Below are 71532 nucleotides of genomic sequence, written 5' to 3'. Positions count from 1 at the left end.
GGTGGAGGAGGTCATTGAGGTACTGAGGTGCCAGAGCATGGAGGGATTTGTACTGTAAGTGATGAGGAGGGTTTCGTAGGTGATGCTGTACAGTGTTGTTATATATACTAGCATTGAGTCACCAAACCCAGCAGTATTTTAAGAGTGATGCAGCACAGGGTGGAACAGCACAGCATAGGATTGAGAAGTGTTAGAATTGTATTTAATCAAGAATACTTTCATTTCAAAGATAGATAGATCACAAAGAAGTTTGTGTTTCAGGGCTTTGTTCCTCAACTACTCCTATACCAGGAACTGATGGCATAGTCAAAGTGACATTGAATTAGACATGAGGCTAATATTTTTAGACACTCCTTATTTGTCAGTGTAGACATCCTGGCAAGGAACCTGGGTGACATGGTTTGCGGATGGTTCCTCGGCGCCACACTCATACGCCGCACAGGATGCCAAGCCCCATCTGTGCAACGAGGAGCGGAAGCGTCCGACGCCGGTCTGGAGATGATTAAGCCTCACCCACGCTGGTCTGGGTGAGTCCATCCCAGTAGGGGAAGGACCAGCGCCTGAAGTCTGGAGGTGTTTGCCTCCCACTCGGCACACCAGGTGTAGTCTGCCCATCCTGCCTCACTGATGTTAAGATCTCTACATTGCTGCAGGAGATCTCGTGCGGCAGGCACAGAAGGGTGTCCCGACTTGAGACGCCGGGGAGGCTAGGCTGTTGCACCGAGCCTGTCATGGAGCAGGTGGTTAGGCTCCACGGCCCGGCAGGCGAGATGTGCTGTGGTTCATGCACGGTGGAGGCCTGCAGGCTGGATGCCTGCAAGGATGGGAAAGTTGTTCACAGGAGTGGGACACAGGCATCCTGTCACAATGTGCAAGGCTTCATTGCTAGGTGGATCAATGAGGCAGGTTAGGGTTAGGGTTAGTTGACAATACTAATAGTGCAGCTATATTAAATTATTGACTCCAGTAACTGAAGTAGATCACGAAGATGATCAGTGTCAAGTGACAAAGTGTATTTCTGCCAAATATAGAATAGAGTGACATCTTGTCTAGTCTCTGGTCACTTGTAAAGAAGCTAAACCACAACAGCTGTCCCACAATTAGCCATCCAGAACCAGTCTCTCATGTTTCAGAAAGAGAGAGAGTGAGAGAGAGAGGGCCCATCTCCAGGACGTCATATAGTAACACAGGTGATCACCAGGAAGGTGTTTAGGATTAGAGCACACCTGTCCTTATATGATTAATGGTGTGGTATTTACAGTGGTATTATTTGCTGGTAGTATTACTGCTAGTATTTACTGTAATAGAGAGCAAGGGGATTAGTAGTCATATCAGAGTACTCAATCACTGTTTGGACAAAGATGCAACACACTCTAATCCCTGGACAAACAATTTACCATTGTCGTTAAATTACCATGGTCCTTTTCCCCATTTCATTCAGTCTGTTGTTGTTATATATAGACAGTATGTTGTTATATATACACAGTATATATATATATATATATATATATATATATATATATATATATATACATATATATATATATACATATATACTGTAGAGAGAGACACAGAGAGATAGAGGGAGGGAGAGAGAGATAAACTGTATTAATCCCCGAAGAGAAATCTTTTTGTTGCAGCCAAAGACACACACACAACAATACAATACAAAACTCAACACAAAGGCACAGTGGGCACAGACATGTATAAAAGGGGACGGTACAATACTGCACAAAAGCAGCAAAGGCACAGTATACAGTCCAGAGTACAAAAAAGTACAAAAAAATACCAAAAATGATACAGAAATATACAAAATATTTAAAAAATATATATATATAAGCAATCTAAAAGTTGGTCAAAAGTAAATGGTGAAACCGCATGTCATTCAGGTACAATGTCCAGGACCGATCACAAGACTGGATTACAAAAAAGTAACACTGGGATTATAACTGTCAATGTGTTTGAGGAGGAGGACAGAAGAGAGGAGGGGAGAGGAGTGAGCCATCATGTTTTGTTGCCTCCTGTGTGTGTGTGTGTGTGTGTGTGTGTGTGTGTGTGTGTGTGTGTGTGTGTGTGTGTGTGTGTGTGTGTGTGTGTGCATGTCTGTCAGTCATGTCACATGCTCAGCTATGCTGAATAATGGTTGCCAGGTTGGCTGTGTGTGTGTGTGTGTGTGTGTGTGTGTGTGTGTGTGTGTGTGTGTGTGTGTGTGTGTGCGTGTGTGTGTGTAAATCTCTGTTGATCAGTCAGCAGAACGAAGCAGGTAGAGTGGGAGAGGGGAAAGGGGGAGGGAGGGTGAGGAGGGAGTCTGAATCTAGGTCGTCCATCAGTAATCCCATGCAATCGAGGCATGCTGGGGGCTCGGCGCTGACCACAGCAAACTCCTCTTCATCTTCCAGTCTCATGACTGGACACAGTCAGCCATTGATGGGACATCTTTGAAGGCCTGTGATACAAAATAAATTTTCTGAGGCGACGTAGATATAATAGAATCGAATAGAATAGAATCGAATAGAATAGAATCGAATGGAATCGAATAGAATAGAATGTTTATTCCCCATATGTAACAGGTACAGGTGCATTGGAATTCTTGTCATTGCTTGTCCTTACAGTGACTATTCCTCATTCCAGTCCTGGGAAGGCAGCTAGACGTTTAAAGGTCCCCAAACTGGCAACTGTGGTCTAGCAGAGTGGGAGTGGCAGTGCAATAACATTCAAGTATACAGTTGTGCAAGTATACAGTTGTGCAAGTATACAGTTGTGCAAGTATACAGTTGTGCAAGTATACAGTTGTGCAGAATCAATTGTTGTTGTTGTTGTTGTCTATTGTAGGATAGGTGGTGTTGCCTGCAAAAAATGATGGGAATAGGCAATTAGGGCAAAGTTAAAATGATGCACCAGCAAGAGATCTAATGTGGAAACATTAATGACGATACGCCTATAGACTAATAAGCATATATACGACATGTTTTGTTTTTTGGGGTGCAGTTGATCAGTAACAGATGTACAGACCATCCTAATAATATTTTGTGTGAATGATATACTGTATATAATTTGCAAGTACACAACATATTCAACGTAGTGCTATGCATTTAACCCTCTTTTAATGTAAAAGTGAGAAGATACTGAGATGAAAACACAGTTACACGATTTTAAATGGAATTGATATGGTTATATAGTTATAATTACATAACCTCAAGGGTCTTTTATTAGCCACATAGCAGTGATACACACAAATAAATAAGAATGAGCGTCGAAACACAACACACATACAGTACTGGATATTGGTCCTAAAATGATTTGAATTCCACCACAAACACCAAGTTTGTATTTACCCTTATTTAAAATGCATTACTGCATTAAATACCATTATCTTCACGTCTGGATAGAATTGACAGTGATATTCATGTTCTAGGGTCTTGCACAATGTTTGTGCTGTCTGTTGAGTCAGTCACATGTATAGAGCCACACCCGTAGACTACTGTAGCCTGCGAGGCCGACAGCAGATGTGTCAGTTTGCACGAACACTGCAAGAACACTTAAGATGGTGGCCAACACGTCTACACAAACCATAAAGATACAAGTCATAAAGATACTTGACATCCTAGTTTGGAACTTTACAACAGGACATCAAACTTTATGATTGGGCTCACTAATTACCCATGGTGAAGTGAAGTATGTGTTCAGTAAAGTGTACTGTATGTGTGTAGAAAGCTATCTGCGTGTGTTTATGTATGCATGAGTGTAATCGTGTGTCAGAGCCACTAGTTAAGTGCAAGTGCATGAGGTCACACCCTCTGGCTGAGACAAGTGTCTGTGTTTGTTTTGCCATAAACCCTGGCTCCTTAACTTTGCATCTTCTTATGGGGGCGGCTGTAGCTCAGTTGGTAGAGCGGGTCGTTCAGTGATCGAAGGGTCAGTGGTTCGAATCCCAGCTCCGACTGTCCACGTGTTGAAGTGTCCTTGAGCAAGACACCTAACCCCAAATTGCTCCCAATGAGCAGGTTAGCACCTTGCATGGCAGCTACCGCCATCGGCGTGTGTGAATGGGTGAATGAGAGACCATTGTAAAGCGCTTTGAGTGCCGCTAAGGTGGAAAAGCGCTATATAAGTGCAGTCCGTTTACCATTTACCATTTATCCATGATATGGTTAGCCGATGTATATGCCCATAGAAATCCACTGTCTACTTAGCTGTGACATGAGCAATAAGCACTAATATCTCAAGAGTGCTCAGTCTGTCACCATTTTTATATGGACTGTTGTACATGATCATAAATAACCTTACAATAACCTTATATTGCTAGATTCCAAACTAGTCATTGAAAGAGGAAATTGTTGAGACATTGGCGGACTCACACTCCAGCTGCATATTTAGAGTGTATAATGGGTTCAAAACTACAATTCTTCACAAGACTTAAGTTGTTTTCCCATAGATTTAGGCCATAAGGCACAGAGTGGATGTGGTTGTGAGCCATGTGAGTTCAGATGAGCAGACCTGTGGGGGGACAAATGTAAGTAAGAGAGCAAATAGATTTCACTTACTACATGTTTGCTCACCTTGAGCTTTGCATGGGGTTCAGTCAACTTGAAATGACATCATCGTTCAGGAGTCCGTATCTGGGCAAGAGAAGAACTTTGGTGGAAAATAGTGAATGTTCACCATCTAATATGATGCAAGAATATTCTGGAATTCTAAGGCCTAAATGACTAATGATCTGAAAATGAATATCTTAAATTCGAGATATAGGCCCTAATCTAAATGGCAAAAGTGCTGGACCAAGTCAAGAATTTGTTTTGTTCTATAATTTACGATAACCATGGAACTGGTGAGTATAGTTAAACTTGTCAATATACTTCAGAAAGTCTACCCAAGGCGGCAGCAGCAAAGCACATTAACTCAGGTGGAGGAAGAGTTGTACTGATAGCGCCATCTTGTGGTAAATCATAAATAACGTATGTATGTGTGTGTGTGTGTGTGTGTGTGTGTGTGTGTGTGTGTGTGTGTGTGTGTGTGTGTGTGTGTGTGTGTGTGTGTGTGTACAAGGTGGTTCCTTGTTCAGTTTCAGCAATTCAATGAGTATTTGAGTTAGGCTATTTGGTTTATTATAGTATAGACCCAATATGACGCGAGGGGGTCTTGAGTCTTGCCACCACGCCACTGTCCACGCCACGGACCCCACAAAGTTCAGTTCAGCAGGCCTAGCCTATTCAATTCTACTATGGAGGCCAGAACCGGCCTGCCTAGCAAGCAACAGAACATCCCATTGGCCCAAACAATAACATTATGAAGAATTGTCTTCTCGAGGCGTAGGCAGTAGTATGAGCACTTTTTACAGTTAAAATCCATATTGACATATAAGGGTGACTTAATTCATCTTAGTCCAAGGGCCCTCCCACATTCCAACGATTATCACCAAATGCAGGCTATCAGGGCTAATGATGTGTGCATGAAGAGGTCACCTGTTGTAGGCTATTTACATCTAGGCTATAAATATGCATTAGTGATTCACAGGACCTTTAACATTGGGGTGCTGTGATGTGCAGGCGTGTCCTGTGCGCCCAAACAAGAAGTGAGTAGACCATAGATCAAATGTTAGAAAATAAACCAAAACAATATAATTTGAAGTCACTTTCATATGAATAGCTTTGTGTATAACCTAAACGTGATAAGCTTGCCTACACCATTTAGAAAATATCAAACATAATGTGACATATTTGTTGAGAACCAGGCCTATATTACTACATTTGCAACAATCTGTGGAATTTGGGCGAAGAGTCGGGCAGGATATCCGACACTGTTTCTAACCATAAATACAGATAGCCTATTTTCATATTTGGCCTGTGCAGTGAACGCTACGTGAAGAAAGCGTTTCTATCCTAGAATCACAAATGGGCTATATAATAGCATAATATACGTAAATGCCACAGGTGATCTTCATCGAGTCTATTACCCGGGACAATAGAAATGATGGGCCTAAATGACTTGAAAATCGTTGGAATGTAGGGAGGGTCCGCCTATAGGTAGAGAGGGCCCTCTGGGGCGTTTTCTTGTTTACTGCACAGACTACATACAGTTGGTATGAAAATACTATTGTATCGATTTTGTATGACTAGAAACAGTCAATATCCTTGCCTGAATTAAAATCATTTTACTAAATTCGGTAGGCCTTGACCATATGATCCAGTTTTACCGTGTAGTCTGTAACGTTCTCAAACGATTAATCACAGGAACTGTGAAAGCTTTTTAACTTTATTTTCTATAGGCCTAGGCTAAATTGCAACCGCAGCCCCAGACAAATTTTATTTATTTTATCATCAGCCAACAATTTTGAGGTGCTCAAATATGCTCAGGCAGCCGGGTTTCCCGATAAATAATCTTCTTAAGGAACCCTTCTTATAAGGAACCCCTTGTATGGGAGTTAAGAAGTACTTTGGAGTTAAGTGCTTCTTAACTCGTTCGGGAAACCCGGCCTTAATATTGTCGGCAACTGAAGAGCAGGGAATATGACTTTTTATCTATTTAAAATGTATAGGCTCCCCAAGTGCAGATTTCAGAGATCAAATAGCTAGGCGATGTATAATATTTTAATTATTGCTGGAATACATTCGTAATTTGTAAAAGATAGGCCTACATTCGCAGCAATGTATTGCCTCACTCCAGGTCCGCAGCTGATGTAGTTTGACCTATTGGAGAACATTGAAAGACTTCCGTGCCCCAATTTCGTTTGTTTTGCTTTAACTCAGGCAAGGAATAAATAGAATAAATACAGCTGTAGCCTATTTTCATATTGTAAAAGATACAGATATAGGCTAGTTTTTGAACCAAAATGTAGGCTATAACTGCTAACTGCTCCAATAGAATGTTCCATCTCGCTGCCCCGCCCCGACGTTTAACACCGTCCAGGAATGAACAGGTCACAGTTAACCTGGAATTCACACCTTTCGTTGTCCCATTGTTCTAGCAGGACATAAATCCAGAGGTCTGGGTCTCCCATCATTCCAGATCCACTGCTAGTCTGTGTGACTTGTGACTCTACAACTACGAGATTCGACATGGCTGAGAACATGCAGGGAAGGTACCAGGTTTCTCCTAACGGTGCTGCTCGGCGAAGGACGTACAAGAAAGGAGGCACCTATCTGGCCCTGATCGTCCGCGTCCTCCAAGACTCACCAAGCAAAATGCTCACATTTAATCAGGTAAAGACCTAGGAAGACCTTGATCAATCTTGATCTGCTTGACCTGAAATACATTTTCGATTTCTAATATAATATTTATATTTTGCAGCTAATGTACGAGCTTGAAGCACTTGTATCAGGAGAAAGAAAAGGACTTGAGAACAACGTCCGAGTCTGCCTATCAAGCAACAGGTGTTTTGTCAAGGTATGAAAACCCAAAACCTATAAGAAATGTGCTGTTTCTTAGTGACTAACATATATAGCTATTTTACACTTGTCTACCCATGACGTCAACATTCATACTAATATTTGTTTTTATCTATTTATTTCAGGTTCCAGTGCGCACAGATAAGCCAACAAAAAACAACTACTGGAGAGTCGATGAGAGTCGAATTACAGAGAAGATGGTGCGACGCCACTTCAAGGGCCCTCGGCCTGCCGCACCTCTGACTCAGAACAGACCCAATGTGAAGTTCAGCAGTCCTTTCTCCATCGAATCACTATTGAAGAGAGAAAGTCCAACTCCGGCCCCGAAATTCTCTCCTCTGTCCGTCTCCAGTCCGCCAGTCAGAGTGGAGCAGCAGCCTTGGCGAGCAGAGAGAGCCGTTGGTACGAAGAGATGGTTGAGCTGGGATTGTCCACCGGTGGAGACGCACCTTGTTACCCGCGCTGCTGCCAGTTACTCCATGTACAACACGGCAGAGGGCGACACAGGCCATGGACTCATTGGTGAAAGCTCCATCAAGAGGGTGCGCGTAGTATGTGCTGAGCCGTCACTCCTGGTCTACAACAGACCAACTTTGCTTCTCATTTAATCAGCCCAGGCAACTGTTATGTGAAGTATCCTGTGCCCGTTCATTGTTTGAGTTTTTAAAAAGTCATATTCACCTCACAGTTGTGCACTTAAGCTATGTTCTTCTTTGTTTTCAATAAAGTTCGATTTTTTTGTAGGTTGGCCTAATCATTTCATTCTTCAAAGTGATGTAATGTTCAGTAAATATTACAAAATGGCAGACTTATCACTTTTCTCATTTAACATTGTCTCTAATTATTTGAACTTCCCCAAAAAAACTTTGGTCTTCTTGATTGGTCTTCATTTCAGTTTTAAAATTTAAACGCATACCGTCAGTAGGCTAGGCTATATTGAGATGCAGTCCACAGGGATCGGGATACTGCCACATGTAAATTGTCAAAAGGCTGTCAAAATACAATAAGTGCTTAGGCGGGAGGATTATTGTAGTAGCCTACTTCTTGAAGAGATGAGTTTTGAGCCTGCGACGAAAGATGGGCAGCGACTCTGCTGTCCTGACATCAGTGGGCAGTTCATTCCACCACTGTGGGGCCAGGACAGAGAAGAGCCGTGACCGTGTCGATCGACCGCAGGAGCCTCGGAGTGATGGGGCAACCAGTCGCCCTGAGATAGCAGAGCGTAGCGGTCGGGAGGGCGTGTAGGGTATGACCATGGCCTGGAGGTAGGAGGGGGCTGTTCCTTTCATTGCCCTGTAGGTTAGCGCCAGAGTTTTAAACTGGATGCGAGCCACTACAGGGAGCCAGTGTAGGGAACGGAGGAGGGAAGTTGTGTGGGAGAATTTAGGGTGGTTGAACACCAGGCGAGCAGCAGCTTTCTGGACAAGTTCCAGAGGTTTAATGGCTGACACAGGCGCCCCAGCGAGGAGGGAGTTGCAGTAGTCCAGGCGGGAGATGACGAAATGTGTCAGCAACCCATTTGTTTGTTTGCTCCAACATTTAATGCACCTTCTGAAGTCCACAACCCTCTGTATTGTCTTTAAGCGTTTTGGCCGCATTAGGACAATCACCCGCCGGGAAAGATGACTATCATCATCTATTTGTGAAGGGTAGAGGGGTGCAAGTCCGACTGCCCTGTATAACTGAAAACTGAGCTGAGTAGGTAATATGCAGGCAGATTCGAGTTCAGCGCTCATGACGCACAAGAAGCAAGTCAACGCTCCGTGCACGAAACTCACCCCCCCACCCTCTCTCCCCTCCCTGCTCCCCCCCTCCTCTCCACGCCCCACCTTATCCCACTTTTCTCCCCTCTCCCCCAACGAGGCCCTCAACCTTTTAACATCTAACCGCCCCACCACGTGCTCCCTAGACCCTGTTCCCTCGACTCTCCTTTGGTCTGTTGCACCCAAACTCCTTCCCTTCCTAACCCACCTCATCAACGCATCTCTTGTATCAGGATGCTTTCCCTCTGCTTTCAAGACTGCCAGAGTCACCCCCCTCCGAAAGAAACCATCTCTCGACCCCTCTGATGTCAAAAACTACAGACCGGTTTCCCTTCTATCCTTTCTATCCAAAACACTTGAACATGCTATCTTTAACCAACTGTCTTCGTACCTCCACCAGAACGACCTCCTAGATCCCCACCAGTCCGGGTTCAAGGCTGGCCACACGACAGAGACCACCCTCCTTGCAGTGATGGAGTCACTCCATGCCGCGAGAGCGAACTCTCTCCTCTGTCCTGATACTCCTAGACCTGTCCGCAGCATTTGATACGGTAGACCACCAGATCCTCCTCTCCACCCTCGAGGAGAAAGGCATCACTGGCTCTGCACACTCCCTGTTTGCATCCTACCTGACGGGCCGCTCCTACCAGGTGACATGGAGAGGATCGATATCGGAACCGCATAGTCTGACTACGGGGGTTCCACAAGGGTCTGTCCTGGGTCCTCTCCTGTTTTCCCTCTAAACTACATCTCTGGGCTCTGTCATTCGCTCGCATGGCTTCTCCTATCACTGCTATGCCGATGACACCCAACTGGTCCTATCATTTCCCCCTTCTGATACACAAGTGGAGACACGCATAGCTGGGTGCTTGGCTGACATCTCTGAGTGGATGACGACACATCACCTCAAGCTCAATCTGGACAAGACTGAGCTGATTTTCCTCCCAGGGAAGGGCTTCCCGCACCGGGACCTGGCCATCACCATTGAAAACACAGTGGTGACCCCGACTCGGACTGCGAGGAATCTGGGTGTGAACCTGGATGACCAACTGTCGTTTTCCGCACGTCACATCCGTCACACGTTCCTGCAGATTCATGCTCTACAACATCAGGAGGATTCGCCCTTTCCTCACTGATGAAACGGCGCAGGTGCTCATCCAGGCCCTGGTCATCTCCCGCCTGGACTACTGCAACTTCCTCCTTGCTGGGGCCCTGGCGTCAGCCATTAAACCTCTGGAACTTGTCCAGAAAGCTGCTGCTCGCCTGGTGTTCAACCACCCTAAATTCTCCCACACAACTTCCCTCCTCCGTTCCCTACACTGGCTCCCTGTAGCGGCTCGCATCCAGTTTAAAACTCTGGCGCTTACCTAAAGGGCAATGAAAGGAATAGCCCCCTCCTACCTTCAGGCCATGGTCAAACCCTACACCCCCTCCCGACCACTACCTCAGGGCGACTGGTTGCCCCATCACTCCGAGGCTCCTGCGGTCGATCGACACGGTCACAGCTCTTCTCTGTCCTGGCCCCACAGTGGTGGAATGAGCTGCCCACTGATGTCAGGACAGCAGAGTTGCTGCCCATCTTTCGTCGCAGGCTCAAAACTCATCTCTTCAAGAAGTAGGCTACTACAACAATCCTCCCGTCTAAGCACTTATTGTATTTTGACAGCCTTTTGACAATTTACATGTGGCAGTATCCCAATCCCTGTGGACTGCATCTCAATATAGCCTACTGACGGTATGCGTTTAAATTTTAAAACTGAAATGAAGACCAATCCCACAAAGTTTTTTTGGGGGAAGTTCAAATATTAGTGACAATGTTAAATGAGAAAAGTGATAGGTCTGCCATTTTGTAATATTTACTGAACATTACATCACTTTGAAGAATGAAATGACTAGGCCAACCTACAAATAAAATCGAACTTTATTGAAAACAAAGAAGAACATAGCTTAAGTGCACAACTGTGAGGTGAATATGACTTTTAAAAAAACTCAACAATGAACGGATACAGGATACTTCACATAACAGTTGCCTGGGCTGATTAAATGAGAAGCAAAGTTGGTCTGGTGTAGACGAGGAGTGACGGCTCAGCACGTACTACACGCACCCTCTTGATGGAGCTTTCACCAATGAGTCCATGGCCTGTGTCGCCCTCTGCCGTGTTGTACATGGAGTAACTGGCAGCAGCGCGGGTAACAAGGTGCGTCTCCACCGGTGGACAATCCCAGCTCAACCATCTCTTCGTACCAACGGCTCTCTCTGCTCGCCAAGGCTGCTGCTCCACTCTGACTGGCGGACTGGAGACCGACAGAGGAGAGAATTTCGGGCCCGGAGTTGGACTTTCTCTCTTCAACAGTGATTCGATGGAGAAAGGACTGCTGAACTTCACATTGGGTCTGTTCTGAGTCAGAGGTGCGGCAGGCCGAGGGCCCTTGAAGTGGCGTCGCACCATCTTCTCTGTAATTCGACTCTCATCGACACTCCAGTAGTTGTTTTTTGTTGGCTTATCTGTGCGCACTGGAACCTGAAATAAATAAATAAAAACAAGTATTAGTATGAATGTTGACGTCATGGGTAGACAAATGTAAAATGGCTATATATATATATGTTAGTCACTAAGAAACAGCACATTTCTTATAGGTTTTGGGTTGGGTTTTCATACCTTGACAAAACACCTGTTGCTTGATAGGCAGACTCGGATGTTGTTCTCAAGTCCTTTTCTTTCTCCTGATACAAGTGCTTCAAGCTCGTACATTAGCTGCAAAATATAAATATTATATTAGAATTCGAAAATGTATTTCAGGTCAAGCAGATCAAGACTGATCAAGGTCTTCCTAGGTCTTTACCTGATTAAATGTGAGCATTTTGCATGGTGAGTCTTGGAGGACGCGGACGATCAGGGCCAGATAGGTTCCTCCTTTCTTGTACGTCCTTCGCTGAGCAGCACCGTTAGGAGAAACCTGGTACCTTCCCTGCATGTTCTCAGCCATGTCGAATCTCGTAGTTGTAGAGTCACAAGTCACACAGACTAGCAGTGGATCTGGAATGATGGGAGACCCAGACCTCCGGATTTATGTCCTGCTAGAACAATGGGACAACGAAAGGTGTGAATTCCAGGTTAACTGTTACCTGTTCATTCCTGGACGGTGTTAAACGTCGGGGCGGGGCAGCGAGATGGAACATTCTATTGGAGCAGTTAGCAGTTATAGCCTACATTTTGGTTCAAAAACTATATCTGTATCTTTTACAATATGAAAATAGGCTACAGCTGCATTTATGCGTAGAGACAGTGTATCCTTGCCTGAGTTAAATCAAAACAAACAAATCGAAATTTGGGCACGGAATTCTTGCAATGTTCTCCAATAGGTCAAACTACATCAGCTGCGGACGTGGAGTGAGGCAATAAATTGCTGCAAATACCATGTATCTTTTACAAATTACGAATGTATTCCAGCAATAATTAAAATATTGTACATAGCTATTTGATCTCTGAAATCTGCACTTGGGGAGCCTATACAACTCCCATACAAGGGGTTCCTTAAGAAGGGTTCCTTAAGAAGGTTCTTTATCGGGAAACCCGGCTGCCTGAGCATATTTGAGCACCTCAAAATTGTTGGCTGATAAAATAAATCAAATTTGTCTGGGGCTGCGGTTGCAATTTAGCCTATAGAAAATAAAATTAAAAAGCTTTCACAGTTCCTGTGATTAATCGTTTGAGAACGTTACAGACTACACGGTAAAACTGGATCATATGGTCAAGGCCTACCGAATTTAGTAAAATGATTTTAATTCAGGCAAGGATATTGACTGTTTCTAGTCATACAAAATCGATACAAATGTATTTTCATAACCATTGTATGTAGTCTGTGCAGTAAACAAGAAAACGCCCCAGAGGGCCCTCTCTACCTAGGCGGACCCTCCCTACATTCCAACGATTTTCAAGTCATTTAGGCCCATCATTTCTATTGTCCCGGGTAATAGACTCGATGAAGATCACCTGTGGCATTTACGTATATTATGCTATTATATAGCCCATTTGTGATTCTAGGATAGAAACGCTTTCTTCACGTAGCGTTCACTGCACAGGCCAAATATGAAAATAGGCTATCTGTATTTATAGTTAGAAACAGTGTCGGATATCCTGCCCGACTCTTCGCCCAAATTCCACAGATTGTTGCAAAAGTAGTAATATAGGCCTGGTTCTCAACAAATATGTCACATTATGTTTGATATTTTCTAAATGATGTAGGCAAGCTTATCACGTTTAGGTTATACACAAAGCTATTCATATGAAAGTGACTGTTCGAAATATATTGTTTTGGTTTATTTTCTAACATTTGATCTATGGTCTACTCACTTCTTGTTTGGGCGCACAGGACACGCCTGCACATCACAGCACCCCAATGTTAAAGGTCCTGTGAATCACTAATGCATATTTATAGCTGTATATATAGATGTAAATAGCCTACAACAGGTGCCCTCTTCATGCACACATCATTAGCCCTGATAGCCTGCATTTGGTGATAATCGTTGGAATGTGGGAGGGCCTTTGGACTAAGATGAATTAAGTCACCCTAGCCTAATTGATACTTGTGAGCCGTGAACTGAACTTTCAGTCAAACAGTGTTTCTAAATATAAGCTTATAAGGCTACAGCGGCCGTTAATTGAAATTTCTCTGGTATACAACAGAGGGGCAGGTAGAGATGGTGTTTGTGAGAGACTGAGGCTGAAACATGAGGTCTCCTGCACGTTTGAACAGCACATTAGTGAGCTAATTCAGGAAAACGGGCTGACAGTAGGTCAGTGACAGAGGACCCAGGGCCGGTTCTAGGCAGGCATAGCCTATATGAGGGGGCAAGCAGAAATGTGAAGGGGGCAATCATGCGTACACATCATGCTCCAGCACATTTTTGGGCTGTAGGTCCGCTAGCCTTGTGTTATCTGGGTCTATCCCTTACCTTTGTCCAGAAACAGAAGTTGAACCAATTGCAGCAAAATGGCAAACGTTACAGGAATCATCAGTGTAACTGCTTTAGCCACTGACTGCTACCATTAATGTTATGGAAGCTGCTGCTAGTTGTTGTGAGCCCATGAGCCAACTGGCTATCCTGCTCTCATTGTGCTGCTGGATTAGCATTGGAACTGATGTGTCCAGGTGACAAGACCTATCTTAATTTATCAGACATTATTTCATGCCAATTCAATTCACAGCTATTTCAGTGGCATGACTAGCATGAGCAAGCTGGTTCTCTGGGAACCAACACATGGGCACCGATTAAGGGGACGTCCCACACCAACATACGTGGATGTAAGGAGGGACGCAGGACTGGAGAGTTCTGCGGAACCGGCTGGATGTACAGACGACTGAGAGGATTGGAGACTTTTCTGTCAAGCTCGTCTGAGGACGACCTAATGATGACTAGCTTCCGTCCTACCAGTGCTAAACAGAAACGAGCCAGCCACACACATAAGCCAGGCTGGACCTGTCCTCTGGTTTGGTTGTGTTTCTGTTTTGGGGGTTGTTTTTGGTTGTTGTCTGCTTGTTGTTTTATGTGGTGTTGTCCTGTTAGGCTTTGTCGCCCCCTGTAGGACTACCTTGCAAGCAGATTGTCATCCCAGAACGTGTGCACCTGGCCGGTTCTCAGGTAGCTGGGTTGATTGGGAGCTCCAGCTGATGGCCTACACCTGGCGGGGGTTACATGCATGGGATCCCCGTTGTTCTGGGAGATCTTTCTCCACGCTGACCTTTTCTGATTTGTTGTGGCATTTAGGTTTTGTGGCAGTTTTGTTTTACACCTTACAACACCTCTCATTCCTACTATCCATCACTTACACCACTGGCTACAATCTGTTCATGATTGAGCAACAGAGCAACAACATATTATAGCTATTTGCCCTATAGTCAAAATGTCCTCTAAAATCTATGTAATGTAAAAAATCTTTTTTTTAAATAATACAGAAAAACATGCCTTAGAAGTACAGTAGGTAATCTAAAATTCCTATAAGAATTTCTGTCACTCAATCAGAATTGTTTTGATATATTTTTGAAAAATGTTCCCCGACTAGAAATAGCCTATATGTGTACACTAGGAACGAGTAAATTCCATGCATGAACTAGATGGCCTATAATCTTTTACTGACAAGAAACGGCATGTTACTGACAAGAAACGGCATGTTTCAGACTTCATCTATTGTCTCCTTTAGTATCTTGAATGGTGTTTCAGATCACAATCCACCCCAACAGACAGGCAGTTGTCTTGGCAGCGGGGCCTTTCACCCAAAAGTGCTGAGCCTGCAGACAACATGTTATTCAATCAAATTATAATGATGTCTAGTGGATTGGCCTGTGATAGGCCAAACAATATCCATGTCAGACCTCCAGCTACCTTCCCTTTAACTAAATGACGACTAGGCCTAGTCAGTGCAGTGTAAGAATGTTGTAATTGCACCATCGTGTGGCAAAGAAGGTACAGTACATGTTTCCAAGTAGAGAAATTATACCCGAGAACATTATAAAACAATTTCTCCCTCAATTTCACAGTTGATTGAGAGTGACAATACTGAATATTATATATGTTAAATATATATTTTATTGAGCTTTGACAAAGGTGTTCAGCTTGTCATTAATTAAATGAAAATAGACAATGACATCATGGAAGCTTTGTTCAGGAGATACTGTAATGTTTACTGTAAGCCCCACATGTTTATTGCAAAATGAAAAGTCCAGCATTCAAATAATCTTACATTTTGGCCATTCGTTTGTAAAAAAATAAAAAAAATAAACAAAAAGTGCAATGCATCCCTTCACACACACACAGACACACACACACACACAGTAAGGCATGGGAATCAAAGTGAGAATGTGATTAAAGCCTGAGTGAGCTCATGGATCTGGCCACAGGGTCTGAGCTCCAGCGCTGGGGGTCCCAGCCCAGGAACCAGCCTGTGAAGGTGGGAGGCTCATGTCCCTGCTTCACCATCACAACGGGGGTCCGCTTGTCCCTGTCCCCCGGGTCTGTCTGGATGTACGTCTTGGCTGTAAAAGGACACAAACTCTCAGTGAGACAAACAAGTCTCAACAAGCCTGACCTCGCGAGCTCACATTAGATTTCACTCTGTAGATCAGTCTGGACATCCAACCGTTCGAACAGAATCCGCTCGAACAGAAATTAGTTTGTGCCAATCGGCTGTAGCTCAGTTGGTGGAGCGGGTCGTTCAATGATCGAAGGGTCAGTGGTTCGAATCCCAGCTCCGACTGTCCACATGTTGAAGTGTCCTTGAGCAAGACACCTAACCCCAAAATTGCTCCCAATGACCAGGTTAGCACCTCGCATGGCAGCTACCACCATTGGTGTGTGAGTGTGTGTGTGAATGGGTGAATGAGAGGCCATTGTAAAGCGCTTTGAGTGCCGTTAAGGTGGAAAAGCGCTATATAAGTGTAGTCCATTTACCATTTACCAATCACAACCGTTTATCTAATATGGGGCGGGTCTAATAAGATGACGGAACAGAGTAGTGCCATAGAGGCATTTTCGCTGATTGGTTGTAGGTCTATCCAATTGCGTACAGAGGCATTTTGATCTAAGCCCGTTGGTAACGCCCCTTGGGAATCGGAAAGCAACTGCGAGTTTTCAGACCCTTCGCATGTTTGCGAATTGGGTCCGGTGAACCCAGACTAACAAACAAGAACATCTAGAACAAAGAGCATCCTGGATGAGATTGGAGAGGACAACTGCAACTGAGAAGGTAGCTGTTAAAGTCGCACTGAAACGGACGTTTGAGATCATCTAACTTCCGTAGTTTGACGTATTTCCGACGCAAACAAGCTATGAGGGTGGGACATAGGTTTAGAGGAATTTGATTGGAACATTGACAAGTGGACGGGTTTTAAGAACTTTAGACAGATTCCATAGAAGGATAGCGTTGATTGACGGGTGGATGTCGTGAGATTATTGGCCTAAAATCTAAGGTATTGCACGTCATTGCACGTGACCTACCATTTTCCAGGAAGTAAGAAATTATATACTTTGATATAAGATTAAAACAAAAGTAGAATTTAGTAATTTTTTTGGCATACATCATTGAATAGGTGAACACTATGACCAATTATGTGAACCAAAATGGGACAGAATGCTTTTTTCATTTTGACTTTAAGGCCTAAAAGCAAACACCCAGAAAACCATTGTCAAAACATGTAGCCTAAGTCACGTGTTAAAAAGCTCACCCGATTTGACCGACTCTGTTCTCTCAACTTCATTGGCGTCCTTTCCAATCCAGACGAAGACCTATTACACAAACACATAGACAGTATTACTCTGGTTCAGTCTCCCCAGGGTTGGGTTCATGGTTCTTTAGGTGTGTGTTTGTGTGTGTGTGTGGGGGGGTGTCCTCCACCCCACCTCCCCCATCCATACCTGGTCCCAGACATCCAGCAGCATCACATCGTCCTCCGCCAAGTCCTCCTGGGTGAAATCTCCCGGAACCTCTTCAATCTGCACATCCAGACACACAGACCATTGGCCGTACATTCACAGCATCAGGGTCTAGAGGTTAGGTTACATTATCTGAGAATACAATAAACAATCTGTTGTCCTACAGAGTCAAGTGGAGGAGAAGGTACAGGGCTGAGTTTCCCAGAGGCATCGTAGCGCTACGTTCATCGTAAGCTATGGCGTTCATCATAGCGCTACGATGCCTCTGGGAAACTCAGCCCAGGTTCATTGAAGAGAAGTGGGCGGATACAGACGGGGGGTGCAGTGCCACTCACGATGAATCTGCCGGTCTTGTTGGAGCAGGCGAACAGGCGGGGAGGCTGTGAGTTGTCCCTGTCCTCCAGTCTGGGGGACGTCTGGTACTCTTTCTTCCCCCCCAACGCTGCCCAGAAGTCAGCTGTAACACAACACACATGCAGGCAAGTCCTCAAAGATCCAGTGGGGTTAGAAATGGCCTTCGTTGTTAACGGATCTCTTTTCTCAGAGTGTTAGTTATGCACGTAGGCTGCCTGACTGGTCATGCCAGCTTTGTAAAGCTTTGTTCTTCGTTGGCCTGGGTAAAGGATTGTGTGAAAGATTAATTAAAAACACAGTAAACGCGTAACATAAATCCTTTGTCTAGCCATGTTATGTCTGTCCTTTAGTCATGCTGTTTCTCCTGCTGCATCTCGCCTCAAATGCGAACAACCCCGAACAGGAAGAGTTCTAGACCGGTCAAATTATAAAGGAGGGTCGAATTTTAGCTCACAGCAGGTGTTACCCATTTCCAAAAAAGGGAGGATGAGAGGGACATAGAACAGACCTCAATGATGTTATATCATTGCTACTTAATGAAACGTTCAGATTATAGTTTTGGGGTCTATTTTAGCTTTTTATTTCGCACCATAATGGCTGTATATTGATTTTCTTATACTGTACCTAAAACATGGATTTTCATCGTAAAATGTTTGATTTTAAGTATGTTCACCTGGCTCTTTTCCTTCCACGATGCGCTTGGGCTTACACTGCAGTTGCTCGCCCATGTAATTTGCCCCCTGCTCCTCCTCTTTGCTGGCCCCCTTGCCCACCCACAGGTACCCCTGGCCCTGGGGCATCTTTAACAGGTAGGCATCATTTGAGTTCAGGCTGGAAGCCTCTGCCTCAACCTGGAGCACAACACACACACATAGAAGCTTTTTAACTGCCAATGGGTGAAATTATACAGTAAGTGTTTCAAATAATATCAGCAATGTGTGAATATGTGTGTGTGTGTAAGAGAGAGAGAGAGAAAGAGAGGGAGTATCCCCACCTCTGAGATGCGTGTGATGGTGCCCAGGTTCCTGCGCACCTGGAACAGGCGTGTCGGGGGAGAGGGGGCTTGGCCCCCCACGCGGGAGGTACCATTTTTGTATACGATGAGGGGCTTAGCTTTGAACAGGCTCAGTAGATGGACAGGCTCCTTACCCTGGGACACCCTGACCTGAGGCCAAGCCATAGTGACATCGACATGAGAGAGGCAGCACAGACATACTTCCATAGCCAGTGAGAGCGCACAGCTGCCAACTGCCACAAGGTGGTACTATTTCTCAATCTAGAAAATGAAGTATTAAAGGAGTAGTAAAGGGAAAATCATGTTTAGCCCTGTTTTAAGGTTACTTATGATCATATACAATGGTTCAGATCAAAAGGTTGACAAAACTAGCACTTTTGAGAAAGTCTGATAATTGCTCTACCACCGTTTTGGTCATACAATGGATATGGGTGGGCACTGTGAAAAATCATTCAAAAAAACATGTTAAACTCTCAATTTCAAAGACAAGAAACTCACCGAGGTGTTAGTTGGCGTTCTGATATATAATTCGCCATAAAGTAAGATTCTAGTTCATCTGGAAAGGCTTTTTTAAATATTTAGCATATAACTATTTAGTCGCAGCACATATGTGTGTAAACTTCCGCAAACTAGGTAGCCTAGCAACATAAACAATAACAATAGCTACCGTAAGTAGTTCTGCTTCCTGAATCCCCTCTGCGGATTGATCTACACATCTACAACGGTCGCGTCAATACAAGTCAATGGATTTCATAAAATGATCAATAAAACCCTACAGGATTCATACTTTGCGGCGAATTTGATGTCAGAACACCAACGGACACCAATTACCCCCTCGGTGAGCTTCTTGTCTTTAAAATCGAGAGTTTAACATGTTTTTGAATTATTTTTCACGGTGCCCATCCACATCCATTGTATGACCGGTCTGTAGAGCAATTATCAGACTTTCTCAAAGGTGCTAGTTTTGTCAACGTTTTGATCTGAACCATTGTATATGATCATAAGTAACCTTAAAACAGGGCTAAACATGCATTTTCCCCTTTACTACTCCTTTAAGTCTTTTTGAGGTAGGTAATTTACACTGAGAAAGCAACACTGCAACTGTATGTGTCAATGCTGTGTTGCCTGAGAGTTGACTGAATGGTAACTATCTGCTGACATAACAACACACTTCTTAAGAAAACCTTCCCTCGTGTCCTTCCTACGCAACCTTACTACGCAAATGTGCACTCATACGACTGCCAAAACAGAGAAGCACAGACGGTCAGAGGAAAGCCAATATAGGTACAGGTCTAGCCTGTCTAGACTTCTACACAAATAGGCTCTAGATATTTACAATGCAAACCTCTTTATCTTGGTTTTAGTCATGCAGAAGACTGTACTTCTAAGGCATGTTTTTCTGTTGTTGTTGTTTTTACATTACATTTACCTGAACGGCGTGCCCACCCAGAGAGTGATCCAGCTGCACCGTCAGGAAGGCCGATGCTGTGATCTCATCCAGAGTGCTGCTGGCCCCCTGCCTGCAAACAGGAAGAACAATCACACACACAATCAGTAGTTTCCCAGAAAACAGGAAGTTCAACCGTAGCTGAAATGAAGTACTGTACAAAGGCCACTCTCTTCTATCTATTCGATAGTATCAAAGCTGTTGAATTCAAAATGGAAGTTTGTTTGTATCACCAAGTGTAGATGATCTGGCCCCTCTTGTATGTGTACAGAATGATGTAACAGTCGCCGCCGTAGAACTGGCCGTATTTCTTTGGGTCAACAGGGACTCTGCCGCTGCTCTCCACTCTCCAGATCTGAAACGTGAAGAACGTCAGGCTGTCATTGATGACTTCTTCATACGATGACAGAGCAATGTTGTGAGACAGTTAAGTTTTATCCGCTGCATGTGTCCACTTCAGTGGCTGTCCATACTGTCGTGGTCAGATCACACTCCGTATTGACAGAGCGGAGCACCAGCGCGGTCTGACTGGAGCTGACTCGCTCACTCGGGTGAACAATGAACCACGAGCCTGACTGGTATACCCATTTCACAGTACCTGGCTGACCAGAACCATACTGGTCTATTCACATTTTCCTCACAAGCACAGTTTCAGCAACAACTCATACAGTAGCTATGGTGAAAAATCACTACTGAACATATTGTGGGGAGGCCACCTTTATAACTGACTCTTTCAGCGTAATGGTAAATGGTAAATGGACTGCACTTATATAGCGCTTTTCCACCTTAGCGGCACTCAAAGCGCTTTACAATGGCCTCTCATTCACCCATTCACACACCAATGGCGGTAGCTGCCATGCAAGGTGCTAACCTGCTCATTGGGAGCAATTTGGGGTTAGGCGTCTTGCTCAAGGACACTTCGACATGTGGACAATCGGAGCTGGGATTCGAACCACTGACCCTTCGATCACTGAACGACCCCCTCTACCAACTGAGCTACAGCCGCCCCAGCGTAGATCTGAAGTGCTGCATCACCTGTGTGTCTCCTGTCCCGTCATCCACCATGTTGTATTGGGCGGCCATCTGCTGGGACTCGTGGAGCTTGGAGGTGTCAAACTCCACCTGCTGGATCCGGGCGATCCTCTCTGTGACATAGACCTTCCCCAGGCCTTCGGTCTGGTCCCTGACCTTCCAGCCCTGGAAGAACTGCTTGAAGATGGGCGTCTCACCCCCGTCTGGAAGGACCTGGATCTGTGGAGGGTGGTCCGAGTGGGGTTAGTTGTAAAGTAAAGAGCGCGAGGGGGGCCGAGGCCTGTTCCAGTCCAACTGAAACGAAGGTCACGAGGTCACTGGTGGTCCGACACAAGCTTCGGATTACATTTGACTGATCATGTGACGTTTATCACGTTGCTAGGCATCGCTCCTTTACTTGGTAACAAGTTATGAGGATGTGGGATAGCTGACGATGAATGATATGGATGAATGATAATGGGTCAGGGAAGAATTTTTACAGCTCACTTATCTGGCCCCCGGGTGATTACTGTTTTTTTGCTTCCCTCTGGAATATGTAGAGAGTGGGTCGTATGCCCACCTCCCTTGTTCTCTGTAAAGCGCATTGTGTTGCCTCTGGGTATGAAATGCGCTATACAAATAAAGCTTTGATTGATTGATTGATTGATAATGGTTCTGTGAGATAGCTGATGAAGATTGACATTAAACCTGCGTGTTAGACGGGTATCCCATCTGCTTGATAAAACCCTCAGCGGTCTTCATGGCCTCCTTTCTCTCACTGGGGTTGGCATTGCGACCTTTATTGGTGACGAGGGTGGTGGACAGGACAGAGGGATGGGAGAAGAGGTGAATGACGAATGTAGATGCAAATTACAGTCACCGCCTGCCATTAAAGGACGGGAATATCACAACAATGCCAGTGACTTATGTAAACAAACTGTTGTTCTGTGAACAAGCAGCTTACAGATGTTAATTAGACATGATAAATGTTTGATAGGAATACACTGCATATTTTGTCACTGTGTACTGTAGTTAATTATTCGTTGGAAATGTACCTTTCCATACAAAGATCATTTTGCTCTTCCCGTGGTCCAGGATGAAGCACTCCTCTGACAGAAGAGAACTCTGGAGGAACGGGTTCTCCTCCGACACCAGGGACACTCTCATTGACCCAGAAGCGTCAGAAACCTAGGGTCAAACACGCAGAGGTGAGTAGAGCATTCACATCTAGTGTGTGGGGGGGGGGATGTGCCTCACTGTACCATGTAGAGTTTGGCCATTTTCCTGTTGGACACATCTGCCACCATGTCATCATTGTCATCGCCGTTGGGTATCTCTGGCTTGCTGCCAAGGACCTGTACAATCACACATTGAAAGTGTCAATAAAAGATTCAGACCCCCACTCCTATTTTGACGACTGCCTGACCTGACTAAATGGGACTCTCACATTGACACTGCACATAAGAAAATAGGACAGTGTATGGTTTGCAAATACAAAAAAAAAAGTTTTATTTAGGCCATGACACAGTTAATCCATACAGGCATGTGTGGTGTGTGTGTTACCTTGGTCAACTCCGAGGGCTCGCTCCCCTCCTCCACTACCACTAGCTTAGCTCGTCCGTTCCTCTCGTTGTCACGGATGCCGACGGCCATCTGTGCTGCCTTGAGCCGCTCAAACTTGTTACACAGAGATCCACACCACTGGTAGATCACCTGCTCACAGTCACAGTGTGCATATGGTTATTATGATTAACATATGGCCTTATCACTCCCAAATAATCTATAGACACCCTCTGTAAACATTTGAGATATTCGTTTGTACAGAGTCGCTAAGAGTCATGTTTGTTCTCCAATAACCCGGCAGGTTTGTGGGCAATAACCCGGCAGGTTTGTGGGCACAGGACAATATCAAAATGTTAACACATAACTTGCATCCTGGTATCGTGCCTGTGTACATTCTGTATGCTCATGCTTAGCTTGTAAGGTGGTTTAGTTAACTTCCATACGAGATGGAAGAAGTTAGAAGTTGTTTTTTCAATTGCCAATACATTTCGTTTTGAACACTGAAACTATGCTATAGGAACTATGTTTCAGCAAAAGTAAAGTGTATTCTATTCATGGACACTTCGACTTTTCAAATCCAGAGTTAAGACATGTAAAAGTCAAGACATAATCTTAAATCTCATAGGTTAGTGTATCATATTAATTCAAACAGAAAGTCGTCTCCACTCCATCATTGCCACAAAGGAACATGCATTATGAGTAGGAGTTAGTTAGTTTGAGAGTTATGAATGGAAGTGGGAGTGGTCCTTACAGCGCCAAGGTCAACGATGAAGCAGTCACCCTTGTTGAAGTTGGACCAATCGACGGGAACCTCTGTTGCCCTGACGACGCGTCTGCCCTTGATGTGAAAGAGTCGCTGAGCAGACATGTCATTGGTGACAACATGCTGGAACCCTGACGCCACTCCTCCGTTCTGGGGGGGGGGCAGAGCACACCACACACACACACATACACACACACACACACACACACACACACACACACACACACACACACACACACACACACACACACACACACACACACACACACACACACAGCTGTTTTTCCTGTCTTCTGCCTTTCTTTTTCCCTCCACACTCACCAGGATCCTTTTCCATCCCATGAGTCACCTCTCACCCCTGGCCAAGCAAACAACCTTCATGGAAACTGGTGTTCAGTAAATGGTTTGGATAGGATTACGTCAGACATAGAGCGAGAGACCAAATTGAATTTGTCAGTAGGATTACTGTACACCGTACTTTATAAGTGATGCCGCCCTTAAAGTAGCCGGTGAAGGCGGTGGACTCCACCCCCTGAAGCTCGCGGTATTGGACAGGCTTTCCCCCCAGGTAGTCATCCATCTGCACGGCAAAGATGGCCGCTGCCGTGCTCTCATCCTGGGTGCACTCCTTTCCTGGGCGTTCCAAGAGAAGAGAGGTGCTGATTAGGGGTGGCAGACAAAATACAGTACGTGTGCAAATTTGTGTTGCAGAAGTAGAAATTACTCTCTTTGGAATTTTACAAGGCAACCGTTTTTTGCTCACTTAACACCTCACCTCGCTTGTGGTTACAACTAGCACACATTTATCAGCTTCCGGCAGTTTCCGGCTGACAAGTCGGCACTCTCAAACAGCATGACATCTACATCTAGACTAGCATGTTGCCATTCTATGTCATTGGATGGAACATTTGGTGGTACCGAGCTAAAGTTGATTTAATGCTAAACAGAAAGACCGTGAGGGGAAGCAAAGATATTAGTCGTCCATTTGCACGAGTAATGATTCATAGTGGGGTTTCAAGGAAAAGGGAAGGACTAAAAGAACAGTTTAGCACTATTGACCTTTGTGCATACGTGGGGGGGAAGAGAAAGAGAGAGAGAGAGAGAGAGAGAGAGAGAGACCAACTGATGTCAAGGAAGGATGTGGCCACAGATTAGGTTGGCTGATTAGATTTGGAACGGATAGCACAGCATTTTCACAACCATTGCACAAGCGAGAAAAATAAACTTCTGAGGAAACTGTAAAAGAGAAGTGAAGACATGATTATGTCTAGTTCCCTAACAGAGTATTCACATATGATTTGGGATGGGTGTTGGTCAATTACTGTTAATGCACTTATCTCAGAATCACTGTAGAGGCAAGTCAGTCAGACAGACAGGTCCTCTTTCCTGAGTAATAGTCTCACTCTCCTGTGTAAGCCTGTAAGTGATGGTTTTAACAGCTACCTAGCTCTAATAGCAGCTTGACTGGCTTATCTATAACTGCCGTCAGACCACACAGACCAACTGAGAAATTCCACAGGCATCTAGAGGTGTCAGTAACACACAGAGTGTCAGCATCTTCAGCAACTGTACAACTTACACATACGAGGTAGATGTCTGAGGTGGGAAATTATGTGATATGTTTTCTATGAAGAAAGCTGCACTGTGCACACAAAAGAGCGTCAGTTCTCAACACCCCGGCACACTCTGCCCAGAATCCCAAATCCCTCATTTCACCATGAACTTTTCGTTTTCTCTTATTCCTCTGAATGTAACATATATTATATTCTGTCCTATACCTTATTCAAATATAAACAGAATGAGGGAAGCAAAATATGTACAGTATGTCCTACATCCCATCCCAGTAAACGTGTCAGTAGCAGCCTATAGCAGTACGACACTGGTTATGAAGTTGTACAGGAACAGCCTGGAGAGATGAGTCCCCTTCCAACAACTCACCTAGCCAGTAATGCAAGTCATAGAAGAAGTGTTCTCTCTGCTTGACCGTGCGAAGTATCACATAGGCGTCCCCGACGTAGAAGTTCCCGTGCAAGTTGTCAGGCACCGGGACGAGCTCCATGCTCTCGATCCTCCAGACCTGGAGGCCGGCAGACTTGCCTGCCTTGCTGAACTCTTTGTGGTGGAGCACCATGCTTGCTGGCGGGCAGAGGGAGAGGAGAGAATTGGGACGTGGATCTCAGGTGTGAGGAGAGGAACAGAGTGCTGCTCTGTTCCAGAGGAGGGCTGAGTGAAGACAGTAGCAGCAGTATGTAGGGCTGTATTACTGCGGCTGAGAGTGCGTGGGTGTGTCTAGATGTTTCCAAAGCACGCGCACACACTCACAGACACAGACAGACAGACAGACAGACAGACAGACAGACACACACACACACACACACACACACACACACAGACACAGACACAGACACAGACACAGACACAGACACACACACACACACACACACACACACACACACACTCACAGACAGACAGACAGACAGACACACACACACCCACACACAGACACACACATATACTGTATTATTGTCTCTACTCAATATTTTTCCAAGAATGTACTTTACATATACCCAATAATTTGAGGCTATAAATATACAATTCACGTACTTTAGGTATTTTAATGTTTATTTTCTAAATTTAACAAACTGTGGTCAGATCCAGGATGTTACTCAGACACAGTGTGTTATATTTCCCACCTATGATATAATATACAGCACACTGTATAGTGAAGTACAGTATATATGGAGAATAATTGAAAATGTCAATTGTTACATCAATTCATGAGCTGTTGATGTGAAACTAAAATGTGGAACATAAGATCCTCTGTGTAAACCATAAGCTCCAAACATGTTCTCTTTGTCAATTCTCATTTCCTCATTGTCGATTGAGATTAGATTAGTCTATTAGATTGGATTCAACTTTATTGCATTTGTGCAGACTATGGGTACAAAGTGAACACAATTGCAAAATATAGTATTATTTACAGATAAGTGCAGGAAAAGTAAGTTCTATAGCACTATTGCTATATGTTATTATGTGGAGAGACAGTGCAAATATTATATATGTAAATATTTGTGAATACATACAGTATATAGTGGTGAACAGAGATGGAGAATAGAGAGTGCAAATGTAAGGTTCTATGTTGAGTTTAAACAACAGTTGGTTATATGTACAGTAACTTTATTTGAACGGTGAACAGTAGACACGTTAAAAATGTGTTTATTTGAGTCATTAGGGGCCAGGCAGCCTCAGCTGACGCTCTCTCTTGTATTTCCCAATATTTTTAATCTTCTGCTTCTTAGGAAGTCTGGCTTCCCATGCATGAAAAATCACCAAACTTTACACAGGTCCAGTCCCATACCAGAAGTCCTCAACTGGCATTGTGGGCCAATAGTCCTGATGGTGGTGCTACAGCAACCGTCTAAAGTTTAAAACTTAAAAAAATAAAATCATAACAAATCAGCCATACGTGCTATCACTTTGCAAACACCACCAACATGTACCTGTAGGCCCAAGTGAGCAGACATTTTGAGCTGGCAGAAATTATGTCAAAGTCCACCACTCTGTTTTTCTCAAAAACTGTAAAACCTATCAAACCCTACTCCTCCCACATTTTTTGGTCAATTGACACCCCGGTTGGTACACTACATCTTCAGACTGTCCTCCACAAACAGTCTTCACAGATTTTTTAAATATCAAAGATTGAGCCCACAGTGCATCAAAATGTTTTACTGTAAACAGTACGGTATGCAGCTACTGCAAATACTCACTCAATAAATCTACAGTACAATGTTCATGAAAATGACTTGAAAAAATACTTGAAGTATGTCCTAATTTTGTCTCATCAAACTACTGACCCTAGGACAACAACTGGCTAAATTGACTGATTGAGAGGACACCAAGCCATTGATTGTTTGATTGGTTTCCACTTGTCTTGTTAGTCTGTGTGTATAGCCTACATGTAGCTCCCCCAGTTTGGTTCTTTATCTATTAATTATTTGCTGTAGCTGTGTGTTGTCCCTGGTGTTTCCTGTGTCATCTTGTAAGTTTGTAAGCTTTGTCATTCGTTCTCCACTTGTTGAGTGTGTACCTTGGTTTTATTGTTTAGTTTTTGGTTTAGTTTTTTAACCATTGTGGTGCCTTTGACATTTTGTGGAAACTTGTTACACTTACCATGGTGTAACTTTGAGTTCATTCCCAGGGTGATGGAGAATAAAATGTGAATGCATACTCATTGTGCTGTGACATTAAAGATATTCTAAAGTTTTAAATTATGGTCCAGGCAGTTCTGCTGACAACTCATGCATTTGTAATTTGTCTCCTCTTCCTTCTACCTCATGCACACTTCCCCATAGTTTCATTTAGCTTAGCTGTTGGCCTTTACGCACCATTTTGTCCTTAGAGGAGTATCCCAGTATAGTTTCTTTGTATTTTTAAAATGTTTGTCACCCCCCTATTTTAAGAAATGTTTGGTTAGTAAAGCTTCAAGCTAGATCAGGCCAGCCTGTTTCTAATTTGTAGCAGGTATTCATCTTTTTAGCATACAATACTGGTCAGATGAAGAGATGCAATACTGGTCAGATGAAGAGATGCAATACTGGTCAGATGAAGAGATGCAATACTGGTCAGATGAAGAGATGCAATACTGGTCAGATGAAGAGATGCAATCAGTCCCACCTGTGTTCATTCCAATCAATTCAGTCAATCTGTGAATCTATGCTCATTCCAGAGTCCCACAATTTATTTGCATCACTATGTAGGCCTACTAAAATGTTTATCCAGGATTCCTACGGTGTAAATAAGCTGACATTTATCCTGTTTATTTAAAAAAAAAAAAAAAAAAAAAAAGTTAAAAATGTTAAATGTTCCCCTCATTCACTGCAAAATCTCCAATGGTGGGTCTGGAATGCTTTGTTCTCCAGTGCATTTTACACTTCCTGTGGCAGGTCGCCCTGGTGAAACTCTGAGGAAGGCGACTTGCCACAGAAAGTGAAAAATGCACTGGAGAACTTGAAAACCCGAAAGGCATTCACATAAAAAGCATTCCAGACCTTAGGTGGTATCTGTTCTGCAAACACTTGGCAGAAAGCAGCAAGTTGCCTCCCACAGTTGGTGCCCTTGCAGAACACATTGAAATTGAGAAATTGAGAGTTTAACATGTTTTTTGGATGATTTTTCAAGGTGCCCACCCACATCCATTGTATGACCAAAATGGTGGTAGAGCAATTATCACTTTCTCAAAAGTGCTAGTTTTGTCAACGTTTTGATCTGAATCATTGTATATGATCATATGTAACCTTAAAACAGGGCTAAACATGCATTTTCCCTTTACTACTCCTTTAACTGGTCATTAGCTGGTCTTGCTGGATTTACCTAGTAGGCCAACTCTTATGGGGGCATATCTTTAGGACCCTGTCTCATTACCACGTCCGGTTATATTCATTTTTTATCTTTAATTTAAATAATTAATTGCCTTTTTATATTGTACAGTACTTGTCCAATGGGCTATTAACACTGATATATTTTGTATGCTGACAGTAAAAATAAGAAAAATAGAATGTTGAAATGTAATTTTGTGGTAATAAAGCTATAAATAGGCCTCACTACTGCCTGTGATTCTGGTTTGTGATGGATCCAAAAGTATAGTGACTCAAGAATGACATTTCAACACATTTCTGTTTTGCACCCACAGCCCCCCTTAAAGCAAACTTTTAATATTTAAATCATTTACCTTCTAAGGGCCTCATTACAAGAGCGGCTGGTCCTAAATTGGTCAAAATAATCACCTGCTTAGACGATTCAAGTCATGTCAGATCAGTGATTCAAGATAGAGGTGAAGGTAACATGGTTTAACCTGGGTCTTATGAACATTTCTTCTGTGTATCAGTGCATACATTGTGCTCAGTTGTTACTGACCCTAGCCATATTGTGGCAGTTGATTAAGCATTGCTGAAACACGTGAGGTAGCTGTACTGTATGTCAACGGAGTCAAGAGACACAATCGTCTCAATAAGAGACTGAGGCAGTGGGAAGTATCCCTGCCTCAATCCAGTCCTGGACGAGTTCAAGTTGACTAATGAGGAATCAAGATCAAAATGGGTTGTTCAAATTAAGGAATGGATGACACACGTCACCATGTATCAGAAATTGTAGCAATCACTTGTCAATTGACAAATGTATTGTACCACATCAACTTACTTTATTTCAATTTCCTAATTATTAGCACCTACGTCATGAATTTACAAAAATGTCAAATCTGTTTGTAGGCACATCAAACACAGAAAAGCACATACCTTAGCAACCACCCCAACATCAGTGTATTTCTCAACATACTCCTGTACAGTTTTCCAACTTAAATTATGGTCAGCAAAATGTACAATGATTCACAAACATAGAAATATACCCCAACCTTTTCAAGAACATGAGCTGACTTGACTTTCTTTAATGGTGTATGCACTGCACATATCACTGTCTGCCTTTAAATATGCAAATCAGACAATATGCTTTTACATCCACATTGACGCAACATTCTGGTCATAGACACTGCTTTGAGGAAAGACACCATTTAAGGGCCATGCACATACGTTATAGTATAAAATCAAATCACATTTTAGGAGCATCATACAATATCCCTTAACCTGACCACTTATCACGATGGCCAAAAATGTGAGTGTACTTGTGTTGTGTGTCTTTAATAACATACATCTGGAATTTAAGTGGTACATAACTTATCACTCAAAGGAGATGCCACTCATTGAAATCTACCTGAATACAGGATAGTTGTGTGTAAATATTGATGTCAACTGTTGTGATATCTGAATCTACTCTGGCCTGTACTGGTACCTCCTAAGGAGATCTACGGGGGTCCCTTTGGGGCTGTTGCCTAAAGTGCAGGACTAATCTGGAAACCTACTCATCATTGATAGGTAGTTGAATATTTTTAAGGGGTGGACAGTCCTCAGATCAACCGTGTGTGTGTGTGTGTGCGCGCATGCAACAAGCAAAGTAGGTATGTCACTCCTCTAGCCAGGCATCAGTTGGGCTTTCTTTCTGTTACGGGAGACAACACAAGGAGACCCATTACAAGATGTTAGTGAAAAATACAGTGACAGGCAATTCACAAAAGCTAAAACTGGCAACATGCTTTGAGCAACAACACTTCTGCCCACTTTTGTTGCATCACATTCACTTTAAAACCATCTAAGCCATCATCACCATTTTAATAAGATATCATCACCACTTTATGCATGTATACTGTAGTTTATCCACTTTGATAGTAAACCACAGATCTTTATTATTATTTTATTTTTTTTAGGTCTTTTCAGCTTTTTTTTTTTTTTAAATGATATAGGACAGTGTAGAGAGACAGGAAATGTGGGAGAGAGAGAGGGGAGGACATGCGGCACAGGACCCGAGCCGGGAATCGAACCCGGGTCCGCCGCGCAAAGGACTAGCCTTCATATGGTGCGCGCCTTACCCGGTGAGCTACCGGGGCGCCCCTAAACCACAAATCTTTGAATACACCCCTAGGCCCTGTGGAAACCATCCGTTGACGGACAACGTATATGAGACGAGAGCACAGATTCGATTTGCATCTGATTTGACGGAAAGCCGGTCAGTCGTTAAAAGCTGGTCAGTCGTGCACTCATTGAGAATGACTGGTCTCTCTCTGACAAGCATACATCTGTGTTGTGTTGTATTTTCTGTGCTCTCGTGTTTTTATTCTGTATCGCTTGTTGTGTTTTATGTCCTCTGACCTGCCAAGGGGACTGCAGATGCAAATTAAATTGAAGCTAGAATCTGGTACAGTGCATTATATGTTGTCATAGCAGCCTATGCGTAACCAATAGCCAATAGGAGCTAGCCCTGTGGGGCTCCGCTCCATTCATACAGTAGAACTAACGTTACCCCGCATAACCATCGTTCAGTTCATATAAACAGTTGAGTCCTAGAACTCATATAAGGGTGTGTGTGTGTGTGTGTGTGTGTGTGTGTGTGTGTGTGTATGCGCGTGTGCCCTACTAGAGTGCATCACACTTACCTCCCGGCAGTGGTGGCCTGCAGGGCATTCTGGGTAGCAGGAGCTCCAGGCGTGCAGGTGGTGCCAGCCTGACTGGACGCTCCGTTGACCGGACTGCCATCACCCCTGAGGATGCCGGTGCATGTCCAGGTGTCCATGTAGTTGGCTGGGGGAGGAGGACATACCGTTTCAATCAATCCAACTTTATTTATATCGCACACGTCATACACCAAAATGCATATTGTACACCAATTGCAACTCCAAGTGCTGAACATAAACGGTAGAAATAAAAGTACAAAAAGAACATACAAGCAGCAATAATGAGGCCAAGCACAACAAACACATCAAAGGCAACATGCGAAACATGCCATAGCCACTTTTAAGTTATGCGGCCATTGATGTCAATGAAAATACAATGAAAGACGCAATAAGGGGGTTGGGGTGCGGATGCGGAAGTGCCTGTTGACTTCAATGTTAACAGTTCGCTGTAAAAACACTACTTCAAGAACCAAAATAGTCAAAATAAAAGGCTGAATACACTATCGGGGTTACAAACTCATCATTACCAGACTCTGTTTTTCACTGCCGTTGTTTTCGCGTTTGGAAATACATCGGAGACTATGTGGAAGCCATGCCAAACATGTAAAAATATTACTTTTGTGGATATTTTAGCATGAAACCATATCTTTTAAGGTAGGGGTTACGGTTGTCGTAAGGCTACCGTTCAGCACCTACCTTTCCAGAGGCGAATACAGCCATCGTCCCCAGAGGAGGCCAACAGGGTGCTGGTGATATTCCAGCTCACCCTCCACACCTGGGAGTTGTGGCCGTCAAATTGAGCCTGCTGCTGCACATCCAGCTTGGTAGGGCCCGACATGGAGGATTCTCTCCTGGAGAGAACCCAGACACAAGTAGATAACTCTTCTGGAGGAAATACATCACAACACCTAGCCAGCCCCTTATTATGGTGCGTTCGTTTGTGGTCGGAGGTGGCAAGTCGCAAGTGGCAAAATACCTACCTCCGACCTGTGTGCATTCGAGCTATATACCATTATATCACAGTTACCTAGTTATATCTAGTGCATTCGAGCAACTGGGGGCTGAGAAACATATCCGAATTTGCGACGAGGAAGTGCGAGTTCATGCGGTGTTTTATTTAATAATTCCTAGTAGCAAGTCGCAATTTGCCACCTCCCAGTTATAAACGAACGCACCATTAGCACCTGAGCAATATGGTTTGAAATGGGCACTGAGATTTAGAACATTTATCTTGTTTTTGCACGTACTGGCACATGCTGGATCTACAATAGGGTGTAGTTGGGTGAGAGCCATGGGGCAGGTGACCCACTGCTCCATCCGGGGGGGCACCAAAGAAGAAAAAATAATCACTGTGCCGTCTCACTGAACTATGATCAGTTTTTGCTTCAACAAATCTAAAATTATACAGTGTCATTCAAATGTTCATGATCTTAACAGTTAACTGTTGGTGTTTTGACGAACGCAATGTATGTGCATACTGGCAAAATGGACAGGTGTCAGCAACTCAGTAACTTGAGTCTCAACCAAAAGAAAAACTGTTTTAGAATGATTAGTACCTCCAGCTTTCCATCTTGACTGAATGTTAAATCAGTCTGTAGATAGACAGGTACCGTGTACATTGAAATGCTTCCTTGGGACTTTCTCCTCACAGATAAAAAAAAAAAAAGCAATAAAATAAAACAATGCTAAAACAGTTTTTTTTTTTTTAAGTAGCAACAGAATGAAAACAATCTAAAAGTTTTCTAAAAATCTAAAAATACAAGATGAGTGTGTAAATATCAAGATAGTGCAAGATGTTTCAGTAGGATTAGGAGGATCGAGATGGGTGTGAAGGACAGAGAAACTGCTCCTATCTGCGGAATATTGTACAAAACTAACTTAAATATGTGTGCATTTATTTTGCATTCTACAACCTGTGCTTGTGTGACAATTCAGTGGATTGGGGTGGGCACAGGGGCACGAGTGTGTCTTAATCAAGGTGTGAGCGTGGGGCGGGCACAGGGGCACGAGAGTGTCTTAATCAAGGTGTGAGCGTGGGGCGGGCACAGGGGCACTAGAGTGTCTTAATCAAGGTGAGAGCATGGGGTGGGCACAGGGGCACTAGAGTGTCTTAATCAAGGTGAGAGCGTGGGGTGGGCACAGGGGCACTAGAGTGTCTTAATCAAGGTGTGAGCGTGGGGTGGGCACAGGGGCACTGGAGTGTCTTAATCAAGGTGTGAGCGTGGGGTGGGCACAGGGGCACGAGAGTGAAGGTGAGAGCGTGGGGTGGGCACAGGGGCACTAGAGTGTCTTAATCAAGGTGAGAGCGTGGGGTGGGCACAGGGGCACTAGAGTGTCTTAATCAAGGTGTGAGCGTGGGGTGGGCACAGGGGCACGAGAGTGTTTTAATCAAGGTGAGAGTGTGGGGTGGGCACAGGGGCACTAGTGTTTTAATCAAGGTGTGAGCGTGGGGTGGGCACAGGGGCACGAGTGTCTTAATCAAGGTGTGAGCGTGGGGTGGGCACAGGGGCACGAGTGTCTTAATCAAGGTGAGAGCGTGGGGTGGGCACAGGGGCACGAGAGTGTCTTAATCAAGGTGTGAGCGTGGGGTGGGCACAGGGGCACGAGAGTGTCTTAATCAAGGTGTGAGCGTGGGGTGGGCACAGGGGCACGAGAGTGTCTTAATCAGGGTGAGAGCGTGGGGTGGGCACAGGGGCACTAGAGTGTCTTAATCAAGGTGAGAGCGTGGGGTGGGCACAGGGGCACTAGTGTCTTAATCAAGGTGAGAGTGTGGGGTGGGCACAGGGGCACTAGAGTGTCTTAATCAAGGTGAGAGTGTGGGGTGGGCACAGGGGCACTAGAGTGTCTTAATCAAGGTGAGAGGGTGGGGTGGGCACAGGGGCACGAGAGTGTCTTAATCAAGGTGAGAGGGTGGGGTGGGCACAGGGGCACGAGTGTCTTAATCAAGGTGAGAGCGTGGGGTGGGCACAGGGGCACTAGAGTGTCTTAATCAAGGTGTGAGCGTGGGGTGGGCACAGGGGCACGAGAGTGTCTTAATCAAGGTGAGAGCGTGGGGGGGGCACAGGGGAACTAGAGTGTCTTAATCAAGGTGAGAGCGTGGGGTGGCACAGGGGAACTAGAGTCTTAATCAAGGTGAGAGCGTGGGGTGGCACAGGGGAACTAGAGTCTTAATCAAGGTGAGAGCGTGGGGTGGCACAGGGGAACTAGAGTCTTAATCAAGGTGAGAGCGTGGGGTGGGCACAGGGGCACTAGAGTCTTAATCAAGGTGAGAGTGTGGGGGGGGCACAGGGGCACTAGAGTCTTAATCAAGGTGTGAGCGTGGGGTGGGCACAGGGGCACTAGAGTCTTAATCAAGGTGTGAGCGTGGGGTGGGCACAGGGGCACTAGAGTGTCTTAATCAAGGTGTGAGCGTGGGGTGGGCACAGGGGCACTAGAGTGTCTTAATCAAGGTGAGAGTGTGGGGTGGGCACAGGGGCACTAGAGTGTCTTAATCAAGGTGTGAGCGTAGAGGAAAGATGTAGATGTTTCTGAATGTAATCAAGGCACTCCAGAGAATTCATGATAACCAAGTGCAAAAACAAGCTAACTGTTGGAAATCTCAAGGAGGGCCCCTTTAACTGGTTAGCACTGTCGCCTCACAGCAAGAATGTCCTGGGTTCGAATCCCGGTCGTTCCAGGTCCTTTCTGTGTGGAGTATGCATGTTCTCCCCGTGCCTGCGTGGGTTCCCTCCGGGTACTCCGGCTTCCCCCACCATCATAAAGACATGCAACAAATGAATGTTGGTGGTGGTCGGAGGGGCTGTAGGCGCTGATTGGCAGCCACGCTTCCGTCAGTCTGCCCCAGGGCAGCTGTGGCTACAGATGTATCTTACCACCACCGGTATGACTGTCTGAATGAATACTGGACTCTGTAAAGCGCTCTGGGTATCATGAAGGGCGCTATATAAATCCAACTTGATTGATTGAACCTCAAATCCTACCCTCTAATAGGGCAGACAGCATTTCCCCAATCCTGCTTACACATATCCAAGAAGCAGGCAATGCATGGATCTTTAATGCGTTTAATGCATTGCCTGCTGGAACATGCACATAAACCTACCGCATAGGTGTGAGCTTGAAGATGCGCACGTCTTTGGTCGCTATGGCGAGCAGGTGGAAGGAGCGCCCTAGGTTGGGCGCGAAAGCGATGTCATGTACCGGCTCTGTGACCGTCATCAGATTCTCCACCTTGGCATACTTCCTGAAATTATAGAGCGTGATGTCAGCCAATCAGAATTAGTTTTTGATCATATTGTGCTAGTTGTGGGCAGATTCTTTGTTGATTGTTCCTTTGCGTGTGCACGCTTTACTCATTGTCTTAGATTTTTTTAGGAAAGCAGTAATATACAGTATTAAAAAGGGCCAACTCTCCCCCTACAGTAGCTCATGATTACTCCAATCCAATGCTTTTAAATCTATGGAATTGAAGTAAACAGCTGACAAGTATTTGATAGAAATTAAAACGCAATTAGCCTTCAACCTGGATAGACCAACCTTGTGTTTTCCACATATTCATAGATCTGAACTCTCCCGCCGTAAGCTGTGTTGCTGTCATCGCTTCCCACAGCGATCATGGGAGGATGGGCCCGGGAGCTGCAAGAACAAAGAACGCAAACATGGAACTCATACTGGAGACTTTTTCTACATGAGACTGAGGTGTTAACTTCTTTTATTGTGCTTCAACATTCAAGTAATGAGGGGAAAATCTGAACTTTCAAAACTTTCAAAGACAGGGGGCATATAAACTGAGGGCTGCCTCCGCATGTCTCCTAGTCCTGGCTCTAGGAACCATTAAAAGTTCAGTGCCAGAGGACCTGAGCGGCCTACTAGGTGTATTTTTTATTTTATTTTATTTGACCTTTATTTGACCAGGAAAAGGAGGGTCTCATTGAGATTAAAAATCTCTTTTACAAGAGGGTCCTGGCCAAGACAGGCAGCAGCACAGAGACACGGTTTCTTACAGGACTTTGGTTTTCTGCCGTTTAATCGATTATGGATTTAGAGACTAATAAAATAATATTCAAATCTATTCTAAAACTGACAAGTAACCAGTGTAGTGATTTTAAAACTGATGTGATGTGAACCCTCCTGGTCTCTGTAAGAACATGTGCTGCGGTGTATGTGTGGACACCCAAAACTTTACAAGTAATACTATATTCAACCGTAAGATAACCACGTGGCATAAGATTAAAACATTTTCTGGACTAGAAGAAGAAGAAGAAGAGGGCAACTAAGAACAGGGTTCCAGACTAACATTTTCCTTTTTTTTTTCCTTTTCAGCTAGTGCACCAGCACATGGTTTGGTCAAACCCAAATTTTGCCATCACAATGAGCTACTTGGGGAGCCAAATTAGCTTTTTTTCATACCAAAGTGATCAGAGATTTATATCAATTTGCTTTTAAATCAAAAGACATTAACTGTTTATAAGCAAATAAGGTGCCACCGTTATTTTGAATAGAAAATACTTTTTATACACACAGCTAGACTACTCAGAGCACAATAACTCCCTTCTTTTAAGGCCTTTCATTGGATGTGCATGTTGCACCTGTCATTATACGCAAAGGTGCATTATACAGTAAATGTTCAACCGCAAATAAATATTTGTTGTGTTAATGTTGATACTAGTCTATGGTGAGAATTTACAGTCACAAATTAAGCACATGGTTGTCATAATAATTGAATGATGGTTATAATAGCAGGATAACAACATAATGCATGCAGCATTTCTGTTTGACCAAGTCAAAGTTATAGAATTAAGAGGAGAAAATAAAATGTGACTCTGATCAGTTTGACTCTACTCCCAGTTAATAGTTTGTGGCACTAGACAGAGAAAGGGTCACAATTTAGTCGCACTCTCGAACCTTAAGGAGGATTGTTGTTAAATAAGTAAAGGTGAACATGAGAGGTGGGGTTCCCGACCTGGAGGGGTTCCAGGAGATGCAGGAGCAGCTGAGCTTGCAGGAGATCTCGTGCTGCAGGGACCACTGGCTCAGGTTCATGACGTCTGGGGCCTCGTAGATGCGCACCACGCCGTCTGCAGAGCAGGTGGTCAGCATCAGACCCATGTGTTTAGGAGCGAACTTCACATCGGTCACCGACGTTCTGCTGTCCACCAATGTGGTCCTCTTGATCTGGAATGACAAGAGTGGGAGACGAGTGGGAGAAGCTTAGGCTCTATAGAAAACGCCTTCCATAGATAGTAATAACTTCATTAATATGTTGGTAAAATTTGTGATAACACGAGAGTTCAGAAATAAATGATTTCAAGATCTGGATAGTACTCAGATGTTCCTTATTTTACAGTAATAAGGTAGGTCTAGGCAAGAGATTGGAAACCTTCAGGACTGTAAGAGCCATTTTGGAGCCACAATGGATAAAAATGATGAGTTTGAGATGGAAAAACACTGGTGGAAAATGTAGTCTCTCAATATTGCTCCTCTTGTGGAAGAACCTCTCACAAACATAGACTACCAGCATCATACCTGCGTTAGCTATGACTAGGGCTGGGTTTAAAAAATCGATTTTGGGATTCATGAATCGATTCTGAATCAAATGATTCAGAATCGATTCATGAATCCCAAAATCGATATTTTATTTAATGAATGAATGAATAAATGAAGGAATGAATGAATAGTTCATTAATTCATTCAATGATTCATTCATTCATTTTTGGAAATCAGTATCGATACCCAGCCCTAGTATTGATGTTTTGCATAACTTGGCAGTCATGTAATTAAGGTTACAGCTAAAAAAAAACAGGTTTTAGTAACACTAACCAAATCAATATTGAATCGAATCGAATCGTGATAATCGATTCCGAACCTTGTGAATCGGAATCGAATCGATTCTTGAAATTCGACTCGATACCCAGCCCTAGCTATGACTGTCATTCGGGCCATTCTTCTCTCAAATGTCTGCACTTCTCTCTTGCTTATGGACATTTATTCCTGAATCATACGACTATTTTTCTAACTTTCACTCAAATTCTTCATTGTTCGCTTCTTGGGGCTGGGCCTTGTACAGAGAAAATCTCTGCTGGTAGCTTACTGACAGCATAGCTTTTTATTTATTATTGTTCCATGAGCTGTCCGTTGTGTTTGTGTCGGATAGGCCGATAGCCTATTGGCTGCATTCCAAACACAAAACCTAGACTTTATTCGTTGGTTTCAGATCTATTTAGCATATTCAACCTGATTTTATATATGGGTGGCACAGTGGCTCAGTGCGTTACACCGTCGCCTCAGAGCAAGAAGGTCCCAGGTTCAATTTCCTCTTAGGCACTCAGCACTGTCCCGGGCCTTTCTGTGTGGAGTTTGCATGTTCTCCCCATGCTCACTTGGGTTCTCTCTACATAGAAGCCAATATGAAAAGCATGCAGAAGAACAGATGCTCTTCAGTCCTGTCCCTGACCAGGACTTGGACTGAGCACTTGGACTTGGTCTCCGGGCACCACTATTAAGGCTGCCCACTGCTCCTGGCTGCCCCTGGAGGACAACAGCTCGGATGGGAGAAATGCAGAGGATAAATTCCACCAGCGACTGCTAATACATGTGTGTGTGTGTGTGTGTGTGTGTTGTGTGTCTTTTGTCGCAGCTCACACACGCGTGTGTTTGTGTGTAATTGCCATGTGGCTAATAAAATACCTTCAAGGTCCAGTAATTATTATATTACCTGTGGTTTTGTATTACGCTAATTGCAACTGAATTACCAATCTGCATGGGAGGCAACAATGAGTAGTCAAATGTGCCAAATGTGTCTCTGGAGGTACTGGCCTAGGCTGTGTGCAGAGAGCCAGAGCGACATGTCCAGTTGATGGTGCAGCTGTCGGTCATGTCAGGTGTGATCCCACCTCTTACCCAATGGCTGAGTCCTCGCTGTTTATCGTTGGACTCGCCCACGATCTCCTCCCACACTGCCGCTGTCCGGTCAAACGAGCAGGAAGCAAGGACCTGTCCGAACTCTGGGTGTGCCCAGGTCACCCTCCAAACAGACCCACTGTGGGTCTTAACATTTTAACACACAAAGTTAAAAGGAATAGTTTACTCAAAATACATACAACACTCATATTGTGGGTGTGGTTGACAAGCCCAATAAGTTTTAAATCATGATTTTTTTTTATTTTTTTTTTAAGTGCAATGGCTTGCCGAAACCACATCTATCTAGTTAATAATCACCAATTAATTATATTTTTGCAGCGTATGCATGGTGGATTGATGGGAATCATATAAAAAGTTTTGAGTAAATGCTAGAGGCCATGTGACATGTTCAAGCCAGTGCAATCAAGGTAAATGGAACATTTTGGAGTAGTGAACTGGCGTTAATGTGCGTTAACTTACCTTCCAGCTGGCAGTGCACTGCCACTCTCCACTCTCACTTTTGTCCCACACCTGGAATTCAAAATTAGACCGGTTACCCCTCTTTTTCTTTTCAAAAAGGATAGGGTGCCAATTCAAATATGATTATCTCTAGCTAGTTATCTAATGTAGCCTACCTTCACACTTTGGTCACTGGAGCAAGTCGCCATTCTCCGGCCATGGAAATCATAAGACACATCGTGGATAAGATCCTTATGATCCGCAGCGATATTTCGGGCTACAAACATTGTCCAGGAACTTGTCTGAAACGACACTGAAGTGCTTTTGCTTAAAAGATTACAATACTACTATGTTGTACATTTACAATATGATCACGGCACAACTTTTTATGGTCAGCGCCATTTTTCTAAAAGTTCCGCTATCACGTGATTAGGCTGGTGAAGCCAGGCTACTTCTTCTTCTTGTCTGGCGAATTGCAAAGAACCTCAAGGTGCATACCGCCACCTACTGTACAATAGTGTGGCTGTGTTTCAAACGGTAGGCAGCTGCATTGAAGTCACCATGGGCTTTGAAGCCAAGCTCGGTATTGCAAGTCACGTGATGGCATGCGGCCCAAGAGCCTTATCAATCAATCAATCAATCAATCAATCAATCAATCAATCAATCAATCAATCAAAGCTTTATTTGTATAGCGCATTTCATACACAGAGGCAACACAATACGCTTTACAGAGAACAAGGGAAGTGGGCATAGGTCTCACCCCTACATAGCCTATTCCAGAGGGAAGCAAAAAAAAACATTAAAAATTCTCGACGATCGAGCGAGCTCCTGGAGTATGTTTATCTAACGGCTAAAAACATTTATAGAGCAATAAATTACATTAAATCACATTTTCATAGCAAAAAGGGCTAAAAACATCATAGGAGAGACATGGCAAACACTGATGTATGTCTATGTAGGCCTAAAACGGGGAGGCAGGGGGCCTTTCCAGGAGCCATAGGGTGGACTTTTGGCCAAGGACAGGGGGGGGGGTTCTCCGGGACCTGCTACAGGGTGGCCTGCAGGAGACAGGGGGTGTCCACAGGACCTGTTTAGAGTATAAGAGGGAGAGACACTAGGGAGGAGGACAGGTTTAGTGGCTGTACTGGACATCCACAGCAGACACGTGGGTTTCTATCGGACTCAGGGTGTTCTGTGGGTGAACATAATCCTAGAGAATATCACCCTGTCCGCTCTCCCAATTCTATCAACCTATTGGTCGTAGTAGATTCTGAAGAGGAACATGTACAGTACTGCTCTCTGGTCTGGAGTGTGTGTATTGACAAAGACCAATAGGAAAGAAGCCCTCCCAGGCTGAAAATTAACACCGGCCACCGGCCAAATGCAGGTAAAATTTCCAATTGGCGACTAGATTTCGGAAGGCTATCTGGGGAAAAAAAAAAAAAAACTTGGCCGGTAGATTTTTTTCATCTACAGTCCCCTTGGCAGGTGACTCACCGTGAGCCAAAAAGTTAATTTTCACCCCTGCCTCCAGTGCTGAACCTCTGTTCCTATCGAGCAGACCTGGGTCAAAATACAATTTGAATCACTTTGCTGTCTGCTTGAGTCGGCCTGGACCAAAGGGGTGGGGTTAGCATTTGGTTCCATTGTGTCAGACAATCATGCACAGAAAAGTAATTGAAATGATTTCAAACAATCTTAATCAAGGCCTGTTGCTACAGCAGGTTGTGTTTGGGTTGTGTGCCTCAGCTGTTCCTGAACGCCAAGGTCCAGGAATTTGCCAGGGTCCATGCTGATTGGCTGGGCACCTGTATTGGCCTGGAAGACATGGTGAGGGAGGGGACCTTCCTCTGGGTCAACAGCAAGAAGCTGGAAAAGAGATCGAGGTGCAGTACCACACACACACACACACATAAATAATCAGCCATAACTGCTGTCACACACACACACACATCCCAATAAGCAAGTCAGCCACAAACTGAAGACACGAAATAACCTTCACCTTATCCAGTAACACCCCTGTGACCCTTACTCTGATTCTTCTCAAGTCACTGGACCAGTCCACCCGACAACTTCTACGCTTCCTGGGACATAACCGAGTCTGGCCAGGACTGCGCCGTGATGGGCCCAGGGAACGAGGATCAAGTCCAGTTGGAGATACCCACGGACTCCTGGGACGATGTAACCTGCCAGCCGCAGTTACATATGCGAAGCCAAAATTATGCCAGAGCTAAAGATTTGATTTATTCTAGATTTTACAAGTCCTGTCAGATTTGATAATACCCAAGGATTCCTGGGACGATGTAACCTGCGTCACCAGCTGCCATTACATATGCGAAGGCAAAATCATACATTTAAAAATTAAAGATTTGATGAAAGATTTTATACGTCTCAGATCGCTACAGATGAAACTGATCTTTTTCCTTTTTCTAGCTTAGTCATAATGGTGGAAATATACTGAAATATAGAATCCAAACTCTTATTGATCTACAGCCACTCCAACCATCAACTGCAACTCTGTATAATAAGTACAACTGATTATGGTCTGTGGATAGGTAGTTGAGCGTCCATGTACTTTTATGCGGGCCCACAAAATAACACCCCCCTTCAGCTCCCACAATAAGAAACTAAATCCTTTATTACATTTTTTTATTTAGGTCCCAAAAACATCATAATAACATTATATCAATAATATTAATACAGAAATAAAATTAAAAAAAGAAACAATAAAATAGCATTTATTTCCACAGCGTCCAAGGGTCAGCCAATAGAAACTCTGCAAGTCCGTATGTAAAGGTTAATGGGTGTGGCTTCAAGCTTGGGTGGAGTCGTCTTCTGCTATGCCAATCAGGAATGTTGAGGTGGTGAGGCAGAGGGTGTGGTTAAGGGAGGGAGGCGGGGCAAGCCTAAGCCAGGCTACTGCTGTGACATCTGCAGAAGGTCAAAGAGAAGAGTGGGTGTTTAGTCCATCTAAAGACAAGACGCCAACAGAAGCTTGTCTACTGTTCTGCTCTCAGTATGAGAAGAGAGACGGTATGGCAGCAGTCAAGTGACTCGAGAGATACCGTCACGTTAACGTTCAGAGTTCAAAGTAACGTACCTGTTGGGTCTGTGTCTCCGGTCCTCTGCTGGCCAGTCTACTCAGGATATTCCTCTCTGACATCTGCAGCCTCACGGCAACAGGAGGTATCCTGGCAATGGTTGCCGGGAGACGGGTCACATCCGCCTTCATGTCACTCAGAAGCTCCTCCAGTTGTTTCAGCACTGAGGGAAGGAAGGAGGAAGACGGAGAAACGAGAAAAAAGGATGAGTTTGCCAAAAAATGTTGGATGGAAAGACAATGATAATCTTATCACTTATCAAGAGACCAAAATTGGACACTTAAAGCTTTTTCTTTTACATAATTGGTAGGAAGATCTGCCATAAAGGGAAAAAAAAAGGAGGATGTTTTTGCTACCTGTAACACTAGAGCTGGCCCGAGTCATTCGAGTAGTCCTATTCATTCGGTAGGTTGGTATTCAGAGCTAAATTCAGTATTCGGAGCTTAGTTTTTTGTCCCAATACTCCAAACCGATACCAACGTCATCATAACCTTACACTGTGACTCGCAAAAATGCAACTGAACAGAAGCGGATTTCATGCTTGCATTTTCTCCATCAAAACACACTGCGGGTCTCTGGTTAGGGCTGTCAACTTCAGTACTTTAGCCCGTCTCTCCTCCGCTCCGTTGGTGCTGCCACACATCGGAGTGGAGGAGGGACAGAGGCAAAAATGCTTCTTAAATTGACAGCCCTAACCTAGCTGCTAGCCTTGCCATTTAGCAAGCATACATTATTTTTCCTTTGTAAACGCGACACAAGCACACCGGTGGGGCGAGAGTTGGAGCGAGCAAAACTCGACTAGGATGACATAGCATACGTTTGATAGCAAACGGCCAAAAACATTTTTAAGCCATGTCTAGTTTTGTGTTAGGCTACCATCAGCCTTTTGTGTTAGGCTACCATCAGCCTCTAGTCGTGGTACAAAACAGATTAGAAAAACGAATTGGAAGTCGTTTTCAAGAGTTTATGGATGTAGCCAGAACACAAAAATGAAACCTACTTCGGCTACCTATCTGAAAACTACGCGAAGTGAAACCTAAACCCACCTTTGTGCAGCACAGCGTTGGCGGGCTTGTTCCCAGACATGGACTCCTTGCTGAGGTGCTGGTGGGACTCGGCCAGACACTCCACCTCGCTGAAGCGCGTGTTGAGAGCCATGGAGGGGTGGGAGGGGTCCTCCGACATGTTGAGGTAGGCCGCCCTGCGCAGCTGCTCCTCGATCACTAGGGCCTGCTCCAGCAGCTGAGGGAGGGGGGGAGGAGAATTAACATTGGTCCGTTGTGTTGATCCGTACCCAGAGACAATGGGAGCCAACGGGGTGGGGGGGGGGGGGGGGATCCCTGGTCCGTACCTTGAACCTCCTGGCCAGGAACTTGTTCTTGATCTCCAGGAAGTTGCCGCGGTTCATCTCGCCCTTGAAGGGCTCATTGAGGATGGCGTACTTCACGTCGTTCTGGATGTCCTGCCAGCGTGCGTAGCCGTGTCTAGGGGGCGCCGCAGTCAAGGGGCTAACACACAGTACAGGCCCACAGAGGTGGGGAACTAGACAAACGGGGGAGCTGCTCACAGCCAGTTATTAAAAGGGTAGGCTATTTTTTGTGGGCTTTATTCGTTGTCAGTACAACGCAAAGACTTTGTGGGATAAACTCTGAGCAGGAAGGAACTTGTTGTTCTGCTGCTCAGTGGCAAGCATGAAAGGATACTGTATTATACCAGCCAGCAGCCAGTAGTCGTGGCGACGGTGCCAGATCTCGTTGGTCTTCTTGGTGACGGTGGCAGCCCTCTCCTCGTTCTGCCACAGGGAATGCAGCTCTGCAGAGAGGAGGGGGGGAGGAGGAGAGAAGGAGAGGAAGCCGCAGGCAACATAGGAAGGGGGAAAGAGGAAATGTTAAAGTCGCACAGAAATTAAAAAAGCATTCTGTCCCATTTTGGTTCACATAATTAGTCATAGTGTTCACCTATTCAACGATGTAACGATTGTTATGCCCAAAAAAATACAAAATTCTACTTTTGTTGTAATCTTATATCAAAGTATATAATTTCTTACTTCCTGGAAAACGGTAGGTCACGTGCAATGACGACAACAGGTACCTTAGATTTTAGGCCAATAATCTCACGACATCCACCCGTCAATCAACGCTATCCTTCTATCGAATCTGTCTAAAGTTCTTAAAACCCGTCCACTTGTCAATGTTCCAATCAAATTCCTCTCAACGCATGTCCCACCCTCATAGCTTGTTTGCGTTGGAAATACGTCAAACTACAGAAGTTAGATGATCTCAAACGTCCGTTTCAGTGCAACTTTAAGGATGAAAGATCTCTGTGTGTGAGGGAGTGTGTCCCAGCCCTGTCCCCGTGTGAGGGAGAGTGTCCCCAGCCCTGTCCCCGTGTGAGGGAGAGTGTCCCCAGCCCTGTCCCCGTGTGAGGGAGAGTGCCCCAGCCCTGTCCCCGTGTGAGGGAGAGTGTCCCAGCCCTGTCCCCGTGTGAGGGAGTGTCCCCAGCCCTGTCCCCGTGTGAGGGAGAGTGTCCCCAGCCCTGTCCCCGTGTGAGGGAGAGTGTCCCCAGCCCTGTCCCCGTGTGAGGGAGAGTGTCCCCAGCCCTGTCCCCGTGTGAGGGAGAGTGTCCCCAGCCCTGTCCCCGTGTGAGGGAGAGTGTCCCCAGCCCTGTCCCCGTGTGAGGGAGTGTCTCCCCAGCCCTGTCCCCGTGTGAGGGAGAGTGCCCCAGCCCTGTCCCCGTGTGAGGGAGAGTGTCCCCAGCCCTGTCCCCGTGTGAGGGAGAGTGTCCCCAGCCCTGTCCCCGTGTGAGGGAGAGTGTCCCCAGCCCTGTCCCCTCACCTGTGAAGCCCCCGTCTGCGATGTTGAACATGAATCTGGTCTTGGCCTTCTTCTTCTCCTCGCTAGCGGCCACTGGTACCACAGCTCCGCCCTCCTTGGCGCTGTCTCCGTTCTGCAGCTTGGCGGGCTCTTCTGTCTTCACGCTGTCCTTCTCCTCCTTTTGCTCTGGAGATCGGGGGGGGGGGGGGTTATTGAGACAACAGGGTAAACGGAGGACAACGGGCAAGATGGTAGGAGGGTGAGCAAGAGAGTGGCGAGTAAGAGATTGAGAGAATAAGGTAAACAGAACGGACAGACCAATCCAGGCTAGTAGAGGAGCTAAGTGTGTTTGTGTAAGAGAGGACTGAGAATAGAGAGAGAGAGAGGGGTAAGTACCTTTCTTTTCATCAGCAGCATCGATGGTGAGGTCCATCTTCTCAATCTTATCTTCCTTCTTGTCATCTGCTGCACGTTGACAGAAGAAGACAGAGAGAGAAACGTTATGGTGCGTTTCAACATGAACGACTTGGTCCACAGCAGAGCAGGAGAGGTCCAGGACACATTCCAATGACAATCAATCAATCAATCAATCAATCAATCAATCAATCAATCAAGGCCACCAGTTGGAGAGACAGAACAGGCGACTGGACTAAAAAGTACCTTTGGCCTCGGAATCGTCCGTTCTGACCTCCGACCCTTCCGTCTTCGTCTCCACTGGAGACTTGCTCTCCTCTCCTCCCTCGGTGGTGTCACCATCCTTCTCCTTCTCTCCCTCCTTCTCCACCTCCTTCTCTTTCTCAGCCTCTCCGCTGCTGGGCTTGTCAGTCTCCATGGGCTCCTCTCCTCCTCCGCCCTCCTCCTTCTCCTCGGGGGACGGCGTCTTCTCGTCCTCGTCGGGGATGGCGATCACCTCCGACTCTTCCGTCTGGCTGGGCTCCTTGACCTCCTTCTCTCCGTCTACCTCCTTCTTCACCTCCTTCTCCCCGTCCTTAACAGGCTCCTCTGTCTTTGAGGCTTCGTCTACTGCGGGAAACAATCATCATCATCATCATCATCAACTCCTTATAGAATCCTGGAATCGACTTCCATCATCTCCTAATAATTTCACTCAAACTACCAAGTCCTTTAATTTCCGAAGTGATATCCTTTTTAAGAACCGGAGAGGCCATGTCCAAGGTTCAGTTTGCAGTTGGGACCATCCGGTTGGGGGATGGGGGATCTGAGGGGGGGGGGAGGGGGGGTTTACCTGGGGCAGGTGTGTTGGGCTGGGTGTCTGCAGGGGTGCCAGTGGTGGAGGGTGTTTTGGGGGCTGGGGAGGGTGAACAGAACGAGGGGAAAGGGGTTAGGAGCGTAACAGAGGGGGGTGATGTGTGTGTGCGTGGTGGGAGGGAGGAGGGGGCTGTTAGAAGAGTGAAGGAGACAGACCTGAACGCAAGGGAAGAAGAAAGATGGGGGGGGTGGAGAGATTGTAGGTGCGTTGGTACCTGTGGCGGGGGTGTTGGGCTGGGTGTCGGCGGGGGTGCCCGTGGAGGGGGTCTTCCCTGGGGAGTCGGGGTGGACCGCGGCGGCCGCTGCGGCGGCGGCGGCAGCAGCAGCAGCTGCTTTCTTACTCTCCTCCAGCTCCATCATCCAGGGCATGGACCACTGGCCGTTCACATGCTCAAACTCCTGCACCTGGACGCAGCAGCACAGGGCGCCAGTTAGACATAAAAACAGGACCTGTTTCAATACTCTTGCGACGCAACCTTCCCTTGAGAAATCAATGTCCTGATATGGCTGGGCCGATGCTTATGGTGTCGAGAGCACATTGGGTACTGTGCCGAGAGACCATCTCTACTCTCGTACCAATTTATTTATTTATTTTTGTACCTTTTTCCGGATCAGTGACATCACGCCGATTCGCGTGAGGACGTGTTGCCGCGACAACCCTTCACGAGGCACGCCGTCGGCAAAGGTCTCGGCCCCGTCGGCGCCCGGCTCACAGAGATGACGCATGAAGAGAGACACGTACGCCCTGCGGGGCAGAAGGAGTGAGAGAGGAGAAAGGGAGAAAAGGAGCGACGGAGAGAGAGAGGAAGAGAGAGAGAGACGGGTGGAGAAAGACAGTACACAGGATTAGTGACTGATCAAAAATGGGTTCAGTTTCCAACAATAGCAGCTATTATGATGCTGGCTACTCCGAAACAGCATGGTGGGATGATGGCGCCAGGTTTAACCCTTTTAATACGACCACGTCACCGGCAACATTTTAAAAAATATCTAACAAATATTTAATAATATAAAAAAAATATCTAACAAATCTAAAAAATTCCTCACTCCAACACTTGCTGAGAGCTGAGAAACTGCGCTTTCTAGTATTATAGGGAAAAACCAATTAATATTTGAAATGTTGTCACTGTATTTTCAGGGTTAAAAGGGTTAATAATGTGGTTTAGACACAGGTTTTGAAACTGCCACTGGTGTGCGTGTTCACCGGGGATAGCGTGGGCGCTCTTACTTGAACTCTTTCTCAGACTTCCCTCGCAGGTCTCTAACCAGCCACTGAGTGGTGAAGGCGTCTTGGGGAGGCATCCCATAACGCATCACTGCATTCAGGAAGGCCTTCCTCTGGCGTGCGTTGAAACCCAGCACCTATAGGAATCGGACGTGTCAGAGTTCAACACTAGGAGATGCGCACGCACACACACACACACACACACACACACAGCGCAGAATACAGTATAACAACTTTAACAGTCCCTCTGCAACAGATAAGTCTCATACAGTATGCTCTTCTCTAGGGCTGTAGCCAGGGTTTAGAAGGATTAGCGAAGGTCTAGAAGTCTCTTTTAATGGAGCTTATCAACCGCGTTTCTGGATGAGCAAGACATACCTTGGGATATTACCTCTTTTCACCATAACCCTCATCATTACACCATACATGTGATACACACACAAATATATATACACTCACACACACACACAACAAACGTCCTAGGAATGCCTTAAAAACCTCAAACTTTCTAAATATTAAGGCCTAAATGCACTCAAAACATATTTATTTCAAATCAAACTGTGCTAGGAATCAAATAGTGTTATCAGCACATTCACCCAAGTTCGCCCTCAGAAACAGTGACCTAATGTTTCTAGGAAACGCTACTTCTACCGAATAGAATAAAACATTGATGACTCTTAAACAGACGTCAGATATTTCTCACCGATGAACACCCACGACAATGATATCGTTTTAAAGCAGTATATTGCTGTAGAAATCAATGACTGACAGCTAGCCATGATTCACACAGGAGGGGGATTATTAGCAAGTAGCAAGTAACAGTTTCTGCTACCTGATCAATTTATGACAACTCCCTTTTACCCATCTATATAACCTGTTACCCTATTATTTTATCAATCAATCAAAGCTTTATTTGTATAGCGCATTTCATACCCAGAGGCAACACAATGCGCTTTACAGAGAACAAGGGAGGTGGGCATACGACCCACCTCTACATATTCCAGCGGGAAGCAAAAAAACAGTAATCACCCGGGGGCCATTTTATCTTGATTTCTGCCATAGTCAACATTTTCCTACCATCCACACTTCTTTACCTCTATCTAATTTCAGTTCGCCCAAGTTCATGCTGCGTTCATCATTGCGTTCAGTCGTATAATCCCTCACATTATTTCTTTCATTTGGACTCCCTCATCAATGTTTTAACGTTAGCTAGTTGTAACACGCCTGTAATGCTTCAATAAGAACAGTTTTCTTGCTTGCTGCTGTAACAGGATAGTTATATATTAAATATATATTATATAACAATCCTGTTACAGCAGCAAGCAAGAAAACCTTTCTTATTGAAGCATGTTGAAGCAATGTTTAGTTGAAGTTCGTCAAAATCAGTTGTGAAATTAGTATTCTTTTGTTTTGGTAGGAAATGATTTAATGTTCCATTTTGCCATACATTTGAGGCTTGACTCTTGTTTGGGCGCCCTCTAGTGGGTGTGGTTAGGCTGTAGTAGGTATATACATCAACGGGTAGCACCATACTCGCGCCCTTTCGTCAACATCCCTGATGAGAATGGTAGGTTGACATCGTGCTCTGCCTCACTTTTTGATTTCGTTTTACAAATACATGATTTATATGCTAAGCAGATTAGATCATTTCATGCACATATGTTTCTTTCATGTTTTCTTTTGATTATCAATCGGTTTTGTCATGTATTCTGTAGTTATTTTATGTTTGAGCCCACGGCTATTAGCTACTATAGCTAGCCATGTCATGCACGCTCTAGAACGTCCATCCGTGTACTGGTTAGCTAGCTAATGAAGCGTGTAATGTCGGACACGTGTCCGCGTTCTAAATTTGATCGCTTGGATTGTGAACAGGGCTGGAGCTGGTTGAACTACTGCCATTGCCAACCACATGTTGTTTTGATTTATTTACCCTCAACAGGTATGTTTTGTAAACTATTATAATTTAGTTTTGTATACCATTATAATGTAGTTTTGTACGTTGCAGCCATGTTTTGTTTGCACCCGTTGTTGTAGGTTAGCACCTGTGTGTTAGTAGCACCTGTGTGTTGGTAGCACCTGTGTGTTGGTAGCACCTGTGTGTTGGTAGCACCTGTGTGTTGGTAGCACCTGTGTGTTGGTAGCACCTGTGTGTTGGTAGCACCTGTGTGTACCCTGCCAGTGATCTCTCCCTCTCACACACACGTGGGTTCAGAGGCCATGGGGGATGAACCCTGCTGTTAAAAGCTCCCTGCCATACCTCAATGTTGCCTCCCACTCTGGCCAGCAGGGGGGGTAGTGGCTTGTCCCTTTCGTTCCTCAACCCCTTCCTGTTGGGCCTGCGCGAGTTGGCTGTAAACACACAAACACACATTGTCAGCTGTCGATTTCAACATAAACACATCTTTGAAATCGAGAGTTTAACATGTTTTTGAATTATTTTTCAAGATGCCCATCCAGATCCATTGTATGACCAAAACGGTGGGAGAGCAATTATCAACTTTCTCGAAAATGCTAGCTTTGTCAACGTTTTGATCTGAACCATTGTATATGATCATAAGTAACCTTAAAACAGGGCTAAACATGCATTTTCCCTTTACTACTCCTTTAAGAGATGAGCGAAATGTATGTTTTAAATTGACAAGCATAATAGGTATGTGTATGGTCATGGCACACTTCAAACAGGATCAAGAAACTATTTGCCTCTCACCATAGACGACCGTTCCCATGGGGGGGGTTCTGCTTCTGCTTAGGCACTCTATAGCCTACACTCCCCATGGAATTATGTTCAAATGCAGCTGGATTTGAAAGGTAGGCTAATGCACTGGCTCCGCCCCTCTGCCCATATTTTGTGGTGCTTGACTCCAGCCTAGGGTTAGACTAAACACACAGAGGTACTCACTTCCTTCCGCTCTCTCATCAAAGTCCTCGTCTCCCTCCTCCGAGGCCACCGAGTAGTCCGAGTTGTTGTCGGACTGGTCGTCCTGCCAATCTGCTTTGAAACGGGAAAACACAGGTGGAGGGGTCCGCACGTTAGTCCACCGTCACAGACATCTAACGTTAAGACACATTGGAACAGACCTGGGTCCAAATACTATTGGATGTCTTTCAACATACTAGTGTTTCCTTGAGTGTCGGGTGGGTGGAGTTTGTGTTTATTGGAACAGCTGGTTCAATTGTACCAGGCAAAAAACAATGTAGACCAGATAAGTATTTGAAATGATTGCTGGTCCATATTGGACTTAAAAGAGACACATTCTCAAACATCTAAATACAAACACAACGCAAATAGATTGAGGTTTGAACAGCGATGCTAACATTTGGAATATGGAACGGCTGAAACATTTAAATGCAGGCTAGTTCACTAGTGGAGATACAAGATGTTAACAAGCAAGATCTACAGTAGTAGAGAGAGCTAGAGGTCCACATAATGTACACGCACAACTGTGCAGGACTGAAACCATGTGTGTAAAGGGTGGGTGAACTATCAACGGGACTACAGCCCAAGACAAAGAGACACACCCTCACAAACTATTCACCCCCACACACTTCCAGGTGTCATCCATACAAGCTAAGACACAATGCCCCTACACTACACAGCGTCTGTAGTGACTGCTAGCAAATCTAGAGGCTTGCCTAAATCAGTGAGTACGCGCCATTTTCCAACCTGCACCTTTCTTTTTTGAGGTTTAAGAAAGTAATTTCAAGACAACTCCACATCACCCAGAGAGCAGGAATAAGGGAGAGCTGTGAGACACTCTGTACGCGTGTGTGTGGGCGGGTGCCGGCATTTTCTTTCATCTGGTGAGAAGATCATGGTGGCAGTGCAATGCATTGTGGGTGGTGTAGGCCAATTTGTACATTTTACATTACAGTCATTTAGCAGACGCTTTTATCCAAAGCGACTAACAATAATTGCATTTAACGTAGGAAAAGCCAATTTAATGGAATGCCTATGGCATGTAAACTTGTCCATGCCAGGGTGACAGAAAGCAGACATATGTAGTGCATCATACATCAAGTTTGATAGTTTGCATTGAAATTGCATCAGTGTTTAAGAGTTTCTACAGGAAAAAGACAGACAAAACCCAAGCACACACATACTGAAGGCAATTCAACTAAACACATCCACCCACGTGTCATGCTCACAAATATTGAGAAAAAGACCTGCCTGCCAGGCCTTCATACACACACACATCCACACACACCTGCCTGACAGGCCTTTATACACACACACACATCCACACACACCTGCCTGACAGGCCTACACACACACACATCCACACACACCTGCCTGACAGGCCTACACACACACACATCCACACACACCTGCCTGACAGGCCTACACACACACACCTGCCTGACAGGCCTACACACACACACATCCACACACACCTGCCTGACAGGCCTACACACACACACATCCACACACACCTGCCTGACAGGCCTACACACACACACCTGCCTGACAGGCCTACACACACACACATCCACACACACCTGCCTGACAGGCCTACACACACACACCTGCCTGACAGGCCTACACACACACACACACATCCACACACACCTGCCTGACAGGCCTACACACACACATATTAAGATAAGTAAGTTTCGCAGGCGGCAGCGCAGCGTCATCTTGTTACCCCGTCTACTACCTCTGTCCTCCTGGGAGCCGTCGTTGTAGTTGACCTGCTTGCGGATCCTCTTGCCCTTGCCCAGGTTGCGCGCCAGGTCCTCCTGCTGCTGCTCGTAGTGGTGGCGCAGCAGCTTCTCCCAGTAGTCCGGGTCCACGCTCTCCTCCTGCTTGATGATCTCCCGCTGCACCTCCTCCTCCTGGAGAGAGGGAGGTTTATTTTTTATTTTTAGAAGTTTATTTCAGGGACAACATACAAATACATTAGTCTCCTTAGAGAGAAGATGCATTGTACTAGATTATAGCTTTTGCTAATTTCCATCTCCAGTCCCATATACATACAACAATACAATGAATGATGCAATAAAACATGCATTCGTACAATACGCTAAAAACATGCATTTACATATTAAAACACTACATTACAGATTCCATGTCATACTCCTCCTTCCACTCTCAACCCAGGCACACACATATTTAATACTACATTACAGATTCCCTGTCATACCCCCCCTCCCCTCTCAACCCACAAATACATACAGTCATAACCACAAAATTAAACCATGTTTAAAAATTTTAAATATTAACAGCTCCAAGTCGGGGAAACATTTCAAACGAACGGCAAAACTCCGAATTTGACCTTTGTACTAAACGAGGGCCTCTGGCGTACTCGACTTTGACAGCTTCTTTAGAACTCTAGCTCTATAACCTTCTTTAGAACTCTAGCTCTATAACCTTCTTTAGAACTCTAGCTCTATAACCTTCTTTAGAACTCTAGCTCTATAACCTTCTTTAGAACTCTAGCTCAATAACCTTCTTTAGAACTCTAGCTCTATAACCTTCTTTAGAACTCTAGCTCTATAACCTTCTTTAGAACTCTAGCTCTATAACCTTCTTTAGAACTCTAGCTCTATAACCTTCTTTAGAACTCTAGCTCAATAACCTTCTTTAGAACTCTAGCTCTATAACCTTCTTCAGAACTCTAGCTCTATAACCTTCTTTAGAACTCTAGCTCTATAACCTTCTTTAGAACTCTAGCTCTATAACCTTCTTTAGAACTCTAGCTCAATAACCTTCTTCAGAACTCTAGCTCTATAACCTTCTTTAGAACTCTAGCTCTATAATGTGTGCAGCGGAGGGATCTGAGTAGGAATCCAGGGGTGCGTTCAAATTCAGCGAACATAGCGAACGTTTGCGAACGTTAGCGAACTATTTTCCGTTAGCTTTGCGTTCGCCGCAAACGTTTGCTAACAGAAGCTAACAGTCTGGAGAGGTAGTTCGCCAGTAACGGAGCGAGGATCACAATGGACCCAGGCTTACTGAGATGTGCTCCCAGATGGGGATTGTTGCGTTTATGCTAACTATTTGGAACGTTCATTAAAAGCCGTTCAAATGTGACCGTTTGGAGAAAACATGTTTGCGGCGAACGTTCGCCTCTGTTAGCTGAATTTGAACGCAGCCCTGGTAGATGAACTGAGTGAAAAGAACGCTGTTATGGAATATGGAATATGCGTTATGGAACTTATGGAATATGGAATATGCGTTATGGAACTTATGGAATATGCGTTATGGAAGCCAAGGGAACAATCACACTGACAGGGCTTTAGTAACTGCCTCTATGTCGGTTTGAGCCAATGAACGGACGGACACACACACGCACACGTACGTACACACACGCACACACACACACACATACACACACACGTCTGCTACTCACCGCCTCCTCCTCATCCTTGACAACATACTGGGCCACCTTGAAGGAGCTGAGGTACTCATTCATGCTCTGGATCTCCGTGTCCTCCGTGGCGTCCTGGTTCCTGTCCAGCAGCCGGTCGATGGCCTTGTCGTCATAGTGGATCACACTGCTGTCCTCCTCCTTGTGGTTTGCTGGGGAGGGCGGTAGGATTCAGTCGTTAGTTAGGAACGTGTTCTAACGTGTTATAAACGTGTAATAAACACTGGTCTTCCCCCTTGGACTGTTCATTCTCATGATCCTCATTCAACTTATCGGTGGGAAGAGTTCAGTGTCGAGGTGATGAGCCAACTTGTTCAAAGATCTATCAGATCTGCCCTTCTATCCCCAATATATTCATTCTCTCTCTCCCTCCCTCGCTCCCCCTCTCTCTCCCCCCTCTCTCTCCCTCCCCCTCTCTCTCCCTCCCTCCCTCGCTCCCCCTCTCCCCCCCCCCTCTCTCTCCCTCCCTCCCTCGCTCCCCCTCTCCCCCCTCTCTCTCCCTCCCCCTCTCTCTCCCCCCTCTCTCTCCCTCCCTCCCTCGCTCCCCCTCTCTCTCTCTCCCCTAATAGGGACTTTAAGCAGCGACGGTTTGGGGACGGCTACGACATCCGCGGACATTCCAACGCGTTGCCGTAGCGATGGAAATCCATTATCACTAAGCAACGTTAGCTGGAGTGGCAACGTTAAGACAACGAAGATGACATGTCTGTAGACGAACAAGAAAATCAATCTAATTTGCGGGTATATCTAACAAATACACTTAGAATCATCAGGCTATTACTAGTAGAACAGTCTGAACGGAGTTACTGTCTAAAATACAATAGAACTCGATATTTACATGGAAACGCTTAGTCGTTTTAGGGACTACGCCAAGTCAGCTGTTCCCCCGTAGTAGACGGTCGGGATGCAACGGCACAGAATTCTAACAGAATCGGGGACGAGCAAAAGTGCTTCTCGAACGCCGTAGCCGTCCCTCAAACCGTCGCTGCTTAAAGTCCCTAATGTGTAAAATGACACGGCTACAGCTGACGAACCCTCTCCGAGCTCGTCCTTGAAGAGCTCCTCCGTTCCGAACTTCAGGATGTCGTCCAGCTCCTGTTTGGACATGGAGCCGGTCTTGGAGCCCAGACCCGGCCGCACAACCAGGTGGGTCAGCATCATCTTCTTTTTAGCCACCTGGAAGAGGAGGGGAGGGAGGGAGGGGGGAGGGCAGAGAGAGAGATGGTAAATACCGAGACACCTATCGCAAGATCATCACCTCTATCATCAAGTTCTGCGTCACGTCTAAATGTGAAACGTGCGATCAGACACTTCAACATTCCACAGTCCTTCCATGCTGTGGGGTCACAGGTGAGAGATCCCTCGGCTGATTGGTTGGTTGGTTACCTGGGTGATCCTCTCCTCCACAGAGGCCTTGGTGACGAAGCGGTAGATCATCACCTTCCTGTTCTGACCGATACGATGAGCTCTGCTGAACGCCTGGAGAAAAGGGACGAGGAATTAGCGTGATATGGAACCATGAATAGTGATATTTTTCCATAGTGAGTGTGTGAGTGTGTGTGTGTGTGTGTGCATGTGTGTCACCCTACCTGGATGTCGTTGTGAGGGTTCCAGTCAGAGTCGTAGATGACGACGGTGTCGGCGGTGGCCAGGTTGATACCCAGACCTCCCGCTCTGGTGGAGAGGAGGAAGGCAAACTGCAGCGCTCCCGGAGCTGGGGAACACACACACGCACACACACACACACTTAAGTAACTGCCGTTTCACACAGTTCAATACAACTATGATGAAGCCGGGAACTAGAATGGACCAGAATGCATTTCTACCAGCAGTTGTGTCGCCCTGTTGATGTACATTCTAGTCTGCACATCCTTTCACTCATTATATGGCATTCACTCACACATCTGCACATATTTACACATTCAGTGTGAGTTCAGTCTTGCTTGTTCTGCCACTCAAGTCAGCCAGCCAATCAACCAGCCAATCAGTCAACCAGCCAACCAGCCAATCAGCCAACCAGCCAATCAGACAACCAGCCAACCAGACAGCCAATCAGTGAGTCAGCCAGTCAGTCAGTTAGCCAGTCAGTCAGTCACTCAACCAGCCAGCCAATCAGTCAGCCAGCAAGCCAGTAAGTCAATCAGCCAGCCAGCCAGCCAATCAAATCAGCCAGTCAGCCAATCAGTCAGTCAGCCAATCAGTCAGTCAGCTAATCAGTCAGTCAGCTAATCAGTCAGTCAGCTAATCAGTCAGTCAGCTAATCAGTCAGTCTGTCTCACCGTTGAAGCGGTCGATGGCTTCCTGTCTCATGCCCCCGGTGATGCCTCCATCTATCCTCTCATACTTGTACCCCTCGTTCTCCAAGAAGTCCTCCAGAAGGTCCAGCATCTTAGTCATCTACGGGGGGAGAAGAGGGACACACAACGTTAGTGCTGGGTGTGGGGGGTGAGGGAGAACAGCCATATACTGAGAGGCTTGAACGTATGTGTTAACTAGTGTTCCAAGGTCACAAACGTATGTGTTAACTAGTGTTCCAAGGTCACGAACGCATGTGTTAACTAGTGTTCCAAGGTCACAAACGTATGTGTTAACTAGTGTTCCAAGGTCACAAACGTATGTGTTAACTAGTGTTCCAAGGTCACGAACGTATGTGTTAACTAGTGTTCCAAGGTCACAAACGTATGTGTTAACTAGTGTTCCAAGGTCACTCGCAGAGTGAGTAGTCGCGTTTCCATTACAACTAGAATTGCGCAAAACCTAAATATCGCAATAAAAAATTGGTAATGGAAACACCTAAATTTCTAAAAACCTCTCAAATTTCGATAAAACGTTTTTACGCTCTCATGAGGTGGTTTTTCAGAAGTTTCGATATAGAAGTATATCGCAAAAGCGTAATGGAAACACTTTTTTCGAATTTAGGCAGGAGAAGAGGTAGGGGTCATGTGATTTGCTCGCTTCAAAAAATTACGCGATACGCCCGGAACAAGTGGAAGACCCTAAAGCAACGATACGAGAAACGTGCGCCGTTTAAGAGCGGAGCCAAGGGGAAAGCTAAAATAAAGTTCAAATATTACAACGGTTTGTTTACTTAATACATCCATCGTTTACTTCCTGGTTGCGCTTTGCGTGAATTGTGTGGCGTCGCGAGACTAGACTACGAGAATTACAGCTCTTGCGCAAAACACCTTTCAATGGAAACACCTGCAAGTCGCAATTGTACTTTGTCGAAACTTTAGAAATATCGCTTTTATTTTGCGAAAAAGTGTCATGGAAACGCAGCTAGTGAGTGCGTCTGTGTGTGTGTGCACGAGAAAGAGAGAGAGAGAGAGAGAGAGAGAGAGAGAGAGAAAGAGAGAGAGCGAGAGAGAGAAGAGTGCAAGTGTGTGTCCTTCCTTGCCTGAGAGAAGATGAGCACTCTGTGCCCGCCGTCCTTCAACTTCCTCATCATCTTCTGCAGCAGCGCCAGTTTCCCAGCAGCCTTTGTGAGCGCGCCGCCGTCGTACATCCCATTGGGCATCTTTGGAGCTTCCTGATCGGGGGAACCAATCAGGAGTTACAGAAAGCAGTTACAGCTGACCTACTTCCTGTAAAGCTATACTAATGCTATTAGAGAAGAATAGCAAGACTTGGATGTTGATGACATGTACAAAGCTAATTCTTGCCCCCCCCCTCCCCATTTACAAAATAATAATGATTCGTTCCATATCAAAGCATTGGGGATTGGGTCGTACCATAGCAGCCACAGGGAAGAGGTAGGGGTGGTTGCAGCACTTCTTAAGGTCCATGACCACGTTGAGCAGGGACACCTGGTTGCCCCCTCCACGAGTGTTCAGGGCCTCGAAGTTACGCGTGAGGATAAACTTGTAATATTTCCTGGAAAAATGACAACGCAGACAGTAAGCAAATCAATATCGGCAACATCACTCATGAATAAATAATCCAGTTTGAATCTGTTGAAAGAAATGGATATCAGAGACACGTTTTAATCGGAAGCAGCCATACTGTTCTTCCTTCTTACGGACTCCTCCTGACATCCATCTGATTTCATCGATACGTTCATCCCCATCCTCCCATCCTCCCCTCCCTCCCTCCCTCCCTCCCTCCCTCCCTCCCTCCCTCCCTCCCTCCTCACTTCTGCATGGGGCTGAGCTCCACCCTGACGATCAGCTCCGTCTTGGAGGGCATGTGCTTGAAGACGTCCGCCTTCAGTCTCCTCAGCATGTGCGGGCCCAGCATGTCGTGGAGCTTTTTGATCTGGTCCTCTTTGGCGATGTCAGCAAACTCCTCCAGGAAATCCTGCAGGTTACTGTATGGGGGGGATGGAGGGGGGGAGAGAGAGAGAAAGGGAGAGAGGGACAAAGAGGGAGAGAAAGACTTAAGATGTGGCAACAATCAGCCATTAAGTGTGTAATTTGAGTGAGGGGAAGTGGTACTTGGGATTTAGCACAAGTGATTTATAACTATCCTGCACTTGTGTGTGTACACACACACACACATGCACACGCACACACACACACCTGAACCTCTCAGGCGTGAGGAAGTTTAGCAGATGGAAGAGCTCCTCCAGGTTGTTCTGCAGAGGGGTTCCAGTCAACAGCAGCTTGTGCTGCAGGGGGTAGTTGTTCAGAACTCTGAAGAACTTGAGGAGGGGGGGGGGGGGGGGAGGAGGAGGAGGAGGAAGAGGAGGAGACAGGAGAGTTAAAAACAGCATAGACACCACAGCATTCAAGCACTGTTAATCCGCCTCAGCGCATGTGTACTAAGGTTGCGTGTGTGTGTGTGTGTGTCTCCTACCTTGGACTGGTTGTTCTTGAGCCGATGGGCCTCGTCCACCACCAAACAGGCCCAGTCTATGGACCCCAGGATAGCCATGTCGATGGTGATCAGCTCGTACGACGTCAGCAGCACGTGGAACTTCACCGATGAGTCTTTCTGCAGGGGCAGGAAAGAGATGGGGGGCGGTTATAAACGTGACACAAGGTAGCTGATTGTTAAAGGGGTGATTCTAGCATGGCGTGTGAACAACAAGCACAAACCAAAGCTTAATCTTGCGCCAGGACAAAACTGATACTACAGTCAAAGTCCGCTGACCAGTCATTTCTAATTGTCCCCAAAAGTGGACACAGAGGGGACAGAGCCTTTGCTGTAGTAGTGGCCAGACTCTGGAACGAGTTGCCCCTCCATGTTAGGTTGGCCTTAAAACACCATTTCTCCCCTCCAAGTATTGAGCTACAAGTTTTCATATCATAATTTCATTTCTCTGTTGTTTTTAAATGTGCTCTATAAATAAAGTTGGATTGGAAATTAAATTATACATTTCAGGTGTTCAACCTACAATGAAAACAGTATATTCAAATGTAATCAATGTACAAATTCTGAACACATTGTTTCAACAATCGACTCCCTTTGATTAGTCTTCTCTTCATCCATTCATCCATCCATCCATCTCTCTCTCTCTCACTCCTCTCCCTCTTTCCTTACCTTCATCCTGGAAGCCTTCTTCCCGCCGCGGATGGCGTTGTCTTCGAAGGAGAACTCGTTCTCGCGGATGACCGCCCTGCTGTCCTTGTCACCGACGTAGGTCACCACGTACATGTCCGGCGCCCACATCTCAAACTCTCTCTCCCAGTTGATGATGGTGGACAGGGGGGCGCTCACCAGGAACGGACCCTTGGAGTGACCCTGGAAGATGGAGGGAGATGAGTGGAAAAAAGAGAAATTAAAGCTTTGAAATTGAATTATCACTTTTTTTCATGAATAACAAACTTATACCATGTTTTTGTATTTCTATTTCAGTGGGGGAAAGGATGGAGGTTTTGAAGGATTTGAGTGCAGCCAGCGCCACTTTGGTATCGTCAAAGGAAGTGCATTCTGCCCTCCGGCCCATAGGTGGCAGTAGTCCCCACGTGATGCTATCAGTGTGTTTACTCAGCACTCCAGCTTAATGTCGTCAGATTTCACCTGACTTAAAACAAAATGGCTGGACTGGCACCGAGCCATGTATACAGCTCTGACTGACGGGGATATACTGTAGCTAACACTTTACATCCACTTGAGCTAGCCAAAGGGCTAAAGCCTCACTAGTAGGGCCAGATCTAAAACAAAGATGTAAAGAGTTAAATTTAAGGAATTTTATAAAATATATCAAAACTATGTTCTAAAAGAAATAAACCTTTTTACATGCACCTATTTTTAGCTAGCACAAATACACACAAATTCCAAAGACCAATCATTCTCATACACACACACGCGCGCCTCACACACACACACCTCTTTGTAGAGCGAGTAGAGGAAGACGGCGGTCTGCACGGTCTTTCCCAGGCCCATCTCGTCGGCCAGGATGGTGTCGGTGCCCTGAGCCCAGGAGAACCTCAGCCAGTTCAGACCCTCCAGCTGGTAGGGGTGCAGCGTGCCCCCCGTGACGTCCAGGTAGTCCTGCTGCCGGTCAAACTTGATGGTGGGCTGGAGAGGGGGAGGACAGGAGGGAAGGAGGGAGGGATTGAGAGGAGGAGGAGAAGGAAAGGAGTGAGACCAATGCGGTTGGGGAAAAAAATAAGTCAAGAGTATTCCTGAGTAATATGCTCTGATATTCTGTCTTCTACAAAGATGGCGCGCACACACACACACACACACACACACTTACATCAACCACAGGGTTCTCTGGAGGTCGGTCCAGTCTCTTGACCTTGCCTTTAACCTTGATCTTCTTCCCTGGTTTCCCCTCGTCTCCCATCATCAACTCCCTGTAAACAGAGGAGAGAACATGACCTTTCACACACTGCGGGGAAGAGAGAGCAACTTGTATACAAAGTTACAAAGATGTTGGTGGCAAAACGCAGGCAAACTATCTGTGAAAAGTATTGTTTACAAAACAAGGGTTACTAGATGGGCTGGTGGGTTTAGGTTACTAGATGGGCTGGTGGGTTTAGGTTACTAGATGGGATGGTGGGTTTAGGTTACTAGATGGGCTGGTGGGTTTAGATTACTAGATATGGGAACTTGGTAATGTAAGAGTTTGGTTGGCGGGGTCTCTCCTACCTGTGGTGCCAGTACTGCAGCTTGAACATATCGAACTCTGGGACCTCCATGTCCTCGGCCTCCCAGGTGGCCTGGTCGTATGCCAGGTCTCTCCACTTGATCAGGTAGTGGGCGTTGTTCTTCTTATCCACACTGGGGAGAGGACGACAGTCAGTATATCCACAGGCTACCAGATTAAACCAAGACAGTACCATACAGTATATATGCCTATGCGCCTATGCCTTATACTAAATCGAATGTATTAGTGTATTAGTGTTTTTGTTTAAAATAACCATTTAATGCGATGTCTTGTAAACCCATGTGGGTTGGGCACTACGGTGCAAGACGTGAATAAAATTATATATATATATATATATATATATAATCTCAGAGATTACATATTACGCAGATTAAGAACCGATCATATCAACCCATCACTGGCCTTCTGCCCAGAGAAGCTCTATCCCATGCCAGCGTTAAAGCCATTTTGATTTTTCCAACCCTTCCCTCTTTGTTGTCCAGTGTCCTTGTGGGAGAAAAAAATGCTGCATGACCACTACCATCACTAGGGCAGCGTTCCGAATAGCATACTACCCTACTATATAGTATGCCAAAACAGGATATAGTATGTCCCAATACATAGTATGCCACATGCAGTATGGCAAAAATACCAGGATGTCCTACTACATCCGGTCGTATTTTGCAGTATGCAAGCCAGCAGGCTTTTCTGGCTATTCTGACCCACAATCCTGTGCGCAGCGGAAATGTGCATCACATGTGCGAGTCGTGACAGCTGTAGACGAATGTCGCGTTATGGACAGCGACGGATGTGGGCAAATTTCAAGGCGCAATGTTATGACAAGGTAGTATGTCCTAATTGGATGCCTACTGCTTGCAAAGTACATACTTTCTAAGGGCAGCTGTAGTAGGTACTGGTAGTAAGAAGTAGAAGTATGCGATTCGGAACGCAGCCTAGGCCTTCCGACCCTGTGGATAAACTACAGACGCTCAAAACTACCAACTGCTACATCTGACACCCTACAGCAGGTTGACGCTGAGGGCTAGCGGACGCTAAACCGAGCGTGTAAACGAAGTGGTGTTTCCTGTGCTTCCCCCCTGGCCCAGACGGTGGTGCGTACCTGTGGTTGAGGATGCGGTGGATCATCATCCACTCCATCTTGATGCCGAAGCGGTAGAACTTCTCCTCCATCTGGGCGTACAGCGGGTCTTTGTTCTTCCTCTTGGTGCTCTTGTCCTCTTCTCCCTCGCCGCCGTAGTCGACGGGCGGCGGCTCGTCCATGTCGTTTTTGCGCTGGTAGTTGCGGAACATCACCTGACAGTACAGCTCCAACTGTGGGTGGGTGAGGGGGGGGGGGTGAGAGGGGGGTAGGGGTGACTACATTTATTTATGATTACTTCATGTCTGAGGCATGACTGAACATATAAGTTTGTGTGTGTTTGTTTGTTTGTTTGTGTGTCTCGACCTGTAACTCCGACACCCAGGAGCAGTGCCAGTAGGACATGTTGCTCCACTTGGCGAAGAACTCCCTGTCGGGCCTGCCGGCCAGAGGGGCGGGGTCCGGGGAGTCTGCCGGGAGGTCTGGGGGGCGGGGCACCGGCGTGGGGGGAGGGGGCTCGCCCCAACGCCAGGTCAGGATCTTCTGGACCTTCCCCTTCATGGATGGACACTGAGGAGGAGGAGGAGGAGGAAGGAGTAGGAGGAGTTTTAGCACACTTTTCTGGAACAGTGAAAGGACTGAAAGGGTCATTCAACATTAACAAAAACTAAAAACCTAACCAGGTCATTATGAGTGTCCTTTGTGATCTATAGGAGACGTTAGTATAGATGAACAAATTTGTTCTCACTACAAGCATGGAGGAAAAAAAAAAAAAAAAAAAAAACACTTTCCGAATCCCCTCCCACTGTCATTGGCCGAGGCACCTGTCAATCACCCACCCGGGCCCACACCCATTGGCTGAGGGACTCACGGTGCATCGCGGGCAGATCCACTCTCCGTTGGGGATCTCTGGCAGGGGCGGGTTGAGGCAGTGGATGTGGTAGGAGGAGGGGCAGGAGTCGCAGCACAGCAGCTCGCCCCCGTCCTTGCACACCCGACAGAACTCCATGTGGTGGTCGTCCTCCTCGGGCTCCCCGATGGCCTCGTTCTCCTCCTCGCCCTCCGACACCTCCTCCCTGGCCTCCCACTGAATACCCTCCTTCTCCTGAGGATCGGATCGGAGGTGGAGAGGAGAACGGGTGATGGGGTTGAAGAGGATTGACAGCCGTATAAAATGTATTTAAAATTCTTACATGATGATATGGCTGTGTTTATTTGGACTATTGCACTCCCAGGTGTGTGTTGTAACTTGTAAACATAAAGTGTTGTCAGAGACCGCACAGCTTAGCAACTCCCACCGGCTGACAGATGCCACACAGCCCACAACTTCCCCCGATAGCGATATCTGATTGGCCGCTGGATGTGTCAGTCAGCCGGCCAGCCAGCCAGTCAGGATAGCCACTTACGCAGTGTGGGCAGCTCCAGGTGCCCTCTGGGGCTTTCTCCATGTCGGGGTCCAGACAGACCATGTGGTACGCCCGGGGGCAGGTGTCACACAGAATGATCTCCCCCCCCTGCTGGCACACCTCACAGTAGTCTTGGTGGTCCGTCTCATAACCGTCACCGTCCTCTGTCTCCACTGGGGGGGGGGGGCACAGAGGAGTCAGTGAGTGTGTGTGTGTTAGGGTGGGGAGCTAGCTATACAAACAGAACGCCGCCGCCGCATTGAGGCGAAGATCTGCGGTCACTTTTTCCTTCAGGCTACGATTGCCACCGGCGATAGAACATCTGATCAGTTGCCATGCCGACAGTACTTGACGCGAGATTGCTCTTGTGGGGGGGGGGGGGGAGCTCGTCAACAAACTGCGTCAGCTCTCCCCCAAACTGAGGGGGTGTTTTCTCGCATGCTCGTCCTAGCTGTTCCGCTTAGCTGTGACTCACGGCGAATCCGTGCCAATGGTCGATGACACTCGCACACGGACGCAGATAAACTCTCACAGAAACACACGCGCACATCTAAAGAGCAACATCATGATGTAATACAAGCACAGATGTAATACAAGCACTCACCCTTCTTCTTCTTGGGTTTGCTCTTGGGCTTCTTCTTGGAGCGACTGCTGCGGCTGTTGGAGCCGTCGGACACCGAGATGCTGTTGAGGCTGGCGTCGTCGAAGTCGCTGTCCACGTCTGGCTCGTCCTCCTCACTCTTGAGTTACACAGACGGAGAGAGAGAGAGAGAGAGAGAGAGAGAGAGAGACTCATGAGGTTCATGTTCATCTTCGTTGGTCGAACACTGATAAGTTAGTTCAGATCATCTCTTAACATTTTAAGACCATTTTAAAATTGGAGTAGACTACAAAGAGGTGAAACAGATAGAGACCAGAGAGAAAGAGTGAGAGAGGAATCGAGAGAGATAAACGACGAGACAGAAGGAAGAGGATAGACGGGTCTTACAGAGGAACGTTTCCTCTTGCTGTTGAATCCTCCCAGTTTAATCTTGAGAGGAGCCACCTTCTTGGTGTTGGGCTTCTTCTTCTCCAGAGGTTTGGGAGCTGGCTTGGACTTCTTACGAGCGTTGGGGCCTAACGACGAAACACACAAGACGGCCATCCGTAAGAAACACGGCCAACACTGGAAGACAGACAACCACGTGGAGCCTCTACGCTTCCTAGAGTATTCCTAAACACAGGCCACTACCTCGATGCACTAGTCTAACCGAACAGCTGAAAGCATTAGAGTCTGAAATGGTAAAGGGAAACTAGCATTTTTAAGATTCTGATTCCGTTTCTAATTTGGAGAATGGCCCAACGTGAGGCACAACAGACGACCCCCCCCCCCCCCCCCAGACACCCCTACCTTTCCCCTCCTTGGTCTTGGCCTTGCGTATGGGGGGTGGGGGCGGCGGCTGGAGCTCGACTGCCGGGGGGGGCGGGGCAGGGGGCACCGCCTCGGCTACCATGCTGTCGACGGCGGCCGACACGTTGGCGGTGGCGAGGGCGGCGTTGGCGGCGGCGGAGCCCCTCAGGGGGTTGTTGGTGCTGAACTCGCGCCACTTGGCCCCCAGCACCATCATCATCTTGGACACGGCGATCTTGGGGTTCTTGGCAGCGATGAGGGGTCTGCGGGATGGACGAAGGAGACGTGGTAAGATGAGAGGGGGATGAGAGTGGAGAGAGGAGAGAAAGAAAGGGACAGGGAAAGCAAGAGACGAGAGATAAACAAAGGGAGAGAGAAAGGGATAAAAAGAGCGAGCGAGAGAGCGATACAGTGCCGTGTTTACCTGACGTATTGGCTGAACGCCTTGTAGTTGGTGAGCGAGCGGTAGTCTTCCTCACTGAAGACGTGGTCGATGTCCTCCATGCCCCAGTCATCCAGCAGCTGGGATGATGTCTTGGGCTCCTAAATAACAACAACAACAACAACTTTAGGATTCATCCATTTTACTTTCATTGACCAAGTTAACAAATGAATTATAGCAGAAGACGTTCCAGTCAACCGCATTCATAAGCAGAGTTTCTAAAACCTGACTGGACAAGGCCACTTGACAATCACTGGCTACTATTGTGCCCTTGAGCATGGGAAACAGTCGCTTTGGATAAGAAACATCTGCTAAAAGACCAAATTGTAAATTGACTCCATGTGGGCGGACATAGTAAATAATAAACCAGCCTAGTTATACCGATAATAGCTGTATTGCTAAATAACTGCTCTTTACTCGATGCCATTCTACCCAGCAGACTATGGGTATAAAGAAGCTTTGTTGACTCTCAAACACGCGTGGACAAAGCAGGTTTCCAGACGCCATACTGGGGCACAGTCAGCTCTCTACCACGGTGTGCAGTTCTACCGCGAAGAAAGAAAAATATGTTTGTCTAACAAAGAGTTGAATTGAAGGTACATCACGGTTGCCACGGTAACCACGCGTGCGCGTGTCCCTTCCGTGCATAGCTGCAATTTACAGGAATCACATGGGAGGAACCTTTTGTAAAGCTTTTCTGTCAAACTCACATCTGGATTGGTTTGCATCCAGGCGGTCAATACCATCATTTCCTATGGAGCTTTTGAATGATGTGCAATTACAGAGTGAGTGGAAGCACAATAACACCTACAGCTGGGTGACTGTACAGAACCAAAGGTATCAGGCCATGAGGCTCAGAAAACAATTTGGAAATACTTTATAAAACCCCAAATAGAGAGCTGGATCAGCAGAGACAACATTTCTATCAGTCTATTCTGTTTTTATAAAGCATTGTTTATAATATTTTGGCCCGATAATGATCATTTCCCTCAGGATCGTCCGATACCAATTTATTTTAAAAAACCCCCACAAAAAACGACTTCTCTTAGAATGGTCTTACCCATATTATGGAATCGATATGACAGTCTTTGCTTCCATATGTTTAGATTAAGGTTGCCCATTATTATCACCCCTTAACTGATGAATATGCCCTCAAAATATTATTCAGTATATCAGATTCAGTGTACTTCATACTTCAGTATACAGTATGTCATTCGAACCAATGCCGAGTAAAAAATAAAAAGTTGAATTGTTTTCCCGTTTAATTTTGAAATTACTTGGACATAAGTTTCGTTTCTCACTGTTTGAGGGGCAACTGGTAGTGTGCTGTCCTAATTTTAAATGGCAAAAAAATCAAACTACTGCTGATCAGAGATTTCGTTAACAAGTGATTAGCAGCAGCAGCTTTGGAGATATTTGGGCTGTATGAAAAAAACGCTGTATGAAGAGATCCCGGGACAGAACTCGCTCAGTTGGAATGGATGTTGGACACCGTTGACATGACGTTACTCAACTCGAGATCAAGCTACATTACATCGAGCAGGTCCTGTATTTATACCCTTGTCTGCTGTAGTAGTCACTATTTCTCATTCGGAATTGAATTGACTCACCACTCTATAACATTTAGCTTGTAGCATCCAAGTTTGTACTTGTATCCATGTGAAGCTTACCAGCTAGAATAGACTTAAAAGATCGGCTTTTGCGATTGGCCAATTTGCCGACCGATTTACATCGGTGGCCGATCGATTGGAGCATCCCTACTATATGGTCATGAAAACAATACTTTAGAAAACCCCGAAAAAAACGGGCCCGGCCTCCTCTCACCGAGCTGTCGTCGTCATCTTCCTCCTCCTCCTCCTCCTCCTCCGGCTCCGGGTCCTTCCTCTTGGAGGCGGAGGATCCTCCGGGCGTCCTCTCGGAGCCCGCGTTGCTCCGCCTCTTCTCTTTGGCGGCGCTCACCCTCTTCTTCTTCTTCCTGCCGGGGGTGTAGTCGCTGCCCTCGCTGTCCGACCCTCGGGGCCCTCCCCCTACCTCCATGTCCTCCACCGCGGGCCTCTCCATGGCGTCCGGGGAGCTGACCGGCACATCCTGGACAAAGATAAATCATCGGGGATTATGGGAAATACTCTGGGGAATCAGAGAGCAAGGTTGCTCCCCCTGGATGGTCTTGAGACTGATTTTAAGTCACAAAACTAACCCCTATGTATCTATTACTTATATAAGTTGTCAAGTTGACAGCAGTTAGTCAAAGAACAAAGCAACATTTCAAACACTCAAATTAACATTTCACAGTGGGAAGAGAAGACAAGATCCTGATGAACATGGACTATTGAAGTCAAACTGCATTAACACTGATGTTAATAAGCCAGGTCATGGTGTCAGTACCTCTCTGCGAGAGCGTCTCTTGCTGCTCTTACTCTCGCGGCTCTTCTTGGCCTTCTTCTTCTTCTTCACCTTGGGAGCCTCGTTCTCTGAGATCTCCTCCTCATCGTCATCTGCAATAAAGTGAGTAACAGTCCATTGAGCAGGACAACAACAGTGCTAGTATAATACAGCAATGAGTAAGACAACAGCGGCCCTAGTGTAATACACTTTAGGTGCGTGTGTGCCTGAAGAATTAGGTTTTTAGACATAAGGTTGGTTTTTAGACATAAGATTAGTTCTACTCTAACTAATTCTACTACACTATTATAGTTTCTACCACCTTGTGCATTGCCATCTCGTCTTCATGGCTAGTTCTCAAACATTTACACATCAGACAGTCTAAATATTAAGTTTAACATCCACCTCTATCGCAGTCACTCTTAGTAGTGAGCTGATGTCACCTAGTTTGGTAGCCTGGCAAAATAGAGCTGAGAATAGCAGGATGGGTTAGTTGCTGTCAAAAGTAAATATTACGTAAGGTGAGCGACATTAACCGACTTCTGTGCGACATTAACCGACTTCTGTGCGACATTAACTGACTTCTGTGCGACATTAACCGACTTCTGTGCGACATTAAACGACTTCTGTGCGACATTAACCGACTTCTGTGCGACATTAACCGACTTCTGTGCGACATTAACCGACTTCTGTGCGACATTAACTGACGTCTGTGCGACATTAACCGACTTCTGTGCGACATTAACCGACTTCTGTGCTCTGGCCAGCCATTGGTGTGTAGCTTTAACAGCTAACGTGAGCTAGCCAAGCGATAAAACCCGATATGGAGAACATGATTATGCTCTTAGTCACTTGTTTGTTTTAGAAAGAAAATGCACTTGTGAGTTCTGGCAAGTAGTAGTACATTGGCTCTTCCTACGTTAAATGCAATTATTGTTAGTCGCTTTGGATAAAAGCGTCTGCTAAATGACTGTAATGTAATGTAATGTAATGAATCGGAAAATCCCCTGAACGAAAGAATCGCTAGTCATCTTGTGTACACAAACAAAGCGGATGCTCGGTGTTTTCCTCTCGTCGCACCGTTTTCGGTGCGGTCTTAAGTGGCAAACAAACAAATTTCTCTAGATACATCGCAACAGTAACTGTATAATATTATATTTTTTCATGGTTACCACGCAAAGCGGCTTCACCAACCACCCGGCAGAGAGCTGCGGAACGTCATCTCTCAGCTGCCAAGCTAACTGGCTAGCCCCGTATGGTCATAGGCACGTAACGGATACCGGCTAGCTCGCGCTAGGCCCGGGGAACATGCCGGTGGGGTCGGTTAAACCGTTTTTACCGACTGGCTGAGTCGTTGGTCGCGAGGGGAAGCTCCAGGTGTTCCATATGACACGACGCCCGCGAAATTACCTTTCTAGCACGCGCCTGCAGATGCTAACCATGCTAACTGATGCTAATTCAGTTCGTTTAGCTTTGCTAGACATCTGTAAAAGTATCCCAAAACTGATAGATGATAGAGAAATTCATCATGATTGGGTTATAATTGGAGGTATCAAGCTTGATATCACGTTCGTTAACGTTGGACAACACTAAAAGCTAAATGCAGATTAGCTTAGACGTAATAGCCGTGCGAGTGAAATGTCCTACCGTGCAACATGGACCGGTCCTCGGCTGCGAAATCCTCTCTATCATCCTCACTTCCAGACATTGTTGCAAACTTTGAATTTAGTTAGCTTAACTCCCAGCTAACCAAATAAAGTTCACGGAAAAGTTAGCCGCCAGATCCGTTTGTCCTGCGGAGTTGTTCCGTCCCGGTCCTGAGTGCGTCCGGCCCGGGTGGTGGTGGAAGGGGACAGGTTTCGGGAAGGGGTTGAATCAAAAAAGAACAAAAAGAAAACGGAAGTGAATATTTAAGCATTCGCTGGGTGAGTTTTACACCTTGTGAGAGAGATATAATACACGTGCGACAGAAGTATAACCGTGCTGATACAAGTGCAATGATAGCTTTGTGAGATGATCAACCTCTTTCAGTCTATATCCAGCTGACACATGCCATCTTGCAACTACTTTCCCGTCCCATTAGCTAGCATGCCCGCTAGCTCACTAGCTCGCTTTACCGGCGAGGTTCAGAAACAAGCGATTCCCTGAGTAATGTCGCATCGGTCTCTAATCTAGGATCACAAATACGGGATGTTCCTTATTATTTGAGATAGTCAAAACAAAATTGTTAAAATGAAGCTTAAAAAAAAAAGCATAATACTCACAACTTGATTCCACTGTATTAAAACAGTAACAAGGAAGCGTTATGTTTCTTTTCTTTCAGCAGTTTGTATATTTTTGGACAACTATATATAGGATTAATTCTCTATTCTAATCGTTTTTCGTATGTTGCACACGACGTCGCCGTCTTCCTCTCTCTCACTACACCCGCGCGCATACACACAAAGAGATCAGGGGGCAGACATCCCATAATAACCCCCCCACACACACACTCACCCCTCCCCCACTCTGCATAGTTACCTTGCAACGTACAGACCATAATAATCCCCCCCCACACACACGCACACGCACACACATGCAGTCTCTTCCCCATTCCTACGCGCGCCCCCCCTAGCAACCGACGTTACCATGGAAACGCTCACCCCCCCCCCCCTCCCACCCCGGTCCGACATCCCATAATAATAATCAGCACAGTCACTGACATCCCACAATAAGCATAACTCCAAAAAGAGAGAGGGATGGGGGGTGGGGGGAGGGGGGGGTGGAGGCGTCACATGGCAACTGTGCGCCACATGACTGCGTTTAACTTGAACCTCACAATCTACATACATGTAGAGACACTGCACTGTACACCGACG

At 45.8% G+C, this 71532-nt stretch overlaps 3 protein-coding genes across 5 annotated transcripts; all 3 read right to left on the bottom strand.

Annotated features, from left to right (window-relative positions):
* Nucleotides 1-15899: 15899 nt before the first annotated feature.
* Nucleotides 15900-25863, bottom strand: scin (scinderin; the record flags this gene model as incomplete). The annotated part of the gene is made up of 16 exons (XM_084455646.1): nt 15900-16183; nt 17372-17432; nt 17562-17639; nt 17915-18036; nt 18607-18784; nt 18928-19098; nt 20378-20468; nt 20629-20750; nt 21431-21646; nt 22115-22203; nt 22462-22594; nt 22669-22761; nt 22970-23119; nt 23721-23882; nt 24211-24365; nt 25671-25863. The coding sequence occupies 16 exons, from the start codon at nt 25861-25863 to the stop codon at nt 16014-16016; spliced, it is 2184 nt and encodes a 727-aa protein (XP_084311772.1). The 3' UTR covers nt 15900-16013.
* Nucleotides 25864-29922: 4059 nt separating this feature from the next.
* LOC311323459 (nucleoporin SEH1) lies at nt 29923-40534 on the bottom strand. Its single transcript, XM_084455688.1, has 9 exons — nt 40320-40534; nt 40165-40215; nt 39685-39831; nt 37748-37959; nt 36322-36420; nt 35888-36028; nt 32485-32639; nt 31771-31915; nt 29923-30779 (listed from the first exon to the last, which is right to left on the bottom strand). The coding sequence occupies exons 1-9, from the start codon at nt 40428-40430 to the stop codon at nt 30752-30754; spliced, it is 1089 nt and encodes a 362-aa protein (XP_084311814.1). The 5' UTR covers nt 40431-40534; the 3' UTR covers nt 29923-30751.
* A 2271-nt stretch (nt 40535-42805) lies between these two features.
* chd4a (chromodomain helicase DNA binding protein 4a) lies at nt 42806-70486 on the bottom strand. Of its 3 annotated transcripts, none has more exons than XM_084455563.1 (40): nt 70322-70486; nt 68678-68787; nt 68117-68380; nt 66275-66393; nt 65851-66113; nt 65449-65576; nt 65065-65200; nt 64461-64633; nt 63926-64159; nt 63421-63624; nt 63076-63287; nt 61958-62089; nt 61563-61662; nt 61190-61381; nt 60401-60601; nt 59714-59851; nt 59437-59558; nt 59052-59225; nt 58651-58792; nt 58317-58448; nt 57199-57316; nt 56509-56633; nt 56306-56398; nt 55954-56095; nt 54902-55071; nt 53195-53384; nt 51451-51543; nt 50809-50900; nt 48555-48688; nt 47927-48071; nt 47542-47731; nt 47304-47366; nt 46718-47080; nt 46454-46522; nt 46079-46243; nt 44948-45056; nt 44596-44728; nt 44291-44486; nt 43244-43407; nt 42806-43074 (listed from the first exon to the last, which is right to left on the bottom strand). In XM_084455563.1, the coding sequence occupies exons 1-40, from the start codon at nt 70380-70382 to the stop codon at nt 43060-43062; spliced, it is 6006 nt and encodes a 2001-aa protein (XP_084311689.1). In that variant the 5' UTR covers nt 70383-70486; the 3' UTR covers nt 42806-43059. The 3 variants fall into 3 exon arrangements, with proteins under 3 accessions (XP_084311689.1, XP_084311690.1, XP_084311691.1); XM_084455564.1 differs by having other exon boundaries at nt 46718-47077; XM_084455565.1 differs by having other exon boundaries at nt 53207-53384.
* Between the last annotated feature and the right edge of the window lie 1046 nt (nt 70487-71532).

This window comes from Borostomias antarcticus, assembly GCF_949987555.1.
Source record: "Borostomias antarcticus genome assembly, chromosome: 21".
Lineage (NCBI taxonomy): Eukaryota > Metazoa > Chordata > Actinopteri > Stomiiformes > Stomiidae > Borostomias > Borostomias antarcticus.
This window is presented reverse-complemented; position numbering and strand designations above follow the sequence as displayed.

Excerpts from the sequence above, each read along its gene's own strand:
- LOC311323459 (XM_084455688.1), bottom strand. The coding sequence starts at position 40,430 with ATGTTTGTAGCCCGAAATATCGCTGCGGATCATAAGGATCTTATCCAC. Across the intron at positions 36,421-37,747 it reads ATCTCCTGGAACCCCTCCAG|CTCCCGGGCCCATCCTCCCA; the intron begins GTCGGGAACCCC and ends TTGTTCTTGCAG. Across the intron at positions 32,640-35,887 it reads TTCAAGCTCACACCTATGCG|GAGAGAATCCTCCATGTCGG; the intron begins GTAGGTTTATGT and ends GGTTCTCTCCAG.
- chd4a (XM_084455563.1), bottom strand. The coding sequence starts at position 70,382 with ATGTCTGGAAGTGAGGATGATAGAGAGGATTTCGCAGCCGAGGACCGG. Across the intron at positions 60,602-61,189 it reads TCTACTCGCTCTACAAAGAG|GGTCACTCCAAGGGTCCGTT; the intron begins GTGTGTGTGTGT and ends TCCATCTTCCAG. Across the intron at positions 48,689-50,808 it reads GAGTGGGAGGCAACATTGAG|GTGCTGGGTTTCAACGCACG; the intron begins GTATGGCAGGGA and ends CGATTCCTATAG.